At 37.7% G+C, this 72,089-nt stretch overlaps 1 long non-coding RNA gene across 1 annotated transcript; it reads right to left on the reverse strand.

The window, feature by feature from the left end:
* Positions 1 to 4,770: 4,770 nt before the first annotated feature.
* Positions 4,771 to 29,808, reverse strand: LOC311432779. Its single transcript, XR_014690323.1, has 3 exons — positions 29,635 to 29,808; positions 28,931 to 29,084; positions 4,771 to 5,042 (listed from the first exon to the last, which is right to left on the reverse strand). It is a non-coding gene; the product is annotated as an uncharacterized lncRNA (long non-coding RNA).
* Positions 29,809 to 72,089: the final 42,281 nt, after the last annotated feature.

The following is a 72,089-nucleotide window of genomic DNA, read 5'->3' on the forward strand; positions in this document are numbered from 1 at the left end:
AAAAAAACCACCACCTAATAATGGCTTTGCACAAAACACAATTCTTTTCCAACCATGTGGTGATATCAGGGGCAATGCTACAGAAGTGTGCTGCAGTATGCTGACCCTGCATGCAGGAACTGTCACAGGCATGAATCCCAAGTGAGGTGTTGGGAATTGGCACAAAGGGCATGGACATGAGACCGTGGAACAATTGTTCGATCTAAGCTTGCTTTACGCAACCAGGAGTAGGCCTTAGCAAATCCCATGGCCTGCTATAGCTGAGCAAACCAAGCTACCAGAATAACTATGAGAAGCTCCCACAACAATGATTCCCACATCGCCCAATTGAGGAATTCAGAAAAATATTGTTACCAGCAGCTGGCTTCAAGGACAAGATCTACGTGACTGCTAATCACAAGGGGGTTGTTTTCTTGACTGCTAATCACAAGGGGGGTTGTTTTCTTCTAGTTGTTTGTCTGAGTGCTTTTGACCAATAATCTTGTGTGAAACACTGTCCGCCCCTGTTAAGTTCACTATAAAAGTTAGGCTATTCGGGCAATAAAATGGAGCATGATCTGACTCTGCTGGTGTCTGTCGTGTTTTCGGACGTACTTCTTCTAACAGTGAGGATCAACTCAAAACCCAACAGCAGCTTCATCATCACCATGGATTGTCATTAGCAGAATTGAAGAGCTCAGCCACTGTGCTTTGTAGCCATGTGTTTCTCCGTCTCCTGAGGAAGCCTGAGAACACCACCCAAGGGTCCACATCACTTTGGACCATTCAGATTTTTACTTGAATGGCTTGAAAACTGTCATTCTAATTTCAGATATATGATGAAATATTGCTAAATAACCACAGTTGCATATTAACACATGCTTAAAAAAAAAAAAAAAAAAGAAAAAAAAGATTTGTAAAGTGCCACTAAGTATTTTTAATGCTGAAGGAGAAAGCTATATTGAGTAGACTTCCTGCTTTGATATTTTTTGCTATAGTTAACATCAGAAGGATGGCATGTTTTTGATGAATTTTCTCCAAAGGATTACCTCCCAGTAAGAGTCCTTCTGTGAAAGAGCTCAAATTGTGGGTGTGAATGAAAATGAAGGCTATAAGCTACCACTCATAGTCTGTTATACAACATTTTCTTCACTCTAATTTACCCTGTTTGCAAAGTTGCTGTATTTGGTGCTTATACAGCCTACATTCAGTTCCTCAGCTCATTTCAGAACATCCACTACACATAGCAATTAGTGTCATTTTATTATTATTATTATGAATGGCATAAAATCTAGTTTGCAGCAGGAAGCAAAGTAATTTCAGGGAGAAAAAACAGAGATAGGAGACAGGAAGCTCATCTTGGTAGTATTTTTAAAGCCAACCAAAGTTGCTGTTTTCTGCATTACCAGCATACATGAACCCTCTAGCACCTGTTCTTTTTCTTAAAATGTGACTTATGTTAGACTTTTCTTAAAATGTGACTTAATGTTAGAGACAGCATTAATACTAAGCACCAGAATACAACGTTAAAATAGGCTCCAAAGTAAACCCCCTTCACCTTCCTATACAGAAGGCCAAACATCTTCGCGTATTGCAACCCCAAGGGTAGATTTTGGCTGTTAAAAACTCACACAGCTATCACTGAGTCACTAGAACTGCAAGTATCCCTAAGCAAAATCTGGCCTTAAGGTTTCCCCCTGTATTTTCCTTCACAGATGATTCTGAGCAGCAGAATGGGGTGTTAATTACTGCAATCTGTTGATGGTTTATTTTAAGGAACAGTTACATCACATTTGAGATCTTTACTTATGTTACAATTGTGATTACATCAGTTACAATTTGCTACCCTTGTAAAAGCTGCTTCATATCCTTGGTTCATACAGGTTTATATGTGATTTTAAAATAAAACCAAAAACAACAACAACAAAAAAATAGAAATAGCTTTCCCCTCAACTTTCTCTCATGTTGGTATTAAGTGAAGACGACTCATCTCACAGAATCACAGAATGACTTGGGTTATAAGGGACCTTAAAGATCATCTAACTCCAGCCCCCCTGCCATGGGCAGGGATGTCACCCACCAGATCAGGTTGGCCAAGGCCCCATCCAGCCTGGCCTTGAACAGGGATGGAACATCCACAGCTTCTCTGGGCAACCTGTGCTAGTGCTTCAGTACCCTTACAGGGAAGAATTTCCTCCTTACATCTAATCTAAATCTACCAATTACTAAAGTGGTTGACTAAATAAAAGTTTTTAACATTTTTATTCTTGAAATATTTTTGTAGGAAATATTTCTAACCTCCAATATCAGAGATACAAAACTTCTGCACATGGAGACAACAGGCATTCCCACCTCACATCATTGACTAGGTTGCAGACAAATTCAAATCAGTGCAGTACTTATTTTGGAAATGGAAAGAGGTAGTGGATAACTAGAGGAGCTCTTTCTCTCTTTCTCACTGTCTCTCTCTCTCTGGGTGCTCACTAAGTTGCTGAGAAGATCCAGATGTTTGGTACCCAGTTCTCTTAGGTAGTTCGAACTGAGTAGGTTTAAGTACCATCCATCTCTTTAACTCCTGCTGCATGCTTGCATGTATTTTGACATCATCAATGTACTTATGACCAGTTTAATTTTAAGTACATTGCAAATCAATCTCCTAAATGCTGAAAGTAGGGAAGAAGGGGAGCATGATGCCACGGGAGCTGCACAGGCAACGTGGCCATGTAAGTTGAAAGAACTTCAGCTCAACAGAAAAATCTCCAAGCCCAAACAGCTACATCTGGGAAAAAAACACAAAATGTACATCTCTGAATTACAGGGACATGATGCCTGCTTCCTTTCCTTTTCATGGGATTTGCTGTTCTTCCTCATCTCCTCCCCCATTTCTCTCCACTCTCCACTCTTAACTGGTTATGCTTTCTTTACCATGTTCAAGTTCAGTGCCAAATCTTTTCCCCAGCTCAAGGAATACGTCCCTTTCCCTATGTATTTTTCATGTCTTTCTCTGTTTTGCCTTTCCTCCTGCAGCTTTTCACTTCTTTAGTCCCAGCTTTTTTACACAAGAAACAATTTCTTTGAGCCTAGCCACCCTCCAGCAAAATCAGGCCAAGTTGTTCTACACAAATGACCTCCAGCACAGGAATGCTTGTTCTAAAAGCATGTGCAGCCATGACCTGGTGATGAAAAAAAAAAAAAAACTAACCTCAAAAGAAACTGAGATCTTTAGGCAGTCCATGGTACCTAGGACTGTCAGCTTTCTCCTCACATCTGTTCAACGTTGCTTCTGCTTCTGAAACTCTCTTAAACCAACACAGGTGCCTGTCCTTTTCAAAGTCATGTTAAAACAATGCCCAACATCTAAGAAGTTATGTTTTAGAGAGCAGTACATATAATCAACAGTGTTGTCATTATGCCAAAGCTTGATTTATTTTTTTCCCTCTGACTCACAAACTAAAATCATCCTTGTAAACATAAAATGTAATCTTATAAAACAATCCTTTCAGCAGAGCCCTAGATGGAGCAACCTGTTGTAGAGTTAAACATACCCAAGAACAAATGGTTCTCGGTGCCTGTCAGAAGCTAAAAGCTTTATTCTTCTACACAGCATTTCACATTTTTCCTTTTATTAAGCCCAGCTCTGTAATAACATTCTGCCAAGCTAGGAACATCAGATCAGGGTGGGAGTCCCTTGGCTAACATTACCCTGTGGGTAAAAATTCTGGTATGGAAAAAGGTTACACCAAGAAAAGAATACATAATTCAGCCCATGTTATGTTTTTTGTTGAAGTGGTGAAATTATATTGATGGAAAAGTACCCACAGAGACTCTGCCTGCACAAAAGCATTCAGCTGACACAGATCTGATCACATGGGTAAAGCAGAAACAGGTTTCTAGCATAAGCAATGCCTTTATATTGGCAGACTGACGTTCATAAAACCATAATTCAAAATGAGTCATATGTACTGAACGATGCAACACACAGAAAGTACATATCTTTACTGCAAAAGTTTTATTATCTAAGGTCTCAGCCCTATGGTCTAATTTATTTACATACTCTAAAACTTCCCTTTAGTGAAGAGCATGGGACTTCTCTTTGCTAATAGGGTGAACATGTCTCAGATAATACAGCAGAAGTACGCATGATTTTTGTGTTCACAGCTAGGATTTCATTTTTTGAGGATGCTGTCTTGCATGAAAACAGTGTTCAGATGTAGCCACAATTCATTCAGCAGCAGACTGTTTGTGGTACTTGAGAGGAATATGTCATTGCTGTAGAAAACTGTGAGGTGTTCTCTCCAAGGAGCTGACATTGTTTTTGTGAACAAAATGCTGGAGACACCACAGCCCCTCATTCCATCACATCTCCATCCTGGAGATTTAACAATCATAGGAGTAGCAAGATCAAACAGAGCATCTGATTTAATTCTCCCATTCCTTTTCCCTCCATCCTAGCTATATTGCAATTCCTAAGACCTCTGGGAAGTTGTGAATCAACGTAGATAATCTTGTCCTTCACATGTGTAGACACATCCTCTATAACAGAGTGGGGAATTGGTGCAAATGAATCCATTGATCCCTTTCACAATTCAGCCACAAACCAATTTAGTGTAAGATTTATGTGATGTTGGGAGCAGCAGTTGTAGCTTGAGCAGTGATATAATTAGGGATGTTTTAAGTGTTCAGGGGAAAATGAAAGAGTAGTGTTTCTTTTAACAAAGAGTAAAAAGACACCAATGGAGCAATAATGCTTTTATTGTCTGCATAGTACCAGTGGCCTAACTATTTTAGCCATAAATGGTCTTTAAGCTCCAGTAGTTTGCAATAAAAACAATCATTACTGCAATGGGCCATGTCACCATTAAAAACAGAGCTGTTCTTTCTCTCTTTAAAACTGACCACAGAAACTTCTCACACTTTCAGCGCAGCATGGAATCTGTATCATTAAAGAGGCTACAAAGTAAAGCAAACCAAACTAACCATAACATAAGAATACAGAGTGATACATCCAAAAGGAACCCCTGTCCAAGCAGCTCAGCATGTGCTGCCAGCAGCAGGAGGTAACCCTGGAAAAAATAAAAATAAAATAAAATATTAAATTAAAAAAGAAAAAGTTAGCATTCATTTTCCTTTAACATGATAATACGTGTGTTATGATTTATCCATCAAAAAATACAGTTCAGCAGAAGAATGGGCTTCTACTCATGTAGTCATTTCTGTGCAGCCCCTTCAAAGAGGCTTTGTGCAAACTGGAGGGGTGTAGGTGTCCCAGCACCTAGATTAGCAAGCATTTCATTCAGCAGCTCTGGCATTTTCACCCAAATTTTACCATCAGCTTTGTGCTTTTCTCTACTACATTTAGCTATCTTTTAAGTTTACAGATCTATTGGTCACAGCTGGTAAGAAATTGATTTTGTTAGCATTTTAAAGCATCATTTAAGTCAGTTTTTTGATGCAGGAGCTTTTCAGACCTTTTTGATGTCTGCATTTTCATTAGATTTATTTATAGATATATATATTCATTATTTCCACGTATAGATGGAAAAAAAGCTAATTAAATAATTGGCCTAAGTAATCACATAAAAATATCACAGAAAACATTGCTTTTCCTCTCTGCAAGAAGGTTTTATTTGTTTGTTTGTTTTCTTTCAAACTAATAGGTAAAACCTGACCTTGTTATATAGTTCAGCAGCTTAGAGATGGCTGTAGAATTTATTTTGGCTTGCCAGAGACATAATGAAAAGGAATTCAGATCTCTTTGAAAAACAGTCTTACCTCTCTTTGTTCTTACACCCAATCTTTATAGAGAACAAACATTTTTGTAAAGTAAATTATATTCATCAGCAATTTTATATTATACTCAATATACTTTGAGTGGTTAACATCACTGTAAAAACTTAATGCATGTTGTCAGTTATATTAAACATGAACTCTGCAAATATTCTTGACTGACAACATTGTCATGAAAGAAGAGTACCTGATGCAAAGCCAAGCCCACTTCCTAGCTTACAAGCATATGCCAAGCTGAAATAGTAACATGAAGCTAAACATTCTTTAAAATGAATTTTATAATCCTGCTTACAATGAAGTAAACTGTTAAAGCCTCACCAGAAGCATAAGTATTTTGCCTTTACTTTATTTTGCCTTTATTTTTTATTTTTTTATTTTACTTATTTTGCCTTTATTTTGCCCCTCAAAGGGCAGGGAGGGAAAAAAAAAAAAAAAAAAAAAAAACACTTTTAATTAACAAATACTAAATCAATTTACATCATTGAATATTGAGAAATTTGAAAGAATGTCTGTATGTCAGAAAAACATGTAGTTCTTTTTCTTTACTCTTCTGAAGTCCCTAAATTCTCTGATTATACTCAAAAATAATACTTGCAGCAAAAATGTATCACAAGAAATATCTCTATTTCTGAGACACTTTGACCTTGTTTTTGTATATATCTTTTCTCTTTGCTTTTCTGACCGACATTATTGTTTTGTTTCCAAGATACTCTAAAAAAAAAAACAGTCATTTGAAAAATAACATTCACCTATCAACAGACTGAAAGCTCAATTCTTTTGTGGGAAGAACAAAAAAAAAAAAGGAGCGTAGGAGCTAAGTTTGAATAGCTTTTAGCAAGCTGTATGCCAGATTTAGACAGTGAAATTGAGCTGCCTTTATAGATTCATCCTCACTTAAAGTGTACAAAGTCCATAAAAATAGAAATATTACATCATATTCTGCTGCATCATTCCTTCACTGTTATCTGCATTTTCATATTCATATGTCTATGAAAAATGGCATATGGACTATGAAAACATATTCGTCTATTCACCATGAATCTTGTCAGGTTAAATACACACCTCTCTCTGCCAGCATTAGTGAATTAAGTGTTATAGTTAGTAAGAGTGAGTAAGAAAAAAACTGGCAGAACTGATTTTTGTCTTAATAATAACCTCCCAGTATGCATCTATAATACAATAGTCCATACACATATCCCTGGGAGCTTCTTATCATATTGCCCATTTTCCAGTGTCCAGGTTAACATTTCCAGGTTAACATTTGAAGCACTGCAACTTCCTAATCAAGCTCCATACAAGCCAAGGAACTCCTGCAAGAAACCCATGATGTAGGGAGAAGTTTTAAAGCTCCTATCCAAAATAGCAATATCCGTGCTTGTTTGCCAAACAAGCGTGCTGTGCTTGGGTTAGCAAATTTCAGTCTCTGTTGAAAACAAACTAAGATTTAAAGCCTAAAGTGCCTACCAAACTGAATGATTCAGTGTAACAGGAAGGGGATCATTTCCTTACTGCTAATGATCCATTGGTAGTGCTCCATTCCCCAGGACAGCCAAAACACTCCCTTGACCTTGTGCTGGTGCCCCCAGGGTTGCACACTTGCCCACAGTCCATCTGGCCACAATCCAGTCTGGAAACGAGACTGATATGCAAAGGGGAAGGGGCTGCTTGCCATAGTGGTGAAGCAGCCAGGTACTCCCTGAGGAAGCTTTTCCTCCAGGGAGGATGCTAGGTCCCCTTTGGTCTCTGGAGGTGATGAAATTTCTGTCTCACGAGGTGCATAGCATCACTGGTTTAAAGCTGCTAATGGACTTTTCCACACATATTTTTACTTTCCAAAATGCCTTAACAACTGGCAGCAGCACAAAGCTAATATACTGAAAGAGGCAATACATATATTACTTGTGCAGGTGCATAATAACTTTACTATACTGTCAGCCTTCCTTATGACTGCTAGGGTTTTTAATAAAAGAGAGCATAGTGATGTTCGTTCAGTTGATGTGCATTGCATTCGTTTTTTTCAAAGGTAGCATTTAATCTGTATTGTCTCATACAAACCATTCTGCAAAAGCTAAACAAAGGGATTTTAATAACATTTTTCTGCTCACACTTTTATTGTTTTTTCAGAGATGATCACAAATTCATATATTATATTTGACTCTGGTTGAAAGGTGAGAAGAATAGAGCGTCTCAAGCAACAAACCATTGTTTACTAGGCCAATGATTCAAATGGCTAAAACACAGGAATACCCACACAGTTATTCACATTAGCTGAGACTTACTCCTAGAGACTTACATTTTGGGAAGAAGAAGCTAGAACAGTGAACAGAGTTTACCCTCCCACTTAAACCAGCATTAAACATAACATTGTTAACAGTTTTTGAAACCTGAGTAGCGTCTCCAACCTGCTTTTCCCTTCCCTTCCTGAAGCATTACACAGAAGAAAAAGCTCTACCAGAACAGGCAAAATGAAAGATCAGAGGAAAAGTCAAAAGGAAAATACTAGGCTAGGATACCCTCAACTACATCTTGTCAGTGCTTCAGATAAAATACTATTCATGCCTTCATCAGTACATCATGTTTAATCTGACATTCCTCCTGATGCTCTTCATGCCACTTGCTCCCAGGACACTGAATGACTCAGTTAATACTTCAAAAGCACTAGTTTTGCAGATAAAATCTCTGTTTTTCTCTCCTTTCTCTTTGTGTGGTACAAGTTTTCAAAACCCAATGACCAGTGTTATCTGATCTTCTCCGGCTACAACAAACGCATACTATGTTTTTCCCCTCTTTATAGTCAGGGTCCAGGCTCTCAAACACAACTCCCTTTGAAACAGGGACATTGGAACACTGCCTGAGTTCTCGGTGCTCTGACCCAAAGTTTCTGACCTTCTGATCTTCCACATCAAGAGTCTTTGCAGTGATATGTAACTCAGCATAGTCCTTTGTCTACCGAATCAAGAACTGTGACTTTTGATATATGCACCAATGAGTTTGTTAGACTCTAAGGCAGATGCCCCTGGAGGCCATCCTGTTTTGCTTCATGAGTGGATGATGCTTTAGAATACATATTAGCCTCACTTATCTATCTAATCTTGTTGTCTTTCAAATGTGTGTAGCAAGTGTTTCAGCACACGATCAGATTATTTTCTTTTAAATCTACATCAGAGAACTTTGTGAATTATACCTCTTTGACAGAAAGATCTATTGAACCCAAATAATATACATTGTCATTTCATAAAGCATTTGTGCCTTATGTTATTCCAAATTACTAGGCCTGTATTTTTTTTTTTTAGTTTCAAACTTCAGTATCCAGTTATTATTATGCCATCTTTTCTTATCAAAACATACCAGCCTTTTAGTCAAAAATGTGTCGTCCATTAGGTTTAATACAATTTTATGTGTTCCATGGTATGAATGCTCTAATAACACTGGTGTCTCAGAACTGCTCCTTTTTCAGTGTTGCTGGTGGATACCAGACCTCTGGACACATTTCATCATTTTTAAATAGCCCACATCCCAGAAAAGTTTCTTACCATCACATAAAAATAAGATAAGTGTCTAATTTTGTACAATGATTGTAGGAAACAGCCCCAAAAATGGGAAAAAAAAAAAAAAAAAGAAAAAAAAAAAAAAAAAAAAGAGCATATGTTAATTTAGCCATACCTTTGCAGTAACTAGCAAAGCCCTGGAAAATACAGCAAACCAAAGAGTAGGTTTTTGCATCAGAGTTCCACAAAACTGCCAACAAGAAACAAAACAAAGCTATTCCAGTGACTTAAATGCACCCAAAATAGCAGCAAACTCATAGCTTCTATGACAGCCCTCATTCTGCATTTGCTGTCTTGCTTCCCTGAAGAAGTTACATGAACTTATCAGCTGGGTTAGCTGACCCCCATGTTAAGTGTCCACAACACACGCTGTCACTTGAGTCCTACCTGTGTCACATTGCCACGGCAACACAACACTCTGTATGTGATGTTCCCATTTCTGAGGGTATGTAACAGGAACCTAAGTGAACACAGAAATTGTTTTGGTATTGAATCATGAGACTGCTCCTCCGCCTTCTTGTGGCCCTGTGTGGGTGTGTTTTTAGCCTGCCAACACAACAAATTAAAACATTTCTGATTGCACATACTTTTCTTCTCTGTGTTCTGGCCACTGCTATGTATAATCTGCTCACTTTGCCAACTAGTACAAAAGAATTCAGATAGAAATACAAAACAAAACTTGTTGGAGCAGAAGCTCCCAATTCCCATAGCTCTGTTGTAAGCGGGCTGATCAAGAGCACCAGGGAGGACAAAAGAAAAGATGAAGCAGAAAACATAGACTGTGATCGCTTCTGTTTCTCTGAAGTAGTCTGGTAACTCACTGTTGCTTCTTGAACAAAGAAAATTCAAATGAAGCTAGAAGGACCAGAAAAAAATAAATTAAATTAAATTAAAAAAGAGAGATGTGGTTCTTCATAAACAAGGTGAAATCAAGCTGAGGAATTCATTGTCACTGATGGTTGTAGATGTTAAGAATTCCTGTACTTCAAGAGGAGAATCCTGACCAGAAGCATGGAGAAAGAAACTTGCTGAACAGGCTATGTTGAGTTTCTTATCTGCTTGCTACCAGAGACAACATAATTAAGCCAATGGACCTCATTCTGACCCACTACAGCCAGCATTACATGGTTGTACATGATTCATTTTTCAGAGAGGTGCAGCTTTGCAGGTAAATTATTTCTTATTCTACTTATTAAGACCTAGAGAATACATATATGACATTATAATGGCAATCATAACAGGTATTTTCCTCTGCTGAGCTCATGAGTCTTGGCAGTTCCTGGCTAGTGCATAGAGAAGGATACAGTTATTTGGTAGGCAACAAGAATTGCATGCCTAATTTCCACGTACACTGAAATGAAAATGTACTTGCTAGTGTTTGTACATACACACATGCTGCCAAGTACATCAGCAGTTACTTGAGTCACAGCATCTGCTGAGTTTCTGAATCATGCTCCTAACTTTGCATGTAGTAAGGTATTGGAAACATCTTATCTGTGCTTTGACTATTGTATATTTACATACCTCGGGGAGTGTGAGACATGGGACAGTCATAAGTATCTCACTAAGAGAATCATGCTCTTAAAGAGCTCTTCATGACTGAAACATGGCTTTATTTGTGCTGTAGGGTATACTGGCATATTCAGTGGTCCCTCAGTGCAATCCAGTGTTAAAAAGTTGTTCTTACTCTCCCCACACAAAAACACACCAGTATACCTTTTTGCTTTATTCTTTAAAAGATGTCAGATATTTGATCTATTTTCCTTATCTGACCCTTTTTGTACATTGCAGCATTAGCCATGGAGCTCAGGGCTGCTATTCATAGGTACCTTGACAGGCTGAAGAGGCAGGCTGATGGCAAAATTGGGAAGTTCAACATCATGACCTAGAGGAATAATAAGTCCATGCAACACTTCAGACAGGGAATTAACTGGCTAAAAAGAAACCTTACCTAAAAGGAGTTGAAGGCTGCATGGGCAACAAGCTGAACATGGGTCAGCAGTTTTGCTCTTGTGGCACAACTGCAAACCTTTCTATAGAAGGTATGCAGCCAGCAGGTCCGTGGAAGTGATGTTCTTGATCGTTGTACAATGATGTCTGAGCACTGTGCCCACCTTGCAGTATGATTAAAAAGACATGAAATGCAGGAGAAAGTAGAACAGAGAGCCATCTAGGTGGTGCACATCTGGTAGCTGGAGCACAAAACCTGTAACTAGAGGCTGACAGATCTGATTCTGCTCAGCCTTAAGAAATGAAGGGCAAGGGAGACCTTGTTGCTGTCTATAAATGCCTAATGCAACAGTATAGAGAAGACAGAGACAGATTCTTAAAGGCACACAAGGACAGGACAAAAAGCAACAACAATGATTTGTAAAAGGAAAATTCCAGTTACAATATTAAAAAAAGAAAAAAAAAAGTATCATAATGTTGGACAAATGCTGGTACACGTTGCCTAGAAAAGCTGTGGAATCTCTGTCCTTAAAGACATTCAAAGCATAGACCTGAGCAACTTGCTGTAAGTTGCTTTAGGCAGGGCAAGTTGTATGCTTTAGGCAGGACAAGTTGATGTCTGCACAGTTGATACTCAGAGGTACCTTCCAGCCCAAATTAAACTACTATTCTGTTATTACTCCCCAGTGACAATGCATTTTAAAACATTGTGAATAATTACTTTTTTAAGTAATGGATAATGTCTGTATTATCCCCTCCACCCATAAGCCCACTAAATCACTACTAACAGAAAGGAAAAAAAAAAAAATCTTAAAACAGGCAAACCAGATGAGAGTATTCAGACCTCTGTGTTGTTAGTCATGGTCTCGAACAAGGCAGAACAGGTTTACCCCACAGGTCCATATTGCCAACTATCCTACCTCAGGGGAATAGTGAGAAATCTGACTTGCATTTAACATTAGATTGAACGAGTGACTGGAACTTACCCCCAGACATCACTGGACATCTACACAAGAATGGCTCAAAGCTTCAGGTGAAACTTCATTTTTCAGCCAGCACATAAAAGTGATCTGAAATCTTCAGTAGCAGGTAATACAGTAAAATCAATTAAGGTACTGGAGGAAAGGGCTTGTCTTAGAAGGACTGTCTCTGAATTTCATCCTCTAGTATGTATACCTCAGAGGTTTATTTAAAAATTAGGTAAAACAGAGGCATCATTCCACTTAACACCTTCTCTGCATCTAGCAATTGGTTTCAAGAACTTCCCGAACCAAAAGTAGTCACAACTATATCACTATGCAATAAATAAATAAAGATATAACTACTGACAGACGTAATATTTGCTCTTTCTTTTTTAATGTGCTTACACTTTTACCTCCTAAAAATGCTGTAGCAAAGAGTTATACAATCTAATTTTACACCAAGCAAGAACATACATCTTGCTTTGATATAAGAAATTCTAGCTGATGAATTTGTCAGGTGCTTTGTAGGTTTTGTTCTCTAATGGCACTGTGAATACAAAGGGGCTATGTAACATCTCTCAGCTCTGCATGACTCCCCCTCTCTCTCAGTCACTGCAGAATGGTGTGTCTGGCAGTGTCACATGCGCTCACCCATACCCAACATATTTCTAAAGGCAAGACTGGTTTCATGGTTGAATCAGTATTTCACTCTGCATATGACCTGGTCTAAATTAATAGGAAATCTGTGGGGAGAAAGAAAAGTGGAACCATGAATATCACTAACTGGTGTCACTGGGAAAGAGCCTGCCATTAAGGCATGCTGCTATCTGCAACAACAGGTGTTAGGGGAAAGCCACAGGATACTCACTTTACACTCCAGCTGGCTGCCTGAGGCATACCAAAATTGAACATGTGAATTCCCTATGAATAAAATATATTCATAAGTGTTATTTTGTTCTGAGTATTGCCACTTGCTAGTAGATGCAGAGAAAGCAAGCAGTACAGTTGTGGACAACAGAGTAACCTGTGAGCAAGTTGGTAACTGTTTTTACTTGCAATAACATGGGAGGAAAGCACACGGTAATCTTCCTTTTTAAATGTTTGACCTCTGTGCTTGGAGATTTATATTCTTTAGTTCCACATAATCTTTTAAACTATAAGTAGCATTGGGCACATGCAAAAAAAACTGACTACACAAAACCAAAGCAAGAGCATTAGATTCAGATATAGTCTTCTCAGGATTAAAGTACACCCTCTGGCTTAATCCCTATGCCAAAAAGGATGATCTCTGAATTAGTGTGTCATTAAGATATGTAAGCAATTCTGTAGCTCTAAGCAAAATAGACATAGTTGAACCATCCACATGATTTCAGACCTTTCTACATTGAAGACTGTAGGCATACAATGTTATCCTATATAATACTACATGTTTATCTGGCCATGACATAGGATTCCTAATTTTACACCATCAGAAAGAAAGCAAACAGATAAATTTTGCACACAGATCTCAATATTTTTGCTGCATTCTGCTTACTAATTTAAATGCAAAAGGACTTTGAAATAACACCATTATCCCAGTGTTCCCAACTTACATACTCCTTCAGGAGTTGGTTCATTCAAATCAAAAATTAAAGTTTGATCCTCCCATAATTATGCTTGAACCATTTTCAAGAGGTTTTCTTCCTTTATGTGCTATGAATAATTCTGTTGTTCAGAGACTTTGCAGCTGTTCAAGTTGCATCTCATCTTTGAGTATCTTTGCCAAGATATAGACTCGCACTCATGCACATGTGCCTGAATATGGGAACACACACACACAAACTTTCAAGAAATGGAATGGTAAAATATAGACAATCTAATAGGTGCAATAATCTGTTCCAAGGAAAAAATGCTTTGTCATGTGTGGCATACCTAGTTAGCAAACTTATGTTTGCAGTAATGAGTCCAGGAGAAACAAACAAACAAAATTCTGGGTTGATTTCTCCAAGACTTTCTGTCTATCAGCTTCCCATCCTATCTATCTAAATCCAAGCTGAATGGACTCTTCCCCATCCTCTACTGTCAGGGTCTATACAGAAATCCCATTCATAAGGGAAAAGCAGCAGAATGTGAAAGGCAGAAGTAGGGATATTTTCTAGAAGCTGAAGTCTTTCAGCAACTAATGCTGGAAGGCTCAGCTGAAGAACATTTTCTTCTTTGTGAGCTACAAACTGAATCCACAGTCTTGGCTTCTCTGTAATTAAAGAAGGAGCTAATGACTTATAGCTGATTGCTTGCTACCATGGATTCATTTGGACAATTGTTAATACTTGCTATTCAGAAACAGACTCCATTACTTGCATTTTTTACTGAAATTTATGTTGATGGAGTATGTTGACCCTTGTCATATGCAATAATTTTTAAGAAGCATGCTAAAGAATAAATAGAACAAAAATATCACTACCATTCTCTTCCATCATTCATTATATTGAGTGACCTCATTGTCTCGTTCCAGACAAGAAACTTCTTTTAATAACATCTGTATGGTGCCCAGCACAAAGTTGAATCTAGTTGAGGCTTTGGGTGCTCTGACAGTGCCAATAGCAAACTATAATAATAGGCAGTAAACCAAGAAAATTATGTTCTGTGTGATTCACTCTTTGAAATGAAATGCATACTCTGAACTTTCATAAAGGAGAAGTATTCAGTATACTAATCAATCTCTAGCCAGAAGGAAAAGAACAACAGTAACTCATCAAAAAATACTCACACTCAGGGTGAAAACTCAGGAGTTTCAGAAATGGATCTCCTTAAATGCAGGTTACTTCACCTACACAGGCCTTGTAAGACATTCAAAAACCATACTCCCATACTACCATCTGTCACTGGGTCAGTATAGAAGTGTCCAACTAAATTGTGCTAATAATTTCAGAATGATGCAGACATACGTTTGACTTCGGGGAGGGACTAAGGGGATAAATAAAGGGCAAAATTCTGCCTCTCTAACTTTCATAAATAGTTTATTTAGAGGGAATAGAATGATTTAGTCACATAAAGTCAATGGGACAATACTTAACATGGTCTATTGGGCACTGGGACTAATATGAAAAAGGTATCCCAAAAAGATGCTTTGGACAAAGGCAATCTGGTCTGTTTTGTGATTTTCTTTCCACAACTGTTTTATAATAATGTGTTAACATTCCAGGAAATTCAATGAGTAGGAAAAATACATAAGTTTTTACACATAAAGCATGGTTTTCTGTAGATAATATACAAGACACAAGCTTTGCTTTTTTTTTTTTTTTTTTTTTTATCTCTAAGCAAGCTACTGTTAGCTGGTTTTCACAGGTCACTGTCTCTGAATTCTGTAAGTATTCTGCAGTTAGTGCCTTACATTAGCTATTACAATAAAGAAAGTAAAGAAACTAAGATATGAGCTGTTAAAACAAGCTGTAAAATGCAAGGGGCCTCAAAAACTAGGCATATTAAATATTCAGATCATAGAGGCCACTCACCCATCCATTTAAAAAGTGTGACAACAGGGACTCAGATTATTATAGTATCATTCTTGTACTCAGTGTTTTCTTCAGCTGCACTTTTCTGACCCAGATATTTTCAGTGTGGTTCTTAATGGGGAAAGCTCATGGAAACAGCCAGAAGAGGTCCTCATTCATACAGTGATGTCTCGTTAATTTTTGTGTTTTTCCAAATTCAGATGCAGTTGTTCTGACAGACAGCTTCTCAGGAAAGGAAGGTGGAACAAAACAGCATGATAGGATGCTTCCATATCAGGCGATATTTATGAACTTTGAAAACTTTCCTGACAGGTAGCATTTGATAGGAGAAGACTGCAGGAAAAGGTGAGTAAAATTGGCCTGCTACAGTGAACTGCCTTAATTGTTCCTTGTTCTTGAACAATGAAGACTGCACAGTCCTGAAAATCTTTTACCAAGAGAGCTTTCCTCTCATCTCCATGCCACATTCAGATGACAACATTAATGAGAGAGACAGCATACAAAGACAGAAAATCCCAATCGGGAGTAGTAAACACAAAGAACGCACCTTGAGAAAAGCATCCTTAAGTCTTTATGCAGCAATGAGCTCTAAAGTTGTTATTACTGCATGGGAAAGAGCATCAAGTCACTGCAGATTTTTTTTTTTTTTTGGCGGGGGGGAGGGTATGTGTGTTTGTATATATATATACATTTATATATGTAACTACGTCAGTACACAAACTTATATGCCATGCATTTTGCATACTGAGTACATTTCCAGTTATCCCATCTTGAAAAGGGTATACAGTAAGCTTCCACAACATTAAGACAAAGGTAACTAAAATTATCAAAGACATGAAAAAAATAGTTTGTGTTAGCAGAAACTAAAATAGTATTCTCTGATTTAGAAAGCCGTTGAGACAACATCCAAATATGAAGGGTGAGAAATGATTCCTTATTTGTATCTCTTGTATCTAGGGCACTATTTTCAAGCAGAAATTTTAAATCAAAACAAAAACAAACACACACATAGAAAGCATTTATTCTTAATTATTTTTAAACAAAGTGTGTGAATCAGATTTGAAGCATAAAGATGTCATTGAGACCAAACTTAAAAAGGAGTTACAAAAGTCTCATGGAAAATAAATCCATCAAGGCTGCTTGATAATTTGAAAGCAGTTCAAGCAGTCATTGACAGCTGGAACCTGGAAGAACCCACGGTTTCCTTCAACCCCTTCCTTAGAACCTTTCCACCAAAGTATTAGCAGACAGGGCTAAACGTGCCTTTGGCCTGATCCAGTACAAGAGTTTCTACATTCTTGTCTATACAGAGCATCCCCTTCCATATCTATTGACAGAATATTTGAAGTGCTATAAGTTTGGTAGAACCCCTCTAAATGGAGCATCTCTTTCAGGCCACTTTACCTACAGAACTCTAAATAAAATGAAAAGAAAGATAAAAGAAAAAAAAAAAAAAAAAATACCAGGAAAAATAAATAAAAAAGAGTTCAGTACATTTGGAGACTTGTGACCTTTTGCCAAATAAAATCAGGGACATTGAAATGAAAAAAGTGACATTTTTCAGGATTTACTACGGATTTTCAACATCCAAACACAATTTCAGTAATTACTTACTGATTATTCATACTGCTTCACAGTATAGTAAGAGAAAGGGTTCCTTCTATTATTATTTGAAAGGAAAAGTACTTAACCATTCACATTGCATCAGGAGGGGGGAGGTCTGATTTCAAGCTTATTTCACAACATTCCTGGTGTTAATTAATAACATCTGAGCCCCAAAATAATGATCCATCCTGCCAGACACTTGCATCTGTTTATAAGTATAACTGCTAAGATATATTAATGTACTGTGAAAGCATATACTGTCTGAACACATTGTATAGTTCAATAATGGAATAAAATAGTGAAAAAGAGAAAAAAAAAAAAAAAGAGAGAGAGAGAAAAGGAGAGAAAAAAAAAAAAAAAGATAAATGAGCTAAAAACAAAACAAAACAAAAAAACACCACATGCTTTTAGGTGCATGAATCCAACAGACCACCACCTAAAAAAAAAACCACCCCACTAAGGATAACCTAAGATTCTTAACTACCCTGGATTTTGTAAATTTCTTGTATCTAAATATACAAAATAACAATATTTTTTTCTTGTGACTATTTTCTCAGATCCATTTTAAAAATCTACTTTGCTTTCCTGCCTTACTGAAAATAAGATAGTCCAAAATTTACCTATTTCATTTAGCCAGTTACCTACCAACATTTTTTCAATTGCTTATCTTTTTTTTTTTTTTTCAGTATATTTAGATAGCATCATTGATATCAGGACCATTACCTGCTCTTTGGCTCACACTGAGCTCCTTTTAAAAATATTCCAAGGAGTTTTTCTCATCACTGCAATGAAATTCAAGTTTCTCATTTTCCACTTATAATTCACTGCATAATTCTTCACAAGTCTCTACTTAGTTCTTACCCCTGCCATGAAACAAGATAGCAGACTCAGAAAAGAACTTTCTCATGAGTCACCTGCTACTCTTTTTCCTATATGAAAATTGAGGGCAATTTCCTGCAGAGCTCCCCTGATAGGTGGGCTCATTTGCAACATGAACTGTAATGATTTCTTTCTATCAGCCACTCAACAGCTTATTCATTTGTTTAAGTTGCTGCAAATCCTTACAAACATTCAAGCAGGAGCATAAAGGGATTTTGTTCCTTTTAAATACACTAATGAGAACTACAAATATTTCCCCTCACATTGTTAGGAAGACTTGGCTATAACTGAGACCTACCATTACTTTTCTGAAATTCCCTAAAGCCAATTTTGCAGACAAAAGCATAACCAGTCAGTATCAAGGTAATAATAATAATAATAATAATTTCATTTAATAATATTCTACAAAGATGTTAATATCATTTATTAAATAAGTTTGGAGTACAAAAGGTTCAAATAAAAAAAAATTTATAGCTGAAATCATTAACAAAGACTATTAAAAACTAGTTCCTTTAGAATCAAGAGAACTCTAAAGTATAATATCTGAATATTAATAATTAATTGCTAAGTATTTTGAGAAAAGAATGAGATCACAAAGAAGGGAACATGAAACTTATGGAGATTTCATTCAAGTTGGCAAATTCAAGCTGCATGTTAAACTTTACAAACTTTACAGCTCAAATTGTCTATTAGATAAATGAACAAACAAACATGTTCTTCTTTGTTCCCTACTAGCAGCATCTTGCTCTTGTATAGTTCTTGTATAGTTCTTGCTGAACAGCAGATCAGGACTTAGCTGCTGTTCACCCTATAAGATTTCATATAGATATATCCTATAGATACACTAGCTCATATGTTCTGTATTTTAGTGTCAGAGTATCTAAAAACAAGATTTTAGTTTTACAAAATCTGGAGACAAACCTCAGTTTCTAGTCATGCAGACAACTTTCCCTGTGCCTCACAAGTCATATACCAGTGAAGCAAGGAAGATTTGCATTCTGAAAGAAGAAAAATATTTATGTATGAGAGAGTGCTTAAGTTTTTAGATAAATTGTTCTCCCAGCTTTATAGTCCAACTTATGATTAGGAAAATAGGGAAAAATAGGATCTGAACATCACTTTCAGAGTTTGATCCCTTTCAAAAAGCCTCTGGAATTGTATTTTTAAAGGTTTAAAGCATAGGTTTAAATCTTGTCGTGCTGCATATTTTGTTTGTGTATTTGTTCAAGTAAAACAAAGGAAAAAAAAAGATGGAAAATTCAACTAACTGTTGTAGAAGAGGTGTGCACATCATTTGTAAGAGCTTTGAAATTTCATTTTGAACGACTTATTTGGTGCAAACAAACAGCATGTTGTAAAAAGAAGGAAAGCAAGAAAATGCAAAAGCTATGTAATACTATTTCCCTATGGTACTTGATGTTTTTGTTGTCAACTTAGATCTCATCACATTTTTCTAAATCAACTGTTTATAATGCGAAACTGTGCTGGTCATATTAAGGCAGGAGTGCTGTTCACACTGATGTGTGCTCAGTTACTAGAAGGATGTTTCACCCATTGGAACAAATATATCATTTTTCCATTCAGGAAGAGCAGCTGTTTCTCATGCATACTGAGACCTACTTTTAACACCAAAATACAACATTACTACTCTACAAATGTTTGTTTTATTCCTAATGTAAAAATAACCACCAAAATATTTAAGTTATGAGACTACTTAAACTATAGAAAAGATGCTTGAAGAGCCTACATGTGGGTGTGGGTGTTATCTTAGCTAGTATTATGCTTTTAGCTGGTGCCAGTATTAAAGTATTCATTACAATTCATTTAAGCTTTTTTAAGACATTCATTGATATAAAAAACTCTGTCTTACTGACTGGTGTAATAGCTTTGGTAGACCAGGTATGGTATAAAAGAGACAGTAAGTGACCCAAATACTTCTGAAGGCCACATTTATTCTTTCAAAACACATAAACATATCAAAAACATAACACATATCAAAAACAGAACACATATCAGTTTCATGTTCATTTGAGAGATGAAATCTGTCCAGCTCAGGCTACGCTCTGGGACAGAAGTCACACTAGTGCCTAGGATCATGTTGTTTATTTCCCATACTATCAGACAAAAGATACAATACTAATCTGTAGTTTATTTCTTTAAGCCAAGGATAGCATAGATTTAAGTCTTGACTAGATTTGGGTTTCTTTTTTTCCCAAGTGTTACTAAAATTCACTAAATCCATCCCTCTTTCTGAATTAAGACCAAAATCAGGAAGATGTATGGTGGAAAAAAAAATATATCTTAAATTCTTAGCCATTTTGTTAAAAAAAATTTATTTGGAGCTCTAAGGATCACAGATTATACTCCTACACAATAGAAGATCCTTGTTAGACTGTCCTCAGAAGATATTACTCTCACTGTTCTTAATGTCACTGTTAATAGAGATTTCACAGCCTCCCTCAGCACATCTATGCCTGTGCTTGGTTGCACTTTCCAACAAAAAATACTTCCTGATACCTAACCTCAATATTCCTTTTGCAGTTAGAGCTCATTGCTTCTGACCTATTCCCAACAGACTGAGAACACAGCCCATTACCTTGCTGTTGGCACAGACTTCTGCATGCTTGAAGGTGCTCTCCTCTAAGTCTGCTGCTTTCCATATTTAACAGCTTCAGTTCCTCCTGTCATGGCTCTGGCTGGGATAGAGTTAATTTTCTTATACAGGCATGTATGATGCTATTTGGATTTTTGATGAAAGTAGCGGTGATAACACACTAATCTTTTAGTTGTTGCAGAGTGGTGCTCACACAGAGCCAAGAACTTTTCTACTTTTCATGCTGCCCTGCCAGGAGGAGGCTGAGGGTACTGGGAGGAGACACAGCCAGGACAGCTGGCCCAGACTGACCAAAGGGATATCCCATAACATATAACATCATGCTCAGCAATGAAAGCTGAGAGAGCTTTGAAAGAAAGAGGAAGTGGGGAACATTTGGAGTGATGGTGTTTGTCTTCCCAAGAAACATAATGAGTCCTGCTCTCCTGGAAGTGCAGCAAATGAATTCCAGTTTTTGCTTTGCTTGCACACATGACTTTTGATTTATTTTTTTTATTTTTTGCTTTTTAAACTGTCCTTATCTCAACCCATGAGTTCTCACATTTTTACTTTTCCGATTCTCTCCCTCATTCCACTTGGGGAGAGTGAGCAAGTGGCTGTGTGACACTTGGCTGTTTGTAAGGGTTAAACCACAACACCTATAAACATCCAAGATAAGACCTCTGATCTTTCTCATTTATCCTCCCCAGATTCTCTGCTACTAGTCCAGGCCTCACTTGAAGTGCATCACCCCAGCTTAGGTGGTAAGCTGAGTAAAAGTGTTGCTGTGTTTGAGCTACATATGATTTTCATTTTCATATGTGCCAGTATAACATTTATTATATTGTTTTATAAGTTTTTGCAATGATATATGACACTAGGGAAAAGACTGAAATACAATGCCAGAAAACCAAAAACATTAAAACCAGAACTGATCGAAACTGATATTGACAACTTGGAGACATTGGCTGGAAAAAGAAATAGGATGGCATTTGATGGGAAGGAATACAACATTCTGCACTTACGCAGGAGTAATCAACTATATAAAATATAAAAAAACAACCGGCTCAGTTGCAGCTCTGCATCATCCTCTAACATATGAAAAATCGCTGCAAGGACAGAAAATGGCCTACATTTATCTTCTGGATAAATCAAGAAGCAATAAGCTTTAGCTGCAGTAAACTCCTAGGTGAGACATTTGGGAAATTTTTTTAACAGTAAGTATAGTGAAACACTGTACTTAATTGTTTGGAGAGATTATGGAGCCTCCTTCACCAGAGACTTTCAGGAGCAGATTACATTTTTCTGTCAAAAAAGGTAGCAGACACCTCGGTACACTTTACTGAAGGGGCATGGATTAAGTCCAGATCTTTCCAGCCCCATGTCTCCTAACTACGTTCTAGATATTGAAGATCTGCTGTTAATATGAGTATTCTCTGTTTCATTGATCAGACCACAGATGAACACATTGCATATATCCAGATCCAGGACTAATGCCTTGGAAAACCCCATTAAGGTCCATTGTCTCAATTTTGTCATGAGCTGCTGGTAACTACCATGAATGTGTGTTTCCCAACCAGCCACACAGCTGCTTTGCAGTAAATATCTCTAGGCTATGTTTCTTGGCTATTTTGGAAACTGTCATCTAAGGCAATATCAAAAGCTTTATCAAAGACATGCTATTTATAACTGCCTCTCTATTCTCTATTCCATGATGTCTCAAGAGATAATCAGGTTGGGTTGTTATGGTTTATTCTTTTCAAGAGATGCTTTCTGTTCTTGATAAACGGATTGCTAATTTGTATTTCTCTGGGTTCAGAAGTTACATTGATTGCTCAATGATTCTCTTTATCCCCCATCTCCCCTTTTGCTTCTCTGCTTCTTCTTCTATTTTCTCTTTAGAAAACATGATTATTGTTTTCCCTTCCCATCTTCTGGAACCTCATCTTGAAGAAGCAGGGACAGTCTCAGCTATCTCGTTAAGTATTCCAGGGTGAGTTTCATCAGGCCCTGCCAATTCACAAGCATCTCTAACCTGTTTTTTTCTGACGCTAGTTAGAGCACTTACCCATCTGTCACCGATGTTCATTGTGTTAGCCATCTGGCCACATTTATCCTGGTTAGTGAAAATGAAGCAAAAACGGCACTTAAACACTCCAGTTTTCCCAATATCCAATAATAGTTTTGTCTTCTCACTGGGAGTTGCTCAGTACTTCCTTTTCCTAGTAATGCATTTTTAGAATGATTTTTGCTATCTTTCTCTCTCCTGTTTATATTAACTCCAGCAAGCCCTGGCATTTTCTATTTTGATCCTATGTGCCATAATGGTATTCATATTTTCATCTTTTTTATTTTTTTTAATGAACAGAATAACTCAGTCCTTCAGTGTCAAATTAAATGAAGAAAAAAGGAGATTTGGAAAGCTACTTGACTTCAAAATAATATTTTTATTAAAACAGGTTAAAGAAAAGAGTACAGGTTAACATAAAAATATTTTTCAGGTCTATTGTTTGTTTTACCAAAAAAACTAAATAAATAAATAAGTGAATAAACAAGAAACAAATATCAGGCCTGCCCAAAGGAGCTTTTTTCCTAAAAAAGAAAAAAAAAAAAAAAAAATTAACCACTAAATTGAGTCACAAGTTGTTCACATACCTGCAGTACCACTGACTACCCTCAGTCCCAAAGCTCACAGGTTACTAGTCCAGAGATCGGGTTCCTTTTTGCATGCACATTTATTTAGGAAAATACATTTTTTGTGCCAACCCATGAGGAGTTGTCTCATACAGCCATGCCAACTGCTGCTTGCTTACCATCAAAGCAAGGAGGCTTTTCTGAACATTTATATCAGCAGCTAATATTTGGATTTTTCAGACTGCAGGTGCAGAGAGACCTTACTCTGCATTACCACACTGCAAACAGCAAAGCCTGATACTCCACTGGAAGTAAGATTTTGCAACATTGCATCTTTGACTATAGTCAGCTTCTCAGATTCTGACGTGAGGAAGAGTAATACCACAAAAGAAAATGTAAGATATGTTTTACTGATGGGAGTTAAGGATCTGTAATTCCTTGGGATTTGAAAGCAAAATACGTTCATACACAGACAGTAAGCAGACATAAAGAAGACCCCTTGCCCTTACCATGGAAAGCTATGCAAGCCAAAGGAACAATCAGGATTAGGAATGTTCCTAAAGCTTGCTGTGTTCATAAATTTATTTGGTCTTAATTTTATCTTATCTAAGCAGTGTGTGTTCTCTGAAGCTGATTGCCTTTGCATCATAAGACTCCTGCAATCTTTGAATCATGACTGAATGTCTTTAACACATCTGTTCTTGTTTGCCAGCAAGCTACAGTTCTTGATATGGCAGCTAATGTTTGCCTTGGTGAAGTGCTATAGCCATGGTGCCAGTAAGATCAGGTCTCTCTCATCATCCCCCAGACTGAAATCAACCCAGACTGAAGTTCAACAGGTGTATTCCATTTTTTAGAAGTTTATAATTCAGATGTGTTTGGACTTTGATGTGGGAACATACTTGCAGCAATGTGCCCTTGACAATGAAAACATATTCAGCAACACAGAACAGCTTCTTCTCCAGCATTAATACGACTTGAGTCAGAGGAAATAGAGACATATTCACACCCTCTTTCAGCTCCATTCACATTTTTCTTTCCAATGAATAACAATATACTTCCCCCACAGTTTCACAAGAATCCTCCTTGGGGTTCTGCTGCATTTCTATAAGTTTGTTCCACCAAAAGATTAGCAGAGAAAACCCACATTCACTTCTCCAGGGCCTTGACCACAGCCCCATGACCCTCCAAACCCTAAGCATTAGGCTGTCTGTGGCCAAGGCCAGTTCTAACATAGAGCAGCTGTGCAGCCTTGCAGGGGGCTGCTGTGAAAAGAGCCTTGGGAGAGGCTTCTGTGGGAGTGTCCACTACCATCACTCCCAACCTGTGTTTAAGCTCAGGTCCTCACCTGTGGTCCCTGCTTGAATTTAATTGTAGCTGCACCTGTGCCCAGCCAGGTACTGGTCGGTCTGGACCTCTAACTTGCCTCTGGATCTGCTGCATCACTATGGACCCACCTGGTGACTAGTGGGTATCTTGGCTGCCTCTGCATTCAGGCCTGCTCTGTGATTCTAGCTTTGGTTGTAGGAGACGGCACCACTTCTCATGGAGGTCACAGTGATGACTCCTTGCTGTCACCCTCAGCTCCTGGCAAAAATTTGCTGCTTTCCCATAGCTACTCCCAGCTTTTTCAACAAGATAGGTCAGGTGGGGGATGATGGGCAGGCATCAGTGTCCTTCCTTGTGCTGCCTTTTTTTTTTTTTTTTTTTTTTTTTGCCCTGACCCAGCAACCTCTCTGCACACATAGGAGAGGGAGGCAGAACCGGGCCAAACCTCTTGTCACTTTTTCTCAACTTACAAGACTGCAAGAGATTTTCTTCCCTTCTGTAGTCACAGAGAGGTCAGAGAAAAGGGAAAATCTCTGAAAAGGGCTGTGATTTATTTTGCCTCTCACTTGTTCTCTCTAGGCACTGTCTCTCAAAAGAAGGCTAAAGACTTTCCAGGGCTGACTTGTTTTTTCTGAAGTAACCTAAAGTCTGTAAAATAACATCTCAACCCACACTTGTTACTTCACACATAAGCACAGGGGCAGATCATGAGCAAAATTACTTACACAGAGGAAAAAAAAATGGGAAAAGAAATTGCAGAAGGTTTACCCAATAGTAAGACTACGTGTGTGCCAGTACAACAAAAAGGATGTACATTCTCAGGCAAGGCTATTTGTGCCTCCTCCCAGATTTGTGTCTAAAATATGAGAACACAACAGATGTATGTTACATTGGATAAGTAACATACACATCTAAATCATATCTCTTTGTGTGGTGCAGGAGGGAAAAGTGTCCTTTCCTCACTGGTAATTAGAGGGTGCAGCAGATGGTGAGGCTTACTGTACTTCGTAAAGTCCATTAAAGGAACCCAGGCTGCCAAGTGATTCTTCATTACAAAGAGCTTGTTAAGGAGCACCTAGGAGTTTTTCCTAGGGTTTAGGAAACATTCTTTTGTATAGTAATATACTGTTTATATTAGTATTCTTATTCCTACTGAATGGTTTTCCTTCTGGCACCAGGAACAGTATTCTAATTATAACACCCAAAGGCACCAGACTGTATGCATACATGGCCAGATACAAACTCTATCACTACTCCAAAGATCTTGTAAGTCAAGTAGAAGAAAGAAATGTTTTTATCATTCCGCATATTGAACATGAAGGCACACAGAGGTAAGATCTCGTTAGTACAGCAACAGAAAGCCATGGACAAGCTGGGCCATAAACAGACCTCTTAAGCCAATACAAGCAAATTTCACAACCAGCTGTTTAGCCTTTTCAGTTGCAGCTCACTATATTTTAATAAAACATTCATTAAAAAATGCTATACTCTCCTTTGAGAATATTTTCTTTTATTCCACTTTTTTTTTTTTCTTTTAAATGTCATATGTTCTTTCCACTCTGACAGATTACACGGAGGTACATACAGAGATGTGAAATGAATAGTGGTTACTTCCTGCCATGTTCATTGCCTGGAATAAATAAGAATTCATGTCAGGGGGTGAAAAATAATCATGTCCCTCTGTGAGTCACCCCTTCCACTTCACCATGTATACTTGCATCCTAAATTGAAAGGGGTTATAAATGAAGAATTTTCAATATTCCTTATGTGGCTACCATACAAGTTCATAGTGTTTCTCATGGGTGATGGAGAACAGAAATCAACATTAATCTTTCCCCTTTAACGTAGTCATCAGAGTACTCTAATATATTTTCCCCATAATGTAACTAGAAAAACAATTCTACCTTTCCTTAAAAGGTATATGAGATAATAATAAGCATAGCTATCACAAACTGAATTCCTTCAAGTCTGTATTCCACTTTACAAAAAGTGGAGGGAAAAAAAGCATTAGAAAATGGGTTCAAAACACAAGTTCCATGGTTGTCTTTGTTTTAGTTTCCTCCCCAGGTCATACTTGCTCCTACATGTGTATTGCATACTGTTTCACATAGCAAATAGTAGAAAAAATTATGTCATTAACCCAGAACCTGATATGCCAACACTTCACAAACTCCTGGAGCACAAGTGTTGGTGCTTCCTTTTGCCACCTCCTCAGACACAGAGCTAGCACAGATGCGCCTCCCACTAGGCAGAGTCCACTTAAAATACAGATCTGATTTTTGGGATGCACACATTTATTGCAGTGGCCGAATGTGAGCTTTACAGAAAATGTGTTAGATACAAGCAAGAGAATGATTGCAGGGTCCTGTACAAGACAGAGTTATACACAAAAATAATGTTCTGGGTACTGTAACCCCAAATGTGTATCAAAGATTCAAGTGAAAAATAGTGATCAGAATTTCAGCTGTACAAATACATATGCCTATACACATGTTAACTGGTCACAAAGCAAACATTTAATGTAACAGAATATAATGTCTTCTGACAGAGGGGGATTTCAGGGCTAATTAAAGCCAAGTTCTAGCTGCTGGACAAACTGGCTATTGTTTGGTGACCAACATGCCATTGTTGGATGGCTTTGTAGTCCCAAACTACGGACAGAAATTTGTCTGCCCGAATCAGTCATGTAAATGATGGAGAAGCTGGAGGGGCCAAGGATCCTGGCCTAACTGGAAATGCTTAAACAAAAAGGCAAAATCTATTGAAGAAGTTTTCAAACTAAAACAATGGAAAGGTTAGTGATTTTAAAATGAATGAATATGTGAACATTGAACACACTTAAGTATCAGCCATGCAGCAGCTGAAAACAGTATTATGCTGTACAATATCGAATTAATCTACGTGGTTGTTCTGAAAGTATTTCTTTTAAAAACAATTTCCCCACCTAAGTTGCCTATAATTCAGCCTGAGTTCCTGTGTTTTCCACACTTCAGCTGATTTGAAGACTGCAGTCTCTCCAGAAAAACTGCCAAACACAGAGGATATGTAGATCACAACAACCACAGCCAGAACCACTAGGAACCCAAAAAGCTTTTTACACACAAGTTTCTTAAAAACAGACCAATGCGTTAAACCAGTAGATTTTTCCTGGTTCACAAAGAACTTACATCTAAAGATACTATTTGAGGGGGGAAAAAATAAAGGAGAAAAAAACATGCTATTTTTAGTTGCCTCTGTACCAAGAAAGGATCAGTCACCTGTTTTGTGGGGATTTTCCTACACAGCAATATGCTTCCATAAAAAGAAGCCTGGCTGCTACTTACTTTGCCAAACTAAATGTGGACCACAAACAGTCCTGGCATTTAAGATATTGCAGACATTGCCAGTGCCTGATCTGAGCAGGGTACCCAGAGCCAGGAACCTTACACTCTGATGCAGCTCTTCAAGGTGCTTTATGTGACCTCAGGCATATACCAGTCATTTTAGCCACGGAGTGACGTGGATGAGAGACCAGGATATGATTAGGGTATTAAAAACACAGACAGAGACATCATCATACAAAACGTTCCTCTATACTGTCAGACAACAGCTAATGTATGCATTTCCTTTTCTGGGTTTTAGGCTTATTGTGTTGCTTTATTACAGTACATTGGAAAAAGAACTTCAGAATAAAAAGTGAGACCTAAACTAGTACATTTTAATTTTTGATAATCTTGGGTTTGTACACTAAAAAGTAAATTTCTAATATAATGCTGACATAAAATGAATAATCCAGCAGAGAGGGGTCAAACACTACTTGACAGACAGGAACTTTAAAAAAGAATCATTTGAAGTATTTTGATCTTTTATACATTTCTTTCCTTTGAAACTGATCATGCAATGTAACATTCAACAGACTGAGGCTTGGAGGAGAGGGAATATTCCCTGAAAACCTGAGGATTTTGAAAAACAATGTGCCCAACCAAAAACCTAGAATTCAGATGCAAATCACTTTAAGCCAAGATCCTTAGAGGAAAACTCTGGAAGTGGTTGTATTGGGTAAGCCCATAGTTCCATCTAGCCCACTGCGCTTTTTCCCCACAAGTGCCTTAAGAGAGCGTTTGGGTGTAAGAGCAGACTAAGTGTATCCTGAACCCTCTCCCCCCGACCCCAATTGTCTCCCATTCTTACATTCTTTGCTCAGAAGTGTGCTGAGCTAGCTGTGTCTTCTACAATTGCAATACTTCTCCACTGATTTCCCTTTCATGAATTTGTCGAGTCTCCTCAGAGACGCATAGAAACCTCTAGCATCCTCCACGGCAGAATTCCACAGGTCTCTTGCCCTCTGAATGAAGAGCAAACTCATGGTGATAATCTTGATTGTGGCTCCTATGACCAGATCACACTCTTCTGTTTCCACTCAGAAGGAGATAATGAACGACAGATTCCTCTCTGCCCTTTCTATGTTTCTCCACATTTTGTAGACCTTTGTTATAAATTTCTTCCCCACATTCATCTCTCCCACAGATTGAAGAATCCCACTTTATCGAGTCACCCGTGGCTTGGAATTGGCATGGGATAGCATGCCATTCCCACACATCCTGTCACCAGTGACCAGGGAGAAAAGGCTGGCACCTCCCTCTCCACTTCCCCTCCCCAGGAAGTTGCAGAGAGCCATGAGGTCACCTCTTGGCCTTCCTGGCTCCACACTAGACAACCCAAATGTGTTCAGCCTCTCCCCACAGGACATGCCTTCCAGCCCTTTTAGCAACTTTGTTGCCCTCCTCTGGACACTTTCAAGGACTTTAACATCCCTCTTTATATTGCAGAGCCCAGAACTGCACACAATACTCAAGGTGAGGCTGCACCAATAGTAAATATAACAGGAAAATCACCTCTTTTGACTGTCGGGCGACACTGTGTTTAATGCTCTCCAAAATGCATTTTACTCTCTTGGCTGCCAGGGCACGCTGTTGGCTGGTGCTGAGCTGTTGCCACCAGCACCCCCAGGCCTCTTTCTGCAGAGCTGCTCTCCAGCTGCTTGTCTCCTGGTCTGTGCCTGTGTCCAGCATTACTCTGTCCCAGGTGCAGCACCTGGCATTTTCCTTTGCTGAGCTTTATACCATTGCTAATCACCCAGCTGCAACCTATCTAGATTCCGCTACAAGATCTCTCATCCTTTCAGGGAGTTAACAGCACCTTCCAGTTCAGTATCATCAGCAAACGTGCTGAGGGTGCACTCCACATCCAGACCATTGATACAAATGTTGAACAGGACTGGCCCTAGAATTAAGTCCTGGTGTCCATGAACCTCGTTTACTGTAGCCCTATTTACTACATACAACCTTAGAGCTCTGTCACTGAGCCAGTTCATTACCCAGAGTGGCACGAATGTGTTTATCTCACAGCTGGACAATTTGCTCAGGATTCTGAGAGGGAAGGCCTTACTGAAATATAGAAAGATTATGTGCACCACCTTTTCATCTTCGCTGCCCAGCCCTAGACTTTTTCAATTTCTGCTCTATTCTCCTTGGAAAGAGGGACATAACATTTGAGCTACAAGTGGATTTATTCTGAGTCACAATAATGGTGTTCTCAGTCTTAGTCTCAGCTTTTTTCCTCATATTTTCAAAATTTTGAATTGCTTTTTGACTGATACCAAGCACTGAGTTCATGTTTGCACGGAAATATGAGTCATAACCCTAAGATTTCACTCCAGGGTGATGATGGGAGCTCAGAGCCCATCTTTTTATATGCAAAGTTAGGATTGTTTTTCCCATGTGCATCACTTCATATTTGCCAATTCTGAGTTTCAGCTGTCTCTTATTAAATAAGTGTTCTGCTTTTATGAGCTATCCATTATTGTCTTCCAGAATATTCTTGTTACTGTAATTGTTACTTTATATTTAAAAGAAACATCATTTGTTTTTCAATAATAATTGTGCTAGCAGCTTCCACAATACATTATTAACATTGCAATATTAACATTCAATTACAGAATAAGCAACACTTTGTATTTTGAAATAGAAACATCCTTAAAACCAAGTACAGTTATAAAAGTTGTAAAAGTTTTCTTCACAATCATGGATAATATTAAAATGCCAGACATGTGGCATTTGTGTAACTGCATTTCAATTTGGATAATGATATGAATTTTCTGAGATTCTCTTCAGGTATGACTTCAGTCTACAACTTCCTCGTAAGGGGTTGTCAAGAGGCAGGAGACCTTTTCTCCATTAACACCAGTGACAGGACCCGCGGGAACGGGGTTAAGCTGAGGCAGGGGAAATTTAGGCTGGACGTCAGGAAGGGGTTCTTCACAGAGAGGGTGGTTGCACACTGGAACAGGCTCCCCAGGGAAGTGGTCACTGCACCGAGCCTGTCTGAATTTAAGAAGAGATTGGACTGTGAACTTAGGCACATGGTCTGAACTTTTGGGTAGACCTGTGCGGTGTCAAAGAGTTGGACTTGATGATCCTTAAGGGTCCCTTCCAACTCAGGATATTCTATGATTCTATGATTCTACCTGGTATATAAACAATATGAAACGGATCTCGTTATTTGATATGGAATTTACTGACATGGAACAAGCAGTTAATTAGTGATGTGTCCATAGGCATTAAATAATAACATCTAACTTACTGGTTTTTAGACTAAAGTTGAAGTTGGCTTTCTTTTTGATTTGTTCCCCTGAAAACATAAAATTTCATCATAGTTAACATTTATATTTAGAAAAATATATATATATATAATTATCTAAACCCCAATATGTTTGTCATATTCTCTTATTCAGTCATTTTAAAATAAACATTGTTCAGAAGCTAATACATCCCAGAATTTAAGACACTGAAAAAAACGGTTAACAATGACTTAGATAAAAAATAGTTGGCAAAATTCAGTCAACACCAAGAATGTTATTGAGCTGTTGCTTCTTGAAAGCTATATATGTTAGCTGTGACTGAACAATTCTGCTGTTAACACTCACATGCAGCCATTTAAAAACATATATTACATCACATCAGGGAAATGAGACATTACTCCAACCCTGTCTATATGTCATCTTCCTAAAGAACAATATCAAATTAACCAGAAGTTTCTCCATTTACCTGAATGAAGTGCAATTCAGCAACAATTACACTCAAGACTAAAAATCTGGAAATTTTAATCTGCAGAAAAAAATGAAGAAAACAAAATATATATATGTATATATATATATACATATATAAAAGTATATACAAATAACACTGCAATTGCAAGAAACTTTCACTTCCCTGTGCACCATGCTGCAGCATGATGAGAAAACATACTCATGCCCTAGGGGTAGATTCTGCCTGGAGTTCCTAGACAGAGGACTTCTCTTTGAACCTCCCTTTGACCAAGAAACTTCAGAGATACTTCTGCATTTGAAATTGAGTCACAAGAGTCCAATTGCTGTATGATGTGTGATGGTAAACTGTGTAAGTCAGCTTTGCTGTTCACTCCTTGCTTGTAAGTGGACAAATAGAATGATATCACTGTAAAATAATGTCTGGGAAAAGAAAGAAAAAAGAGTAGTTGTCTTCAAGAACCAAAGGAATCCTGCTCAGCTTCACAAAGCTATTTGTGTAAACAGAAGGAGGAAGGGTGATGTAAATAAAGCCTACATTAATATCTTTTTCTAAAGAACTTGATGAAACCACTTTAAATTAGCAGAGCTCCCTCACATAGCTGCATTGCTGCCCAGGTAGTTATGGAGGTAATTGATATCAGGCATTGTAACTCAGAATTTATATTGACATTTCACAATGAAAGTGTTTTTAACAGGAAGAAAAAGCAGTTTATTTTGCTTAATATTAACCTCAGAGAGGAATTCATTACCATCAATCTTCAGAAGAAATACAGATATCAGTCTTGCTGAGGTAGCGCTGTTATGTTTGGAGTGGAAGAGGCTTTGTTTGTTGCTGGAGAAGAACCTGCTATACACTTTCAATAGGAAACTGGCCTTCAGATTTCTTACTGGAGGGATCAAACTTAGTTCTGAATAGCTTATGTGACCAGGAAAACTGAAAACGAGAATATAGGAAAGTTCTTCTTTAGAGGAAAGGCCAGGTATAGCATTGTAATATTTAAATGTCTTTATTCCAGTTCCATAGACCCCTGCTACTGTTAAATTTTTCCTTAATTACCTCAGTTCAAAAAGCAGAAGCAGATAATTAACTCTTTAAAGTATTTGAAGTTTACACAATTCTACAATATCAGAAAAAATGTCCAATCTCCTGGGGGTTAGCTCAGCCTCAGAACTGGACAAACATGGCTGCATGCTTTTTTCTCTTTGAACAATAGTTGAGCATCACTCCTGGTATACAATATAAGCATATACTTTGAAGCAGGACCTCTTATTTCTAGTGAACTTGAGTATGGGATGAGAGGTGGGTTGCTCCCTGATGTTTCAGCATGAAAACATTTGCCAATGATCACCCAGATATGACTGCACCACAGGGGAGAAAATAAAGTGTAGGTGCTACTTGGGACACAGGTGAGAGAAAGAAAACTGGGGGGAGGAAACTCTGGTAAATCCATTTAACCCCTCAAAAGAAAGAGAATTGTGTCCATGAAGTTGTATGTTTGAAAAAAGTCTAATTACAAAAAACAACATGAAAAGTCAAACACCTTCAAAGCTGGAGGAACTCTGGCTTTATACATGGCTTTATACCATTACCCAAAGTCACTAAGCAGATTGTAGCTACATTCAGCTAAGATTTATGGAGATTTGATGATCAAAAGAGAGGGAAAGAAAAAGTGAATTCAGGAGAAGTGCTCTTAAAAAGAGGGAGCTGAGGTGTTGAAGTTACCTAGGGCCCAAAGGGGCTCCCATGGGTCATCAGGGCAGGGCCCAGCAGCCAGTCCCTGTCCCAAGACTCCAGTACCAGGAACATCAGGGTAGCCCCCGCCCAGGCACTGGCAGCTTCCCAGTGGACAGGGACAGGTCAAAGCCAGGCCTGGACATGGGACTGCAAGTAGCCTGGCCTGATGGGGCCCATGGCCAGGCATGGCAGGGCAGGGCCATGGGGAGCTGGAGACCAGACCTGATGTGGCCTAGCTGGGGCAGAGGCTAATGTTCCCTTGGGACCCACACCCCCAAAATCTATCTGACATCTGAAGCAGTAAAGCACTACTAAAGCAAGAACAGGAGTAGTGAAGCTACGTTGTATTTGCTAACTTTGTTTCCAGCTCAGGAAAAAAAGGACATATCAGATTGCCCTTAAACAAAAGCAACAAGCCTGGGTACTTCACCCATTTATCTGGCCTGCTTGCTTACAAGACTTTAGGGTCATTTCATGCAATTCCTCCTTCAGTGCAGTAAATGCTACCCAGAAAGGCAGATGACATTTTATATACTCCAGAACTGTAGCAGGCAAATTTTATGTGCATTATGAAATTTTACTTCCTTTCCTGATGAACGTTTTCCTAATGATGTGTTTGAAATGTAGATATAGCTTTATTTTGCCAGGACAATTGAGCCTGTGTTCTCCAGGCAGTGATAAAGTACAACAAAAAAGCCCCGACAGACCTCTCTTCTCCCTAGGTGCACTTTATAAATGATCCATCATACAGAATGACTTGCAGCCCCTTTTCATATATGCTCATATGCTCCTTTATCTCTTCTCAAGATTTGTTTTAGAGAGCTGAGGAATGCATAAAGATGTTTGAGTCACATTGATATCCTGTGCTTTTTTGTAGTATATTATACAAAGAACTCCACAAGTAGAGTGCAACTGGAAGGCCTGGTTTCTGTACTGGCCTTCCACAATGCTATGGGAAATCAAAAGAAAGCTTAGTAGAGTTTGGAAAAAAAAAAAAGAAAAAAGAAAAAAAAAAAAAAAAGAAAAAAAAATAGTTTTTATTGTTGCCTTTAGAACATCTTTCCAAATTAAGAGCGTTTAAATTCAATTTTAATGCTGAGAGAACAAGATCTGCATTGTTCACATCTGCTCGTTAAAGTAAATAAGGACTCATTCTGGAGGAGTAAGATGCAGAATGACTGTCCTTCCTGTGCCTTCAGCCCTTTTACTCATTCATTACACACCTTTCAAAGCTGAGGCAAATGTGTACCACCAGCGATTTTCTCACTGTGCTGTTGTGACTCATTCACCAAGCCACACCTGCAGAAGTGGCCAGGTAGGAGAATAGCCAGTCCCCACAATGACAACACCTATGTTGTCCCCAGAAGGATATGTCATGCACAGCCACTTAGATATCTCCACCCAAGAGGGTCCAGATACATAACTTAAAAAATTTAATGCTGGGGTTTTGTTGTTGTTGCTTGTTTGTTTTTTGTCTATTTAAGATGCCTCCTTTGCTTCTGTAGTTTTCATTTGCCTGCATAGAGAAAACACCTTTATGATCAAGTAGATAAAGTTGTTTGATGAAATCTACCTTGGGGGGACAGGAAATTCTCTATAAGATAGTAAAATGCTATAGCTCCGTGTTCCTTATGCTGAATATACAGTCCTGGAAAAGACTGCTATAGCCTGCTGCATCTTTTGCATTACAAATTCCTTTTATAGAATCTTTGCAGCTAAAGGTAAAGAGATGTAAGTGAAAAAAAATCTGGAATTTTACCAGGGTTCATGTGCATCCTGGGTAAGACTTCCTATTTATGATGGACAACATGTCCAATTGCAATTATATAGAAATAAATCCCAGGCATAAACACGAAGATATGTCAGCCAAATTCCTTTATCCTTCTGTCATAATGATGGGCAATGTTTTGATCTTACTGACAGAAGGAAAGTAAGATCGTCGTATGACCATAACCACAACAGTCATTTTTTTCTATTCATTGTCCCCAGTTCATTGCCTCTCAAGACATGATTTTAGTCCTTTGGTCACACAGCCTAGTTACTTTCCTGTCCTCAGCTCTTGTGCTGACATATGTATAAGTCAGTCATACATTTCATACAAACCCATTGCTCTATTCAGTCGGGCAAGGAAGAGAAAATGCCAGAACTCTTGGGGGAGATTTTGGGGATGGGTGAAAAAAGGTCACAGGCCCTGCAGAGGATCAGAGAAGAGCAGAGGATCAGCAAGGAGTTTGTGCTGTCAGCCTGCAATCAGATGCATTCATCATGTGCAAAGCCCACTAAACTAACGGCATCACAGGAGACTGGAGAATCTGTGACTCTAAATGCAACATCGCTCTGCCATTTTTTGTTATTAAAATCAGTTCTATTTATTGCCATCTTTATTTTATCTGCTTTCTCCTCCACACTGGTTCCTGTGTAAATCAACACTGAGCAACAAAGAATCTATTTTTTGACCCTACCAAAACCACAAGGCATTATAGCTAGTATAGAGACATTCTGGAAAAATGCTATAGCTACAATAATTTTGAAAAAAAAAAAAAAAAAAAAAAGTTTTTCACAGTTAAAGAGAATGAAAAGGCAATATATATTTGAATTTCACTTTCCTAAGTTACCATTTCCTCTCATATTTAAATTACACCTATTATTGGTGTTATTCAGAATTTCTGGGGAAAAAAATAATTAGCAAACATCAAACTGAGTATCAACCTAATAGCTAATTTTCAATTCAACTAAGATGCATCAAATGCACTAAAAACTGTTAAATAGGTGTGTAATTTTGGCTCAGAACAATTTGCTTTTCTGTTTATCTTGCAGGAAACTCCATTTTACCAAGTCATCAGACTATGTTTTTGTGAATAAGAAAATGTATTAGTATAGAAGTTTCTTTTCTGGGAGGTAAGGAAATGCTACCTTCTACTTATAATCATATTAAGTTCTCTTGTATATCACAGTAACCTTTAAAATCAGGGGTTGTTCTGATGTTAAAAATACTACAGACTTCTACTTATCTACATACCAGATGACAGAATATGAAGGTCTCAATACTCAGAAGATCTGTGCATTCCTGTTCTAATAACTTGAATTGCAGAGAAATTCTAGATACACATTAATGTAGCTATGTTAATTAGTTTGCCAGGCACTAAACAGAGCTGGGTTCACAGCCATGAACTGCAGCAACATAAAGGAAACAAAAAACAATTAACATGTTCTCAGCAAGGACATATAGACTAGGAAAGAGTTAACTGTGCCGTGTTGTTTCTAAGCTCTGCCATTGGAAGAAAAAAAAAAAAAAAAAGGTAAAAGAGGATAATTTGTACACAGGTGGAAGTGATAAACACAGAGCTGTGCATAAAAAAAGAAGCAGGATTCTTGCAATTCTTTGGAAACTGTGAGTTTAGAAAATGAAGGAAACCAAACAGAATTATTTTCACATAATGAGGATATGCTGATTCTACCTTCCCTGAACACTTGGAAGTAAAGCTGCAGCTTCAAAATGTGCATTTGGGATCTTGCTTCATTTAACATCCATTCCACACTGCAATGGCTTTAGAAGCCTGACCCCCCTGAGGAAAAGCTGAAACATTTTTAAAAAGATAATACAATTAAAAATATTAATGTAATAATAACATTAAGAAAAACAAAAAATAACAAAAAAAATCCAAAAGTGTAACCAGCAGCAGACAGAAAGAAGCTAACTGTGCTCCAGGAAGGGGACAGGACAGAGAAAAATACCAGTGACTAAGACTCACTGACACATTTACAGAGGATGTTTCAAAAGGGAACAACCTGGGACCTCTGAGGTGTCCTGCCCAATTTAAAATGTTCTCCCACAGATTTCCTGGCCAATGCAGCCATCTTACACTAGATGAATTTGGGTCCCAGCTCTGCTGGCAGGTCAAAAACATGGTGAGGCTGACTCCCTGACCTTATTCTGTTTCTTCCTCTATTCCTCACTTCTGCAGTGGCTGAAGACTTTTTGAGCATATGTGCAAAAAAGGGGGATACTGAGGTTCTTCCAGCTCTTTTTCTACCAGGTGCTGACCTTTTCCTCTTAAAAGTGCTGGTGGAATTCCCATCTTCCTTCCCTATCTCATGTACTACGTCTCTCTCTGTAATGGTAATTCCTTTAAAAACCAGGTATATAACTTTAACATGTAAGAGAATATCTGGGCATTTGTTGTTTATAAACCCCAAAATAAGTTTACAAAACTAAGCATAAAAATGATTTCCCTGAAGGAGAGTCATTAAAATATATTTTCTCAGTACTAGGATGGAAAAGAAAGGGAGGAGATATGGACAAAATCTAAGCTAAGCATATACTGCTGGATAATAATAGTCATTTAAAATGGAAATTGCACACTGGAAGCAGAACTTTTTAACTTTTAAGAGTACTGACTAACAAGCAGAGATTTTTATATCATTTTTTCTATGAGAGAGATTTCTAGAAAATCAAAGTTTTCCAGCTACCGTGTTTTCAGATCAGCAGGAAGAGTAGAGACATGTAACTGACAGTTCAAATGTTTTTCTTCATTGAAAAGTTTCTCTGTGGACAGAGAGTGATTTGGTGAGAGAAGTCCAAGCTGTAAATAAAAAATTTTCTCCCAATAAATTGTGTTGGAGATCATTTGGAGTGTGTTTGTCTTGGAAACTGCAGCAGCCAATGGATGGTACCTATTCCATGAAGAAATAAAATAAGAGGTATTAAAAGCAATTACAGTAACAAGATGACTTTGATTTGCTCATTCAAAAAGAAATCAAATTACTAAACAAAAATCAAACACACTTCTGATACTGTCTATTAGCCGTTTGCACATCTCCAAGAATACAAGATTTTGCTGGAAGACCAAGCCTGCCCTTTGATAGTGACTCATTACAATATGCTGCAAAGTTCTGCTGCAAGAATCTGCTGCTATAACATGACCTTCTTCCTGTTAAATAATGCCAAGACTGATGTAATGTGCTTGTTTGAACTTCTAAACGAATCAAATACAAGCACACTTTCCTAATTCTGATATTGTCTTACAAGAGAGAGAGCTCACATAACCAAGAACTTTGCCACAATAGTCCTCTGTGGTATACTGTAGTATAGCCTCACTATTAGAGAATCAGGAATATGAACCTGCATAACAGTACAGCAAATTCTGACATTAAAAATAAATTAATTAATTAATTAATTTAAAAGAATAATAAAAGTTACAAACCAAATATCTGAAATTTTCCAGAAAGAACAAAAAAAAAAAAAAAATTCAACTGTTTTCTGCAATATGATAGCTGATCCCCGATAGAACTGCTCCATTTTTATCAGTTCTATCCTTAAATATCAACAAATGGTACCAGCTCACAGCCACAATATGAAAGCTCTAAGCCTTGACTATCTTTCTGTCTGGCACTATTTCTCCAGACTTTGTGCAGGCCTTTTGATTTATGCCATCTGAAATGGAATCTGAATAAGGACTAGCCCAAGCAAAAGCCTCATTCCTGCAAATATGGATTTTGCAATCCCATAACTTAGTGACCCAAATTCTCAGTGAAAACATCTTTCATCTGTTTGTTTACTTGCTTGTTTAAAAATGAAGTCAAAGTGGGGCAAATTCAATCTTTTAAAATTCCTTGTTTTTGTGACAACTTGGCCACTTACTTTTGTGTTTAGAAAAGTTGAAAATTTATTTAAGACTCTTTGTTTTTCAGAAATGCTGAAAGACAAACTCCTAAAGCTAACCTTTCTACTTTGCTTCTTCTGCCCAGATCTTCCTTTCCCTTCAGCACCATGATTTTAAGAACAAGGCTGTGCTCCAAAAAACTACTCCTAAACCATCATCTCAGGTTAACATCAGTTTACCCCACCAGCATATCCATAGATTTAAATACCAATTTGCATGAAGTAGGTCATTATTTCTTTCATATCAAAATACAGCCTGATGAAATTTTCACAAGATTACTTTCAGGTAAGATTTTAAAATGAGCCCGGCTGAACCTTGCCCTGTTGGGACTAAAATCCATTCTAGAATAACACACCTGAAATCAGTTGAACATTGCTGAACACAATGCCTTAACAGAAACTGACAACTTTTTTTTCCTTTTTAAACTATGTACAGTTTTAACTCACACATTCCCCAGCACAGCACTCTTTCATCCTTTTCCAGGTAGCAGAGTATAGGTTTTCACATTTTGCTCCTCTGGCATCTTCTTAAACAAGCCAGCTCCATAAGTGGTACCTATAACCCAAGTGATATGTTGCTGCTCTGAACACTGAAATGAGTGGGTTTGGGTAGGGAGGAGAAGGGTTTCTACAGTCGATCTATTTTGCTTGGGTTTTGCTCCTGCTGAGTGCACTCAGCATTATATTGGTTCTGTGTGCTTAAGAACAGCGTGCTGGAGTGCAAGAAGAATAACAAGCCTTTTGAAATATCGGAGAATATTTCTAGCCTGCAGCAGAGGCCAGTGTCAGACAGAGGATTTCAGGGTAGTTTTTGCACTTTTCAGTCCCTTGCCACACTTTCTCCTTCACATGGAAAATTCACAGCAGATTCAGTATATTCACCTTCACCTAAATTATTACCCAGGAGCAGGACAAGACTTTACTCCATCCTGCTTGTGGCTATCACCACCTCTCTCCTCAGAGTATTTGCTTTAGTCCAGAGGCAAAACAGGATACATCCCAAAATCTAATTACTTTAAAATGCACATTTATCGTTTATTCCATTTGTTTTTCTTTACATTTACATCAACATAAGGAGGGTTCAAGCTGTTACTATGCATGTACTACATCACTGCAACAAGACACTAGGCCTGGGCTGAGTGCTACAAACCATGGCTCTAGCAAATATGTGCATCATCTCCTTCATTTCTGTGCTTAAATTAAAGGGTAGCAGATGTAAGTAAGAGGTGAAAAAGTAGCTCAGTTATCTGACATTTGAAACTGTGCATGCTTTGCATGAAAACCATTCTGCTGCACCTTTAGAGATAAGTTTTTAGAGATAATTATTCCATGCACTCTGTCACATTATTCCTCCCTTAGGACTCTAAGTGTTACTGTTCTTGATGCCAACCCTAGGGCACCAGGAGATGTTGTCTCCGCATAAACGAGCTTGGTCTGTGTGCTGGAGTTTGTGAGTGAAGGGCCCATTAGTTCCTAAGAGAAAATCTCGTGGTGTTACTGGCATCAGCAACTGAAAAAGCAGGATGCATTTTGATTGTCTTTTTTTCAGTCTCTATCAATGATACATGGGAACTAAAACAAAGTGATCAACCCTGAGAGAGCACTGACAAGTTATTGATTTGCTCTCTCTTCTAATCTGCTTGTACTTCTCCTAAAAAAGGAATTCATGAGACGGCAAAGTGAATAAAAATAGCCAGAGGCAGATTCTCCTCAGCAGCAGGAAAAAATAAATAAATAAATAAATAAAAGATGAAAAAGATGAGAGGCTTCAAAGCCCTAGAGGGCAGAGAAGAATGGGGTGTTGGGTGGAGGTACAGGGAGGGAGTGCCAGGACCTAAGCAGAAATTAGGAACAGGGATGAAGGAGGGCAGTCAGCATGGGCAGTCAGCCAGTTTGAACAGGGGAATGAAGCCAAAGGTAAAGAAGCAGCAACAGTGACTGATTACTACTCAAACAAATCAAAACCTTGGGAAGGCAGAGAGCAAGGTGTTCAGTTAAATTTAGCTGGTGAAAGTGATGGAGCAGCATGCTAGCTGGTCAGAGAAGATGTCATAGTTGATATGCCAGACTTATAGCAGGGAGACGAAGAGATGACCAGAGTAAGGCTGTTTTTCTGAGTAGACAGGAGACAGAGATGGAGAAGAGCTGTAGATTTGGATCATAGGAAGGATTCTCAAATAATGTAGTAAAAAGTTAAATCTGTCAGACAGCAAGTGGTCACCAAAGGGCACCTGCACAAGTTTCTTGATTTAGATGTGAATGGTTAGGCTTATTTCACCCCTAGCTGGTAAGACGGATATTTTGGACTTGTAGTCTGAGTAATTGACTAAGCATTTCCAGATTTGGTCCTTAAAGAAGATCAGGCTTCTTAGTTTCTTGAATGCTATCACATTAAGTGGATTACTATGGAAATAAATATGGAAGCATTTCTGCTGGCATAAATGTCTGTTAAATGTGCAGATAGACTTTTGAAAAGTTTGCGGCTTGCCGTTATTCAAACTCGCTGCATGACACGACTGAAATTGCATGTTGTAGGCAGCACAAAAATAATACTAATATGAAGGCAACGTCAATATTAGACTCATCAATGCAAATCCTCAGGAAGTTTCCATGTACGCTAATCCAGATGTTACTCAGTTTTTAGTTAAAGTAGCTATGTTTCATCTTGGTTAGTGATAGCTTGTCTTTATGGTGTCAGAAAAGCTTTTTGTTTACCAACCATATGGTTTGTAAGTGTGTAACACTTATATAAATATAGTTTGTAATGAGTTAGTACACCTGCTGTCAATACACACTATATTTCTGTGTCCTTTTCACAAGATTTTCTTGGTCTGATATGCCTCAGCAACAGAAAAATCCTTGATCATTTTGATCAGCTAGAAGGACAAATGAACAGTTTGTTACAGGAAAAAAATTATTCACGAACCCTATAAACAACTTCAGTAATTGTCAAACTTCTCCAACAAAGTGCTAATAGCCCAAATCCCAGCTGAGCAGAGTCTGTATAAGTGAAGACTGTCACTCCAGTAGTGTGTAACAGTAGTAGGTTTGTAACTGCTAATGCAACACAATTGCTATCTAGATATAATTCCTGAAGCAATAATGAGCACTCCAGCAAAAGAAACAAACAAACAATCAAACAAACAAACAAACAAACTTAAGAATGCTGTTGACAGATAAATTCCTGCAAAATGTTTGTCTCTTTGGAAAATATTATTCTTATTGTTTTCCTGTTATCGTAAATATACCAACATTGTTTTTAGGAGTCATTTCCAGATGAAGAAGTGTAAGTTGTTTCAAACCCTTTTTGTAAGGTAGAAAGACAGTGGGGAAATGAAATTGCAGTGGGTAAGCTGACTCAGAAATTCATAATCAAGGCTTTTCAAAAACATGACTAAAAACAAGTTACAGCACTTCTTCTAACTGGAAACTGATGGAAGCTTATGTAACACATAAGCTAAATCGGGGTAAGTCCATGAGATTTCCTGCTTTGGCTTTGTTTTCCCACTACTGTCACTTGAAGTGATAAAGCTTTCTTCAACACAATGAGTACACAGAAGAATATGAAATTCAGGATTAATAGATAGATTATTTATTGTATTTTTGTGATTCAGGAACACCTGTATGTCTAAAATGGGGTTGTTCCACTGTTTACTGTGGTCTGAAAAAATGGTGGATAAGCTTTTATTGAGTAAATTTCCATATGTTTTTTAGTCTGCCCTTTTAAGAAATTCATTTGCTGCTTATATTCATTTATGTTTCAATCACTCATTCATATACTATAAAGCATTATCATTCTCCTCCCAACCTCAAAGGATTGCTTTGTATAGCTAACACAATCAATACTTCAGTCTGAGGAGATAAACTCTATCCCAGACTTCCTATTGTTTTGTGGTTGATTTGATTTTATCTCAAACTACAGCCATATCAAGCAATATTTTGTCATCTGCTTGACAGGTCTATTGCTAGGGTTTGTTTTGTTTTTTTTTTTCTTCATTGTTTTGGCTTATATTAGGCCATTATTTATTTTCATTTCCTAATTAGCATTCAAGTGACCCAGGGTCATGTTATAGATCTGATGAGAATTATAGCTACTTTTTTCTCATCCGGGCTGTAGCTAATTTAAAGTGATAATACTGGCGTCAATCAAAGGTACAGCTGATAATATTTTTGTAATAAATATTCATAATTAACTTACTGCATAACCTGACTTTAGATGTAATTAAATTGGCTTAACTTCCAACATTTGATTCAACTTGTTTATGCTGACTACTCACAGTCAGTTGAGATATAATAAATAGCAGAAAACCAACAGAAGTGGAGCCCCCACTAAAATTCTCAAATTTTGAATTAAAAAAAGGAAACGCAATGAAAAATAAATTGTATTTAATTCTGAAGCTCATATGTTCTAAGAAAATGAGTCAGTGTGCTAAATTAGTACTGGAGGATGAGGCTGCTCTTTTAGACACAATAAGCTGTAGTTCTTGGTTATAAGTATATATAGTTATTTTCACTCAGTATTGCAGAGTTTTTTCCTAAATCGTGTGAAGAAAGAAAAAATATCTATTTTTTTTAAATCTTATTCAGTTCACCTTTAAATGTTTGTGCCTCTTTGTGTCTCCTGTCTAGTAGGACAACAGTTCGTAACAAAGATTATGAGGCAATTGTATGAATTTACAGAATTTAGGAGACTCTTCAGCCATTTAAGAGAGAGGGATCTCCATATTCTCCTCACTTGCATCAGACCTAGGAATTCCAGATGCTCACAACATGAAAAATGCACAGGAGATGTTTTGATTCAAAATTTTTAGGACAGATTCTAATTGTAAACAAACTGGAAAGAATACAAATACAGTTAAAGGAGTTTGTGTTTATCTGTGTTTGATGGCATTGTGATACAGTGACAAAAACAAGTCTTATTTGTTTGATTTAACAGATTTGTACAGTCCTTGTTCAGATTATGTTATCATCAGGAGCATAGAATTGCATCTTTATGTCATTACTCTCTCCCTAATCTTCCCTGTCTTTCCTTGAAGGCAATGAAATATTTTGATGATTACTATCCATGAGAAATAAAAAAAATGAAATACACTTTATTATGTGTGTATCTATGCAGAAGGAAAAGAGTAATTCTAAATAAGAATCAGTGAGATAATAACACTCTTGATACCTAGCTCTATCATACAAATAGTCTAAGTCTTCTTGATACTTTAATGGTGAAATGATTTTTGTATATATCCAAAGCTGAGACTGAATTTTGCATCTCAATGTATAATTTATAATAAACCTTAAAACAATTATGACACTTTCAGAAGTAAGCCCTGGCAAATAGCACTTTTCAAAGTGAAAATGGCTTAACTTTCTGAAGAGATTTATTTTGTACTTTTTTTCAAATGTGCTTTTAACTAAAGTGACAACAGCAAAAAAATATATATTAATTATATTTGACTTTTCAAAATATAACTACAATAGAATAACAACAACAAAGGATTCTATTTCACATTGTTTCCAATAAATGCAAAGAGTGACATGAAATAAATGTACACACTAACGTTATCGTTTGTTCATTCAAATGCAGTGATTGAGGAAGACCTTAAGTATACAGGCACAGATGTGGATCAATTTTAGCCCCATCCTATGATGTATCCCATTCTAAATAAATAAGTAGGTAAATATTTACCTATGCATTTAAATAAACCAGTTATTTATTTGGAAAAGAATGCAAGGGGGATAACTTCTAAGAAAAGCCACCATATTACCTTCTCATTTCTTGAGTCCACAACCCACAGTTAGGGACATTTTTAATTCCAGCATGTCTCTTCCCAAGGTACAAGGAGTACAGTGATATCGACAATGTCAGTATGAACAGCCCAGTAAGATAAAAGACCAGAGAAGTGTGGTAGGACTCACTCACACAATTTAAGCCAGTGACAGTAAGAATTTAGTGTTAAGCATCTGGATTATTTAGCTTGATGGCCATACATTTAATGCCATGGAATCTGCAGCTCCAAAGCTAGTTCAGTCAAATGAGTATCAGAACAGGAACCATCTGAATTTAGTCATATGGTCTGAGTTTTTGGGTAGACCTGTGTGGTGCCAGAAGTTGGACTCGATGATCTTTATGGATCCCTTCCAACTCGAGATATTTTATGATTCTATGAATACAGACTGCTGTGCATGCAGGGAAGGCTTGGGCTCTGAAAGTTAAACTAAAACACACTATGTAAACTAAAAAATAAAAATAAATAATCCATTATTTGCTGTCAAAATTATCGGACAAGCATACAGTAAGCAACAAAGAATAAAAATGGCTAGTGAGCTAAACTAAGCTATTTTTGTTTACTTTACAGTAATAAAAATGTCACAGGTGAGGGAAATATTATTTTTGCCCATATTCTGGAACACAATCTGTTCAAACAAAACTTAAAACTTCTGTTCTGTTACTGCTATTTCAATCTTTGAACCACATTGCCCCTTTACATATCAGCTAAACAGGGAAAAGGATGCAATAACTTTTTTTTCCCTTCTTTGTCATAATCTGTTAGTTTTATGTCTGTGTTAAATCCTGCCACTTAGGGTCTTTTTGTTTTTTCTTTTTTTTTTTTTTTTTAGTACATGTGTTTGATGCTTTTTTGTGAAACTGTTTTCGTTTTGTGCTGTCTAATGTAATATCTGGTGTCATGCATCAGTTGCTGTTGTGAATAAAGATTTACTGTGGAATGTTCAAACAAGGAAAGGCTGTCATGTCCCAGAGACAAATCTAATGTGTGAAGCAATTATGTTCCTGGAAAACTAAAGATTTATGTAGATATAATATTTTTCTTTACATCAATTATATTGAAAACTAGTTCAGGACAGCTGCTGTGCAAAGATCTTTTTCCTGTTCTCTCTCTCATGGGCATGATTTCACTTTTAAAAGGATCTTTTTTTTTTTTTTTTAATTATCATTTATCTTAATTTTTAATTCAAATACATATGAATACAGACACTGAGCCATATTGAAGTTCTGTCCAATTTTCTTTGCCTTATTAACAGAGAAATCCAGGCATTTCTCATGACAGGCTGGAATGGCCAAAATCTAGTACTAAATAGAAAGCTGCTTGTGTGAAGCCAGTTGGAAACACAAAGGAGTGATAGCTGGCTAGCATCTAGGCTGTCTAAAGAATGCCCAAAGGTCTAGTAAGGAGTTTAGAGAGTTTAGATCAGTGGATATCAGTCTGTTAACTCCCTTGGAGTCTGGATTAGGTTTATGAGGACAATTAATTTCCACCCTAAACAAACCTGATTGTTGCAGAAATTATCATTACTCTTTAGTGATTTTCAAGAAAGCATACTGATGGATAACAGTTTGAATATTCTCCCTGATGCGAAGGTTGCATGAGATTTCCTTTTGGAAATGAACAGTTAATTAAATTTGAATAATTGGACCATATGTACTGAAATATAGGAATATTTGGTTGTAGAACAGATCAGGATCTTCCTTTTCTAAACACAGGCAACTGAAGTGCACTTTTTTACAAGATGTAAATGTAAAGATGTAAAAGATGTAAAGATGTAAACTACACTAAATGTTAACTGATATTTCTAAGAAGCTTTTTTTTTTCTAGAAAATATGAGGGATTTTTGTCTGGGGAATATATGTAGTAAGTGAAAAATGCCAGAACCAAAAAATCCTACCCACTGCAACCTATTCTTTAGCATCCACCAGCCCTTAGCCAATTTATTGACTCTCGTTTACAGAAGAAGACCTCTTTTCAAGCATTTGGTTCATCCTTGTTTCATACCTTTGGCATTTTTATTCTGTTAAACTGTACATGTTAGCCTCTAGGTTGCACATTTTTTTTGTGTTCAATAAACTGAAATGGTCTAAGTTATTACTCTTAGATTACACAGTATTGAGACCACAATGTTGCTATTGTGTCTTACCATGGGAAATAATAGGGGTTTCGTACATTCAGTGCAACTGCAGACAACTGTGTTCACAAGAGAGCTACATTTACAAGGGCCACTTAGGCTTTCAGGCTGATGTTACTGCTCTGCTGGGCCTGAACCTTTGAAATCAAAACATATTTAGCAGTGTCCAGATCCAATTCTGTAAAATACAAAAATGAAAAAACAATCTGTACGCGGCCTTTACTGGCCATTAAACTTGAGGTGAGCTGTTTAGACACATTCTCATGGGTAAGTGATATACAGCTTCTCTACAGCCTCTACAGACTGGAGCTGCTAATAGACACCCATCACACCTCTAAATCTAAAAGGGTTTGCAGTTAATCTGTGAGGATCCCTCGCCTCCCATCTCCATCTCATATTGCATTTTCTTTTGCTGTAATGTCCATTTAAAGATCAAGCAAAAATGCTCATGTTTAAGTGGGTTGATCCCATGGATAGCACATGTGAAATAAATCACTGAACACCTGCAGGATTTTATCAACCTTGTTCAAAATAACTGACCAAAAATATAATCATAACAGATCAATAGATTAAAAGGTATATATTAAATTTATCCTTACAACTTGATAGGGAGAGGGTGATCCTAGAAAAACTAGTTAAGTGGAATGCCATAGGACTCATGCTATATTTTCTTTAAGACTTTAGAGCTGAAGAAAGGAGCTTTAACTAGTACTGCTTGAAAAATGTCAGCTCCTGCTAAGACTCATCCATTTCTGTTTATAACCATTTTGCTGGCACTGTTTTCTTCTCCTGCAATGAAGTCCATAATCTTCATACAGACCAAATGAAGAAGATTTTAAATATTCACAGGATACACAGAAAAAAGGCAACAGCAGGTGGATATACATGATCTGCCTCTGGGCTGAGCATTTAAGACTTCCTTACATAGCTACCTATCTCCTCCATAAGCACCAGGTATGAATGATTAGGCTCACTCTGTGACTTCCTGTCAGTTGTCATTACCATCATTTTACTTTTTGTTCTTCTTCCTACATGTGGCATAACACTTAAAGTACCGACCAAGCAGTAATTCTTTAGGACACTTTCTGACTAGTAACTTCCTTGTCTGACTCATCATTACTGCATCTTTCTACACTGTGATAAACTTCTTCTAAATTCACTAAATTTTGATAGAAAGCAAGAACATTTGGCAGTACATCTTTGTGTTTGGATTTTCTGTTTAATATTCAGGGAAATTTTAAAGACAGGTATGATTACTGGATGATTACAGACTGGACAAGAAGGAGGTATTTTCTGTTATTTGAATGTGAATTTATTCATTTCTCTTTGCCCTTGACTATGCTTGCTGATTTCTCCCATAACATACATAAGGAAGTAAGCAAAAAAATATATGGGATAACTGCTTTTAATGAGTAGCAACTCTATAGATGAGAGCCAAAATAATTTATCCTTGAATCAGTCCTTTTTTTCATTAAGTCGTATGGAAGTTAGTAACACCCCTGTAGTTTCATTTGCATTCTCATATCCATTTCTACATAAAAAGGAAGGAATGAGATTTATTTTCAAGTGTCTCACACTTGGACTGTTATTTGTTCAATATTTATGGCACTTTAAAATGTATTCTAAAAAATCTAGGATATTTACACACACACACACACACACACACACACACACACACAAAAAAAAAAAAAAAAAAAAAAAAAAAGAGAGATGCTTTGTAACACAAAAACAAGAATGGTGATGAAAGGCCTAACTGTTTGGGACAGGTGGTGTAAATCAGCATAGTTTCATTGACTTCTAAGCTGGTTTTAAACTAGGTAGGATTTTTGACTGGCTTGGCTAAAAACTCCAGTACTTTTAAAGCAGCTAACATGAGCAGCAAGGTGAACTATTCCAGGTTTAAATGTGTTTGAGTAGTCCTTCTCCACTTACTACATGTGGCCTGAGGGAAGGGGATGAAAAGCCATAAGATGGAGTACAGCAAATAAAACCAATAAAGGAACCAGTATCTGTAGAATCATATTAAATCCATCTTTGGAGATCTGTAAAGCCCACAGACCAGTGCAGTGGTTGAAAAGGAACATTAAGTATAGGCGGACAAGGATGCCCTCTACAAAGAGAAGCAGAATAAGTTTTGATCGACAAGTTTATATGAAAAACATTTTAGTTTTACTGCCATGGGTGTAGTGAAATTGTCCAGCCATTGTCTTTTTCAGCTTTTATGAGATTGCAGTTCTATAAAATGTGTCATATGAAATCTTCATAAAAAAAAAAAAAAAAAAAAAAAAAAAAATTCTTGACATTTTATTAAAAGTTCCAGATCTGGCTTCTAAAGGGAATGTATCTTTTCCATTCACAAATATTTCTTCCCAATAGCACTTATTTTGGGTACACTCTTTGCCCTTTTACCAGCTCTTGATTTTTATCTCAGTTTAACATACAGTTGGCATTTTATCCACAAGCATCTTGATAAGAAATAAAAATCTCCATCAAGATGCTTTAATAAACATTTAATCACATGCATTTCTGCTCAGTCCCCAGGGGCTGTGTTTGAAAACACCTTGCTTGAAGAACCCATGGCAGTTTCAGCAAAGACTAGGAGGTTACAGACAAAATATTTTTATGTCAAAGGATCTGAATGAAAAGTATATTCAGGTGTTTGAGTGCCCTTCTTTTATTTTCCTATTCTTTCCCCTTTGAGGACAAAAATATTTCTAAACTCACCAACACTTCTTTTTCCACTGCCATAGCATTGTTCCCATGACATTAAGGAAGATTGATGTTAGCCAAAAAAAATCACTCATTAAGAGTTAAAAGGAGATCTGCATGGTGCCAGACCACACTGCATCTGTCTAGCATGAGGTTGCTGTGCCATGCTCCATAGCATCTGGCACTGGCCACTCAGAAAAAGGGTGCTGGATTAGATGGATCATGGGTGTAATCCACTTTGACAAGATCTATGTTCTAGTGACTCAAGAAACATAATCCAATTATTCAAAGGAGCAAGCACATCATATTTAAAAACACAGCCTCTTGTGTTACGATTCCACCTGAAGCAATATGATAAATACCATGTAAGTTGTATTTAAGGAATGTTAATGAAACATGTTTTTTCAGACCTTATTTAAAAGTTTGTTTTAAATATGAATTTGTGTGTGTTTCTGCCTAGATTTTTGCTAAAAGATGTGAATGGCTAAAATGCAGCCCCTGCCCCACAGACATATATTACAATGTTTGATAGACAACAGTTTTAATGAGAAGGCTATATCAGAGAGGAAAACATAGATACAGAAATTTGCCTTCTGCGTGATCCTGGTAGTGTTTTAATACCCTTACCCCTCTCTACAACAAACTCAGATGTGCAGCAGAAAATACTGATTGTTAAGACAAATGTAGAAAAACCTTTTATTTTAACTCCTTGTAGCTTTTTTTTAATGTATTTATTATATATTATATAATATATTATGATAATATATATTATATAATTATATAATTATATTATCTATTATAAGATATATATATTATTATATATTTTTATTATATACATTATAAGGTTGCAGTGTAACCACACCCCTTAATTAACGGAGAAAATAAATCCAAACAGTGAGTGGATCCTGTGGGATCTGAGAAGGTGTTTAGCCCAATTACATTTTTTCATGTGGTTCAGAAACAGAGAGAAGGGTGTGTGAATGCTCAGATATTTGATGGTGCACTGCAAACTGCATGACTAATTGCAACATCAGAGCAGGCACTGAGAATATCTCTTACTATCCACCAGGATAAAATGTCCAGCTACTTTATTAAATACAATTGAGGTTGGAAAGCAAGTTACTGGAAGAAGGGTGGGAGGTCAGGAAAAGGAAGAAGGGAGAATCATCATGTGTGAGTGCATCTCCTTTTTTCCATTATAATGTGAGGCTAAGTAGCAAAGCATCAACCACCATGGGTCATCACATCATCAGCTAGTTTAATCCTTGCTATTACCTTGAATGTTTTAAATCAACTGTGAATTGGGCCCTTGACTTTAACATCACTGAGGTTTGTTTCATCCTAAGTGAATGATTTGTGATTTTAGACAGTTACAGGTACTTATAAGTATCTGCTCAAATTATTCTTTTCTTTATATTCCACAGATTAAAAACCCCATTCAGCTGGTTCTTTTTTCGTATACACTGCCTGATCTATTAGTGCTCTTTTAGGGTTAATTCAAAGAAAAAGGAATACCTCTCCTACATTCAAATATCATTTTAATTCTCACCTTTATCAGAAAGTTGGTAAACTGGTAGTCAGCTAAGAACATCCAGAAGAAAAGATTATTTGAAATTTTCTACCCATTTCAGCAGTAAAAGATGCATGATTAAATACTGTGTTACCAATAAGGATTTGCCAACTTAAAAAGGTAGTTATTCCTCATTTCTGAGGTGTCCGTTTTATGGTTACAAGTAATCGGAATATAACAGTGGCACTGAGAGAGAAAGATTTACTATTATTAAACAGAGTCTGTAGTAAATTCCACTCTGCACAAGGGAAAAATTTAACTTAAACAGCAAATCAAATACTTGTTTCTGGATACCCCATATGAGCCATTTAACTAGCTAGATACACACAGTTTATTATTTGTAATCTGTAGGTCATGACTCATTTGTTTGTAGTCCCAGCAGTAATGTCTTGCAATAAGGTGTTATACAAATTGATCTAATGAGTAACTGAGGAGACATGAACCAACACTGAACCTCAAGAACCTCATTCTCTTTTGAAGAGTCCTTTTGAACCTGTTTTAAGGCACCCTTAAACTACAAAGCATAATGCAAGGTTCCTACCTAAAGGTTAGTAACCTAATGATATGAGAACATAGTGGAGTATTTTCTTCATGTTTTTGATGTACATTTTCACTGCTTCCATCACTGTTGCAAACCACTCAAAAATATCCATACCATTGACTGTTCAGCGCACAAGTCTTTTAGAGTAACTTACAACTGATACTGAGATATGCAGGGAGCAGAAAGATCTGACCTACAACTGAATCCAAGCATCTTTGGAGATATTTCTGAACCATTAAATCACTTAAACAAAACTAATAAGGCTACCTACAGTGGCACCACCTAGCTTTTTCCAATAACAGCATGATTATTATTATAGTTCTTGTTTCTGCATATGTCTGCATTCATTCTTTTTACAAAACAGTAATGTGGGATATAGCCATGACTCTTCAGTGTCAGGAAAAAAAAATAGTCCCCAGTTTGAGGAGGACTTGGAGGTTGTGGTGGACAACAGGTTAATCATGGGCCAGCAGTGTGCCCTTGTGGCCAAAAAAGAAAATGGGATCCTGGCCTGCGTCAAGAGGAGTGTGGACAGCAGGTCAAGAGAAATGAACATCTACTCAGCACTGATGAGTAGAGGCCATACCTGGAGTATTGTGTACTGTTCTGGGCTCTCCAGTACAAGAGGGACACAGAACTTCTAGAGAGGGTCCAGCACAGAGCCACAAAGATAATTAAGAGATTGGAGCATCTGTCTTGTGAGGAAAGACTAAGTGCCTGTTTAGCCTAGAGAAGAGGAGTTTGAGACGGCATTTTATCAACCTCTATAAATACCTGAGGGGACAATGTAAAGTGGATGGGACCAAACTCTTCTCAATGATGGCCAATGACAGGACAAGGAGTCATGGATATAAATTGAATCACGGGAGGTTTCATCACCTTATGAGAAAGATATTCTTTACAATTCATGTGACAGAGCACTGAAACAAGCTGCCGGAGAGGTTGCAGAGTCTCCTTCTTTGGAGACACTCAAAACCCACCTGGATGCCACCCTGTGCAACATGCTCCAGGTGAACCTGCTTGGCAGGGGTGTTGGACTAAATGATCTCTGGAGGTCCCTTCCAACCTCAACCATTCTGTGATTCCATGACGCTTCTATTCACTTCTAAACTATCTTCCTCAAAAGCTTAGTATGGACAATATTAAAAGATACTGTATATTCATTTTTTTCACTGATCTGCATCTCTAATTCATCCTCATTTATAAGATTGTATTGAAACCAGTTGGGCAGAAAAACATTGTTAGCTTTCCACACAGCCAGAAAAACTTAACAGACGACATGGTGACTGGTAAGGGTAATGCAGGCAAAACAAGAGACATGCTAGACAAAAACAGAGTGTCCTACATATCTGGTATGTTCATCTCCCCAGGTTTCCATTAAAAATGTTGCTTGTGGGATCTTTTGTCTATTGGGTTCTTCTAGGGAAGCACAGATAGTAATAAATGCCAACTGGTACTCACGCATAACCACCAAGAACAGCCAGAGGGCATAGTGCCTGTTTAATATACCATAACCTTGTATATAGTACTAAAGGGTACTATAGTCTAAAAAGGTAAATATAAACACAGATTTCCTGTTTTAGCATGCTGGGAAAGTCTCTAAGGGAATCCTGTCAGGAATAATTTTTGTTTTGTTTTAATACCTCGTTCAGTTTGCAAATCTAACTGCTAGAGGTGTTCAAGGAGATCAGTCCATTATAATTCAATAGTCTTTTCTTGTCATTAACCAAGATTTCTGCTTTGTTATTCAGCCAATATATCTTATTCTTATTGCCAAGCACTGAATCTTCAATTCAAATCCAACACTGTATTTATAGTCCAGGTCTAGAAGCTTAAGATGACCACGGGACACAATAAAATGGTTCCTAATGTAGTTTTTCCATTTCTTTAGCCATGATAAATAATTACATCAAGATAAAAAGGCTCTTCATCCAATGGCATTTTAACCCTTTTCTTGCAAATTTGTTTTCAATACCTTTACAAAAACAGAAGAGTTCAAAAGTGGTTCCTCACCAACATTTCTCAAAGCTCTTCAAGCAACTAGTCAGACATATCAACTAGTCAGGCACATCAATGCTGTATCTCAAGTGTGTAAAAAAAGCAGGCTAGTAAACGAATTCATTCAACGGGTAACTCAGCAGCAGCAGGGCAAAATAAATAAATATGCATGCACATGTTGGCCTTCTGAACATGAGCTTTCCCTGTTCTCCTACACCTTGTAGCTTGTAACAAATTCTCCTGTTTGGTCTTCTAATTCAGCCAGTAATAACTATTTCCTAAAGGGCTCTAAGATGTGCAGGGAGGAAGAAAGCAAAATGGACAGGAAGGAGAAGTAAAAACAGTAGTTGCAGATTTGCAGTACCTACCACTGATAACTTTGGGAGTCACTTTGATAAGAAGGCAAATTCAAAGACCTTTACCTGTGTGTGAGTATGACTATAAGAACAAAAATGTAAAACAGTGAGATGGTCCCTGATAACTGGAGGGGACATGGCTATGTCTTATGGGTCATACCTTTGACTGTCTGTGCCTTTTCCCTTCCCTCTTACCTTTCCTCTTTCTAAAGAGCTGAGGTAGCAGGGCTGTAAGAGAAAATGAAAGAAAAAGAATAAGTTAAAGCAGCGTGACTAAATGAACTTGGCAGCCATCCAGTGGAGCTGATATCAGAGCAGGGAGACCAGAGGCTCTGATGGCTGCAGGCTCTGCGGCTGCCGAGGTGGGTCATCTATCAGCTGAACAAGACAGCTTTAATGGATGGCTTATAATGAGTTCCCTGCCAAAATTTTGCGGGTGGGACGAGGAAGTGCTTGCGGCACTAATGCTCTGTTACATCTTTTGTTGGACTCAGCATGAGCAGCAGAGGGCTGGGGGCAGTCGCCAGCCAGGCGTTCCCTTCCCCAAGTCTGAGGTCAGACACGCTCACTTAATTATCAACAGATGAACATGATGAACAGGAGTCCCATAAATTCTCAGCTTTGGCCCAGCTCCACTATTAATGTCGGCAGTAAACATCCATTGAGGAAAAAAATTAGTCCACCATAAAACCCCTCAGAAACCTGTTCCCATGTGCACTGCTATTGTCTGACTGTGGCAAGCAAGTGCTATCTGGCTTTCAATTCTTAATACACCAAAGAAGCATCCAAAACAAACACCACAAAAGCAAGGTGTTTCTGCCACAGAAATTTCTCAGTTCAGACAGACACAGATTTACTTAACACATCTACATTTTAATCTTCCACTGGTATAGTGTTTTTTTTGCATTTAATATAGGTTTATATTAACCTATATTAAATAGGTTATTAAATAGCTTTTTGTGTTTATAAAATACATCAGTGAATACATATTCTAGTGATGACACTTAAACTTCATTAGCTCTTTTTTTCTCTTTGAAACATGTATTGTTGTAGCAGAAGGATTTCAATAGCATTTTTATTGTAAGAGCTACAAACCTGTGTTATGCAACTATTTTCCTATGGTGGCCTAACTTTTGGGTCAGTAAGAATTTTTATTGATATCAAGCACAAAAAGCTACCTAAAATGGAACGCACTTTCTCCTTTCTCCTTATTTACAATATCTGTGAACCCATTGGTTCTTTTTCTGGTTTGTACAGAGAGGTTATTTCATGCCAAATCTCAGCCAGTAATTATTTTAATTATTTTTTATAGCCTAGTTGCAGCCTTGTAAAGATAGGGAGATAGCCAATTTATTGTCTTTTCCTCCTCACGAGGAAAAATAAATAAATAAAAGTCCATTTTAGTCCTTAAACAGTTTTCCAGAAACCTTCTGCAGCAGCAACCAGTTATTCCTATGCTATATAATTTCCATAGCAACAGTGCTTACCCTGAGAAACAGTGCCCTAATCGAGTGAACTATCCACAGTATCTTACAAACGTTTAAAGAAAGAAAGCAACCTGTTGCAAGCAATTTTCTAGAGATATAAATCATCTTCCCAACTCCTCTAAATCTTTTCATGACATATTGAAAGTTTCCTTGTTTTTAGCAGGAAACACAGGCTGCATGTATTTGAACCCACTTTCATTTACAATATTTCATTTCATTTTCAGAATGGCTTGTGCAACATTATATCTAGTTATATAATCACGTCTTTAAAAACAGCTGGTTTGTAAAAACTGAGATTATTTCTTGCTAACTACTAACTTGGAAAGAAAACAGTATTAGTATTAATTCCTTGGAACAAAACTTCAACCAATCTCTGAAGGCATTCATGCATTTCACACTATGTCTAAATCAATTCAAAAAAAAAAAAAAAAAAAAAAAAAAAAAAAAAAGGACTTCTTACAGCCCCAGGCCTTTTTCTAACTCTCCTGGAGGACCCAAACTTTCAGCTCCCTGAGTAAAAAGTTAATATCTGAGCAGGACCATGGCAGTGCATGCTTTGTCCAGCTAGAAAATTAAATAACTGATTACACAGTAATTTTACTCGTTTCTAGGAGTACCAGCAGTAAAGCATTAATTTCCACTATCTTAGTAACTTTCATGGCATTTTTGCCTTGCATGAAGGTTCAGAGACTGCTTTTGCTCTGTAAAGGAGTAGGCTGTGCATTAGGGACTGAGGATTTAGCAGGAAGGATGTTGTTAATGTGCCTAACTCAAAGTACAGTGTAACTGAAAAATTGATGCATTATAACTTGAGTATTCAGCTGTCATTGTTTCACTGCTGAAATCTCCAAACTGATTATCTGTTTTTACAACTGCTATCCAACTTGAATCTTTGTGCCTTGCTTTGATTTTCCAATGCACAACTGCTAATCTGTGATGAGTTTTTTTCATTTCTTGGGATCCCTCTAGTTTTCTTTCTTTGCTTTTCCCCTGTCCTTGATACCACCACTGACTTGCCTCCAGCTGTAATCTCAGAGGGAACAAACCAGCTGCTCCCTTCCCCATTGATCCCTTGAGCTCCTCAATCCAGTGTCACCACATATAGAAAGAGTCATGACGACTTCCTTTGGGTGTTGTAAGTTGCTCAGACTGTTCCTGAGCCATTTACATCATCATGAGTGGTGTGCAGAAGTGTGTGGGGAACTTTGCACTCTTAATACGTACTCACACAGAGAAAGGGACATCTCACCTGAAGCAAATGACTAAGACGGCACAAGGAATAAATAACACTATACTATTTCATAGTACACAAGAGGGACAATATTTATTCACTCTTAAGATTAGACTGATTTTTGGTTTCATGTTGAAAAACAAGAAAAAGGCATTTTCTTCTCTCATTTATCTTCTAGCACAGTCAAGCATCTGAGAAGAACTTATCAGAGAGGAGCCAAAGAGCACCTTTTCCAAGCAGTGCAAAAGAGATATATGTGCAAATCTTCTTAATATAATAGGATTTGTGCATGTACTTACTATACACTGAGGCTGGGATACAGAGATCTGAGGTTTGACACCCAACAACATTTTACATAGCTCTTCATGGCAATCAGTGGAAAGAAAATAAAACTGCTAAAGTGGAAAGCAAACAGGACAAAATTAAAAGAAGTCATTGCCCGTGGTTTTCAATAATGAACACAAGGCTTGGTTGTGGCAGTTCTGATTTTAAAACTACATTTATTGGGTTTTTTTATATTGTACCTCACGGGCTCTCCGCTTTCATTCATGTTGAATGAATTACCTTATCTTGATTTATTTGCTACCTGTTGCTATCCTTACCTCTAGGATATGTTTTGTTCCTTAAACAATCTTTTCTGTAAAGAAAGTTAACCAGATACCCCTGCAAACTATATTTCAAAATACACAGAGACCCTCAGCAGCAGCTGTTCACATCAGGACCATTTTCTTCACCTTTGTCTAAGCTGACTGCGACAATATGTTTATTTTATGAAGGGGGATGTTTGGTTTATGGATGTCCAGTCGATGCCTACGTCAATAGCAAAATGTTTTCTCCAAACTCTGACATTTGGATTTCAAATACCAAGACATTCAAAATTCAGTATTAATGTTCATGCATTTCTGTCAGGTAACCCTTTGTCTGCTGACATAGCTACTGACCCAAAGGTAGGACTACTAGAAATATTCTCTTTTATCATTGTATTTTTTAGAAAGTGCTTTGATATTATGGTGCACCATAAAAATAATAAAATAAAATAAAATAAAATAAAATAAAATAAAATAAAATAAAATAAAATAAAATAAAATAAAATAAAATAAAATAAAATAAAATAATAAAATAAAATAAAATAAAATAAAATAAAATAAATAAAATAATAAAAATAAATAAAATAAAAAATAAGGTAAAATAAGATTAAAAAAAAAATGAAATAATAAATAAAAAGCTGCCAGGCTTTACCAAAGGTGTTTTTTTTCCCTTTTTCTATGTGTTGCATTATGTGCAGCAAGGTTCCAGGTAACTCCTGTTAAGTGGCCATTATGTATAACCTGCCTGTGCTCGAATGGGGGCTCTTGACCACAATGGCGTGATAAAGAGGTTAGACACTGTCATCTTAGAGGGACATTCTTGATGTCTGATAAGTGTGTGGAGGAACAAGGTGTGGTTAGGTTTAGGCACGGAGCACAGCAGCACATATAGGCTGACAAGGAATAGAAGAACAAGGGGAGTTATGTATTAGGGGAGCACAAGTCTCCTCCCTGCCTGGTCCCTATAACTCATTAGAAAAGCAGCAGGAGAGGCATAGGAGGATCACTATGCCAAGACCCTCCTGAGCAGCTCTTCAATGGAGGGCTATGTTGGAGTCAGTTTATGGTTAGACAGAAGTATTCAGCATGATGAAAATCTAGAAATTAGAAAGTTATTAGGCTAGAGGAGAAGCATCAAACAGCATACAGACAAATGAAACTACTTACAGGCAAACAGCCAAAGTAATATTTGCTACATAACATGACAGACCTCCTCAGATTTCTCTCTCTGTGAAGATCAGTAATATATGAAGACAGGAAAGAGGTTTCTTAAATATATATATATATATTATTTTTTTTACCAAAATATTTTATTTATTTTAAATAAAAAACATTAAATGAGTTCCCTAAAGACCTGGGAGAAAAAGGACAAAGAGGTAACTGTGGACAAACAAGTGTGATTAAATATTATTGATATTTTTTAAGAACAAATGTAGACTCATGGGTCTTTGTCATTGGTTTCCAGGGGAAAATAAATAAATAAATAAATAGATAAATTGCAATTAAAAAAAAAAAAAAAAAAAAACAATCTGAGCCAGAACAACTTTTCTACCTTTTTGTTCTACTTTGAGCAATCCAACCTTGCTGGCTCTGTGAAGTTCTTCAGGTTTCATCTCAGGAAAAGGGAAACCAGTATTGTTTCCAATCCATATTGCATACACACACACATCCCACATGTATGCCTAGTGTACCCACATGTGACACCACAATGGCGGTAATTGAACAGTTATAAAATTCAGCCTCAGGGCTTCCAACCTAAATAGACAAGCCAAAGGATGTAGAGGATGGGATTTCCTTTGGGAAATTCCCAGAGCCAAAAGCAGATGAAGGCTAGGAGCCCATTAGGAAAAATCTTATCTCTTTGACCTCTTTTTACTCTTCTATAAACATTCTTTATGCATTAAAGACAAAATAGAGACTAGATGGACGTTTGGTTTGATCTAGCATTCTCTTCCAATGACATGATCACACCTTTCCTCTCTGTTTCTGACTATAACTGGCTCTTTGCTGCTAACCAGTGAAAAACAGAAAATTAGAAAATGCTTAGGCATTCTGTCCTCTCTTAAAGTTTTAGTTTAGGCAATTTTGATATTTTGGCTCCAACAGTTCATTTCAGGAGACTTCTGGTAAGGATTCAGGTTGCCAGTGCAACATAGAAGGCAAAATCTAGCAGTACAGTTTGTTGATCTCCTGAAACATACGGAGAAACACAGTGTATGTACCTTACAAAACACTTCTTTCTAGTTTCCAAAGTTCAGCACACCCTTCAGCTGGATACAGAATGTGAGATGTAAAAAATGGTTGGGGGTCAGTAACGAGTCCTTAGTAGTCACCAGAGAGCTAGGTTCACTAAAGTTAGTGCAGACTTGCTGAAACAAACTACTGCAAGAGTTACTGTGTTGTTTTGTGGTGTTGTGTGTTTTTTTGTTGTGTTTTTTTTTTTTTTGGGGGGGGGTGCTTTTTGTAGTTTTGTCTGTTGTTGTTGCTCCTTGTTTTATTTTTTTCACTTTGTTATTCACTTTTTTCACTTTCTTGAGCAATTTAGTTGTTGGTCTGTTGGTTTCTGCTGGAATTCCTTATCACAAGCTACAGACTGCAAGCAACAACTGAGCTGAGAAGTGATAATGAGATAGTAGCATTCGGCAGCACATGTCCGCGTCCATGTCTGAGCCCTTTGACATCACAGAACGTTTTATTACAACTAATAGTGGAGCAATTTGGTTCACTGCAGACATCCTGAACAGAACTGTGCTTTTCTTTCCTCACACCAGCCTGCAACTCTCCCTGGCTAGACCAACAAAAAATGCTTTGCAAAAATCCAGTTTCCAGCAGTAGCAGCTAGGAAAACCAAGCAACTGGCAGCTCCTGTTTTACAATGCCATTTCTCTCTGCACTCTCAGTACAATGAGAGTCAATTCCTCATGGCAAGGCCTCAGACTCTCCAAGTAGTCAGCTGCTTAGAAGTGTTCCTCTCAAGCATAAGTAACATTTTTAACACATATCAGATTTCCAAAATGAGGTCTGCAATTAGTTCTCTGTAGAGCATCCTTCCATCATGAGCTCAGTTTTCTGTATTTATGGTTCTAACTACACTTTTTAAACTTGATGTCTTACAGTAATAATAATAATAATTAATAGCACCAGGCTACCGCTTCCACCCAAACAGAAACAAATGTGCATATCCAAAGAGAACACAAGTAACTGAGGGGGAAAAAAAAAAAAAAAAAAAAAAAAAAAAAAAAAAAAAGGAGAGAAAGAGAGAGAGAGAGAAAGACATAGAGAAAACGAGAGAAGGAGAGAGACAGACGGAGAGAAGGAGAGAAGGAGAGAGAGAAGGAGAGAAGGAGAGAGAGAAAGACAGAGACAGAAAGAGAAAGAAAGAAAGAAAGAAAGAAAGAAAGAAAGAAAGAAAGAAAGAAAGAAAGAAAGAAAGAAAGAAAGTCTTCAAAATAAAGATCTCTCGTTCATTTTGTTGTTTTTTTTTGTTTTTTTTTGCAAAGGAACTCACTGAGGATAAACTGAGTTGTAAGGCATGGCCTAGGGGATGAAGTATTGGAAGCAAGGCTGTGAAACTATCTACTCAGTGCTGGATAAGGGCAATATTAAATAAGACTAATGAGCTTGAGTGAGTCTAATGACCTTTCTTCATGTGCTACAAACAGCTTTGTTCCTATGATTCAGTTGGTTGCTCAGTAAAGGTTGTGCAGCTCATTTTCTGTATTTTTTAAACCAGATATTAATAAATGAGGCCACAGTCTTCTGCATCTATTTGGTAACCCACTGGTAAGCAATTTCAGCTACCTACATATTATTTGGATGAAGGTTTGCGTTTCTCAAGCTTTTGAGTAACATCATAAGCAGTGATAAATAAAGCCACTCAAAAGTGTCAATCAGCTTCAGCTTGTTCCACAGATAGTTGTGTGTTCCCCAGCATCCCATCTTCTCAATAAGTATATTGTATAGCAACACACTGCTGAAGTATACAGCAACTGGCTTTCAGAGAATTTTTTTATTATTACTTATTCATTTATTTATTTTTGTGAAACAAGCTTTCAGATAGGGAGAAGAGGTATATATTAAACTCTGGATATGTGAATTGAGTGTGATTGATCTAAGCAATCTCCAAAAAATTAGGAGGTGGAAAAGAATTCTGACAAGTTGCTTCCCCTTCTTTGCTGTTCTTCTCAGAGCAGAGAAAATGTCCAAACTGTCATCTAATACTGTCTTTCAAAATCACAGTTCAGCGTTCTTAATCATAAGTAAATGTCATTTTTGTCTGTCTTAAGGCGAAGGAAAGGAATCAGGTAGTATGCTTTTGGAAACATTTCTCTTTTAGCAAGTGTTGCCCAGAGGTCTGACAACCCCCCAGGTACTCTTCTTAAGAACCTGGCATCCTGCTTACTCAAACTATGTTGAATCTGCCATCTGCCCTATACACGCAGGTACAGGGCAGAAAGAAAGAAAGGAGAATGGTATATGTGGAGGATAGGGACAAGTGCCCATGCAAGTCTCAACCTGGCAGAAAACTGGGCTCCAGTGGATCTGAAGCTCTACCCTGTTTAGATGCGGCTATTTTTAGAAGACTGTGATGAAGAGAAGGGATTTGACCATATCTGAGGAGGTTTGACAAGTTGTAATTGCTTTCTAATCCCTTAACAATACATATTTAAAATTATGCATACGTTTAAGTGCTTTGCTAGATTGGGGCTACAGTTGAAAATCAAGCAAAAGGCTTGGAAGGCTATCACCACAGATGAGGATATTAGCCTACATAGGCTAGAATAGGCAGGCATGAATGCCTCAAGTTCTAGCACACATCTGTCTCTTCTGTTTCTTACTGTTTCTTATCTAAATTTTAAAACATGTTTTCAGGGTTTTTTTGTCCTAAATAGTTTCTTCTATAAATGATACCAGAAATCTCTACCATACCAATCTACTACCATATGCTGCAATTATATGTATCTTTTGTTTCCCTTTCACTTAGTTATCAACACGAGCTTTTATTTTCAGTAATGCTGTTCTCTCTCAGATGACAATAATGTAAATGGATACATGCCCTGGAAGAACAAATAACGGCACTGACACATAACATCTGATTGACAGGAACTGTTTAAGTGCTGTCATATGGCTGGCATGTCACTTAGTGATTAAATTCTTCTCCTGCCAGTAAAAATTACATTGATGCCTCATGCAGATTTTAGCCTCTCCATTGGGCCATAGCTCCATTCAAAGTTTTACTATGCATCTCCTATGTTTAAAGAGATTGAATTTGGAAATCTCTTGTGCTTGTTTGACTTGAGTTCCATATTTGTGTCAGTTCTACATGTAGAATAACCCACACCTCTACTGGTCCACAGGCACATTGAGCATTTCATGTGGAAACAGAGAGTGGTGACAGCTAGACATGTCACAGCAATACATGGGCCCTTCAGAATTTTTTATTGATGCAAGATACCCAGCAGCTTTTAGAGACACTTTCTATCATGTCTAAATGCAGAATCCTGACATTAATCTGCTGAAGGTATTTAGGGAAACTTTGTGATACCATCATACCTCAACCAGATCGAGGAGGAAGCAACTGCGTTTTCATCTCTCTGTTAAGACAGCTTTCAAGGGTTCATGTTAATACAAACTACAATAATGATAATTTTGAATTGAAAGCTTCTTTCTCAGATGAAAACGCTGCCTTTCTTTTTCAGAATACTAAGTAGCCTGAGATATTTTGTGTAAACACATACACAATCAGTCCAGATCATCCTGGCTGTCAGTTCCTTCCTTTAATATTGCCATATTCTGCACTACAAGATGCTTTATAAGCTGAGTATGTTTGGGAGACCCATATAAGTCATGCAAAGCTGCAGATCAGTGTGGAAGAAAACACCAAAGAACAGAAAGGAGCATTCCTGCCTTAAGGAGAGCAATGCTCCCCACCACATATTTGGTATGCAGGAACTTGGGAGTTGTACACTCCCTTCCTCTCCATGCTCTCATGATTTGTGAGAGGCACATCATAGTTCAATGGTCACCATGGGAGAGGGAAAAAAAGCAGCTAAACAAGAGGCAGAGGCACTTGCAGATGCTATGAGACAGTGGAGGGTTGGTAGAGTTTGAAGACAGATTGTTTCAGAGGCAGTTCCCATCGACACTGAGTCTGTGAGGGAGGCAGAAGGCTGGTGCTACTCAAGACAAAAAGGCAGTGCTGTGAAAGCCAGAGTCTGAAGACACTGAGGGAATGAGGGGATGGCAGCGATGTGGTGACTCTGCTTTGCATATTACAAAAAGATGACTGCGTTGATCAGCAAGCACAATATTTGTAGAGATGGAATTTGATTATATCAATGGAAAAAAAAACAGGGCAGAGGTGCGAGGAGAGAAAGGGATAATTTTAGCATTGGGCAAAACAAGGCATTGGCAAGTATGCAGCAGAGGTAGACCAACAGATGGGAGACTGCAGAACTGACACGTTATTCCTATCTATTTCTGCTCACTGTGGAAATACAATATACATGTAGTCATCAGCTAATTCTTAATCTTGTCTGCTTATTAACTTTCCATCTAATTACATGATACAAAAATTGGAATTAACAGAACATTTATGCGTTACAGACTTATTTATTTATTCAAGGTTCCCTACAACAAGCTGCAAAGGAATTACTCAAAAAATTTGAAGTGAGACATTGATTAAGAAATCCTTGGGAAATAAAGTCATGACTTAAGGGAACAAAATCCACTTCAAGAGAGCTCTCAAGAGCTGATAGTCATCAGATTTGTTAAAATCTAACTCAAATTCAATAAAGTTTTCATGAAATGAATGCACCTGTCCTGGAGCAGCTGAACACACACAGAAAACTTTGAAAGCCATTCAGTTTAGGAGATGTGCCAAGTGACCTATATTTCATCTTTCTCCCATTTTGGCACATTGATATAAAAAGCAACATCTTTGCTTCTCAGAAGTTCATCTGTCTCTTCTGCTGCTGATTACCTAGATGAAGTCACATTTATCTGTGATGACAATCTTTTTACTAGAACTACATTTGATTCTGTAAACAACAGGGAATTAGACACAGAAGCTGATGAACTCTTAAAAAGCAAAGTGTTTTCATTCAGAGGTTCCTCTGTGATGAAACAATGACAGGAAAAGATCAGAAATGATAGACATACAGAACTGGCCTGGGATTAAGAAAAATATTTTGTGACATTTTCCCAGAGGCACCCATTTTTCATCCAATAGGTCATACAATATTCAAAAATGAACTGGATTTTTTTGAAAGGCATACTTAAGAAAATATGTGGAAACAAAACTCAAACATAAGTAAGAGATGTTCAGGAGGTGGAAGCGGGGACAGGCCACTTGGATTGAATGTAGAGACATTGTCAGAGTATGCATAAATGCAATGAGCATGGCTAAGGCCAATTTGGAATTAAATCTTGCTAATGATGTTGAGAACAACAAGAAGAACTTTTTCAAATACATCAATAATAAAAGAAAGATAAGTAAAATGTGTGTCTGCTACTGAATGGGGCAGGGGCCCTGAAGACAGAGGACACAGAAAAGGCAGAGATACTGAAAGCCTTTTTTGTTTCAGTCTTCACTGCCAAAGCCAGCCTTCTGGAAGACAATAAGATTTTCCCTCGGTTGAGGAGGATGGGTTTAGAGATGATTTAGGAAAATTTGACATCCAAAGATGGGACACATCAGAATGCACACAGGAGTGCTGAAGGAGCTAGTGGACATCACTGTTAGGCCACTTGCAATCATTTTTGAAAGGTCATGGCAATCAGAAGAGGTGCCTGAGGACCAGAAGAAAGTAAATATCATCCCAGCCTTCAAAAATGGCAAAAAGGAGGACCCAAGAAACTACAGGCTAGTCATCCTCACCTCAGTCTCTGGAAAGATGATGGAACAGCTCATCCTGGAGTCCATCTCTAAACATATGGAAAACAAGAAGGTGATCAGGAGTAGTCACCATGGATTCACCAAGGGAAAATGATTAATCATGATTAATCAACCTGATTGCCTTCTGTGATGGGACAACTGGCTGGATAAATGATGGAAGAGCAGTGGATGTCATCTACATGGAATTCAGCAAGACTTTTGTCACTGTCTCCCCTAATACCCTCATATGCAAGTTCAGGATATGTAGGCAGGATAAGTGGACAGTGAGATGGGTTGAGAACTGTCTCAATGTCAGAGCTCAGAGGGTTGTGATCAGTGGCACAGTGTCTAGCTGGAGAACTGCAGCTAGCAGTGTCCTCCAGGGGTCAATACTGGCTACAGTATTATTTATCTTATTCATCAGTGACCTGGATGAAGGAACAGAGTGCCTCCTCAGGAAGTTTGCTCATGAAACAAAACTGGGAGGAATGACTGATACCCCAGAGTGCTGTGCTGCCATTCAGAGGAACTTGGATAAGCTGGAGGGATGGGCAGAGAGGAACCCCTTGAAATTCAACAATGGCAAGTGCAGCGTCCTAAACTTGGGAAGGAATGATCCTGAGCACTAGTACAAACCGAGGGCTGACCTGCTGGAAAGTAGCTCTGCAGAGAAGGACCTGGGGGTCCTGGTGGAGAAGTAGACCATGAGCCAGCAACGTGCTCTTGTGGCCAACAGGGTCAATGGTATCCTGGGCTTCATTATTAAGACATTGCCAGCAGGTTAAGGGAGGTGATCCTCCCCCTCTACTCAGCCCCAGTGAGGCCACACCTGGAGTATTGTGTCCTATTTCTGGGCTCCTCAGTACAAGAGGTACATGGATTTCCTAGAGTGACTCTAGGAGAGGGTAACTAAAATGATGAAGAACCTGGTGCATCTCTCATATGAGGAAAGACTGAGGGAGCTGAGCCTCTTCAGCCTGGTGAGGAAAAGCATGAGGGCCTTCTCTCTTATCTCCTTTTCTCATTTTGGTGAAGAGAAGGATGAAAAGTCAAGAGGATGGGGTCAGACTCTTCTCAGTGCCACCCAGCAATAGGACAAGAGGCAACAGGCACAAACTGAAATGCAGGAACATGAATGTTTATCCTCTGAATGTGAGGATAAACTTCTTTACTGTGGGAGTGACTGAGCACTAGAACAGATTGCCCAGCAAGGTTATGAAGTTTCCATCTCTAAAGATATTAAAAAGCTGTCTGGACACAATGCTGAGTAATGTGCTCTAGAAGACACTGCTTGAGCAGAGAAGTTGGACTAGATATCTCTAGAGGTCCCTTCCAAACTCAACCATTCTGTAATTCTGTGATATGATTCAAAATAAATAAATAAAACCACTTAAATTATAAAAATCTGCTTGTGTCCAGTGGTTCAAGATATGCAATACCTGAGAAATAAATGATAGAGGAAAAGAAATTGTAAAATACTATTTTTTTTCAGATAAAATCATGCTTCATTGGCACAGAGAGAAATCTCAACTCATTCTTGCAAAACATTTATGTTATGAACATTTGCCATTAAAAAGTAGAGGAGGTGATAAAAAACCTGGAGATTTGCCTTTTAGGAAGGCCATCTTTGGTGGCAATGCAGCCTCATCTCGGCTTACCCTCCCTATCCCAGCCATTTGTGGATGTTTTCCCTCCTCGCCATTATAGATCACGCTTGTCCAAGCTATCTGAGTCTTCCCCCACTTCAGAAAGCAATTGAAAAGTAGGTCTAGCAAATACCACACCACATAGCTTGCAAACACAACCAGGTCCTTCCTGAATCATGACCAGATTCACAGCTACTACCTCTCCCCTGACAAAAAAATAAAAATAATTAAAAAAAATAAATAAAATTCTACTTTAACCATTAGTATAAGAATTCCCTTGACTAATCCTTCCCCTCCATAGGCTGACTACTGCAGACTTTCTCAGTACAACCATCCAGTCACTGGGCACCTCTTTCAATACTGGGGAGCTTTCTAACCCTCTCCCAACAGACAGTGTCAGGAAGTCTGTCCCGTCAAAATGTCTCCCCTAATTACCTATCTTCTCATCTAGTCCAACTTAATTAAAGATTATTTTTCTTTTTCTTTTAAAATGCCATGAAAATAAAGGTTGCAGAATCAGGCCAAAGCTTGATACAGGAATATATATGTATATACTTATATATATATGTATATATATTAGCACTGCTATAATAATTCGGTAAAACAATAACCACTCTATAGAGAAACAGGTGCTCTCACTCTCTGGTTGAGGCAGTAAATAAGCTCTACTGAAGTCAAAGCAGTAAATATTTTTTGGAATTCTGATAAGTATTTTCACAGCAAGTTTTACAAATTGATCTCATTTCCTAGAGCACTGTAGACTGTTGAGTTCATTGCCTTTGAGCAAAAAGGGTTAAGTGCAGCAGTACTACAGAGCCCCCATTATGTACTGACAATGATGTTGTAACTTCAGTGCTCTCTTCATACTGTGGATAAATACTGAGTTGTTTGCCTGTCTGTTCTGTGCTGAAAGTGCATCTGAGATTTGCAAATACAAAGGGCCTAAACCCACTCCAAGAGAAATCACCATTGACTTCCACAGCCACAAGAGAAGTCTTTATAAAAAGACCTTATAAGAAGATATTAAAAAAAAAAAAAAAAAAAAAAAAAAAAAACAACTCTTTCTGAAACCTCTTCTGCATTCTTGAAAGCTACTCAGTTATTTCACAGTCCCAAACTGTCTAACACTAAGAGCTGCTATCTCATCTTACAACACAGCTCTTCTCTTCAGTGGAGTGCTAAGTACCAATCAGTATCTCTGATGCTAAATAATGAACTGAATCTGGATTTTGACCATCTCTGTAACCAGTCATCCTGACAACTACAGCTCTCTTATGAAGACATTTGCTCATCCAAACAGTGAAATGCAGACCATTAGAAGCTAAACAGTTCACTGGATTCACGTATGACTTGACATAGAGATAATTAAGGATCATTTCACCGTTGTGTAAGGGTGGGACCATCGACATACCACTGAAGTATGCCATATTTGCATTTTTCATTAAATTGTTTCTTACTCAGTCTGATACAGAAGAGTTATCTTCCCTCAAAGAATATTTTGCAAAGCATTCTCTTTCTCCCAAGTGACCCACATGAATGGAGGGATTACCACACTCCTGATTCAGTGCAGCTACAAATTAATACGCAAGAGCTGTCTTTCTCAGCATGCAATCATGCCCATGATGGAGCGATCCCTGCCCACTCAGAGGAACTGCAATGTCGGATCTCTTCATCCCTTTATGTGGAAAGCGTGAGAGGCCTCCAATTTGCCACCTTATCCAGCCCTGCAATCATAACAAGGCACTGTGTTTGTGACAGTTTTAAAGTGCTATAGAAAAAAAGAACAAAATCTGTTCCTCTTGCAAATGTGGAAATTAGAAGCTTTTGAAAATCCTTTTCAGGATGACTGGTAAAAAGTAGAAATCAGCTTCAATAACCACTTCAGTTATGTTTTAACCAGCTTTACTTTACTACTCTTCCCCTCCTTATAGTAGAAATATCCCTCCCTGACTTTTAGTTATCCCACTATCACCACTAGCAACAAGAGCTTATTTGGTCTGGTTATACATTTCTGAAGAGCTGTTGTGGAGTAGCCATGGGAGGGAATTGTAAGCACACTGCTTTACAGTTTTGCCTGGCCATGTTATAACAGAAATCAATTGTTCCTCCTATAGAAGAGGTCCCAGAGGACAAAATAATGCAAGATCTGAATGGCATCCTAGCTGGTTTATCTGTATCTTTGACAGCTGATAGGGAAAATGAAAATTCCATTTAAAGATAGAAAGGACCCACTCTGTTCATCCACAGACAATTATGTTTTTCTCCTATCTACTGCACATGATGGAGACCACCTTTGCAAGAATCTTTAATCTTTCCAGGCAATATGACATGAAACTCAAAAAACTGAAATTACAGAATCAAGGAGTGGTTAAGTTTGGAAGGGACCTCTGAAGATCATCTGGTCCAACCTTCCTGCTGAAGCAAATTGTAAAATCCAAATAGACTGTGAACACCAGGATATTTACTCATTAATTATTCCATCTTCCATCTCTTTTCATTAATTAAAAAAACACCCCTCCCCTTCTACTCTGCACTGGTGCGGCCTCACCCCTCAAGTTCTGGGCACTACAGTACAAAAAGGATGTAAAACTGTTGAAGAGTGCCCAGGAGGAGTGCTACAAAGATGGTAAAGGGACTAGAGGGAAAGACATATGAGGAGTGGCTGAGGTCACTTGGCCTGTTCAGCCTGGAAAAGAGGAGACTGAGGGGAGACCTCATCGCAGTCTACAGCTCCCTCATGAGAGGGAGTGGAGGAGAAGGTGCTGATCTATTCTCCTTAGTCACCAGTGATAGGACCCATGGGAATGGTGTCAAGCTGAGGCAGGGGAGGTTTAGGCTAGACATCAGGAAGAGGTTCTTCACTGAGAGGGCAGTCTCACACTGGAACAAGCTCCCCAGGGGAGCTTGTCACTGCACCAAGCCCATTGGAGTTTAAGAAGCCTTTGGATTGTGCACTTAGTCACATGGTCTAAAATTTGGGGTAGGCCTTTGTGGTGTTAGGAGTTGGACTCAATGATCTTTATGTGTCCCTTCCAACTCGGGATATTCTATGCTTGTATGATTCTGTTAAGTTACTCTTCTGTTTCTAGACAGAGTTTTCAAGAAGGCAAGGGTGACAAGAACTCATGGACAACTCATGGAATATGCTGGGAAGGGTTAGGGGAAGCAAAGGAATTCCCCTTGGAAGCAATGGAGCTTCCTCAGCAGCTGAGAGAGGGTTAATCCATGTATCTCCTGGGTAGGTACTGCTGAACTAAATCACATCAGCAAGCTGTACTCCTGCTTTTGCTGCCAGCTCCACTGAGAAGTTACAGATGTAAGTGATAAAACCAAATTACATTTTATCTGCTTATGTTGCAAAGTTGAGGGAGGTTATCAGGGTGATTGGAGGCTTCTGAGTGCCATGCAACCCAGTGCTAAAGTAGAACACCGCAAATAGATCAGGCAAAATATTTATCTCATCTGAATCTAATGAATTCACTAATCGCATTGCTGTAATTTTCTTTCAAGCTATTGGTAGAATAAGTGGATACCTTGGGAGCCAGAACTGTCTGTGAAACCTAGAACTTCTGCTGTTTATCGGTATGCGTGGGAAAATGGTTTTCCTGGATGCATTTATTTTCTGGCTTTAAATTCTTATATCTACTTGGGGACTGTAAATACAGTAATAAATGGTAAATTGTCATTAGCGCATCTTCCTGATGCATCCCAGATTAAAACTAATGTCTTTCAGGTGGGTGCTATTAAATTAGCCTACTGCAACCTGACGGGTATCCTCTAATCAAAAATGTATTGTCTTCTCTGCTTAGGGCAACTTTTGCTGCTTCTGGGTAGAAAGATAATCCCAGGAGTAGTCCAATTGTTTTCAGATGCATGGATTTGTGAAGACCAGGAATGAGCAGGAAATGGCTTGTCCCCCTTAATTATTACTACAATTTGTGTTTGAGTAGGGCTTGTATTGTGCTAGGTAGTAAAACACAGAGTGCTTGATTAGAAAGAAGAGTCTGCTGTCTCTACAGGCAAATAGAGAAATATTAACTTTTTACAGATAGGCCCTGCAAAACAAAGAATTAGTCTGCCATTAATACTGTGGGAAAAATGAGTCCAAAGTAGCAATTGTGGCAATGTCAGTATTTATGTTTGTAAAATGGCCAAATTCCCTACAATGCCCAAGTAACTGGTTCCTTGAGAAAACCAGAATGCATCAAAACTGCTTAAGCAGGATCTCAGAACCGCAGATATTGCAGCTACAGTTTACCACTGTGAAAACTTAATTGGTTAGAAAAATAGATGTTGGCCATACCTTAATTTTTATTTTTATTTTTAACAGAGTTGCGATATTTCTCTTCATTAGAAGAGACTGAAATATGCACTTACATTACAACCCATTAGGCATGTGGTGTGGTCCTTAAGTTTTTTCATAATAACAATTAAAAACAAAAACAAAAAACAAAAACAAACAAACAAAAAAAAAAACATAATTCTTAGTTCCATTTCTTTTTTCGGGTAACAATAATTTTGCTGCATACAGATTAGACTGATACTTTGCTTTTGTATTTTAGACTTATTTACTAAGCAATACCAAAGAACAATTAAATATTATACTATGAGGTGTTTCTTTGTCCAAAGTAAACAGAAAAATGTTCATATTTTTAGTAGAATTGACTATCTATGCAAGTCAGATAGAGGTATTTAGTATTGTACACTCTTCAGACAAAGGAAATGAGCATCTGGAGAACTGGTTCATTGCCAAATAGGGATTTGAAATGAGATTATCACACTTTATCTCAAGAGATTGAAATTATTATGGAAATGGCAGTCAGACCCCAGAACATTTCTCTAAAGAAAAAAGAGTTGCAAGTAGCTGAAATTGAAATGGGGAATTCACACAGGCAATGTAACCCATCTTCCATCCTTTGGAACAGACCAT

Source organism: Aythya ferina, assembly GCF_964211825.1.
Source record: "Aythya ferina genome assembly, chromosome: 2".
Lineage (NCBI taxonomy): Eukaryota > Metazoa > Chordata > Aves > Anseriformes > Anatidae > Aythya > Aythya ferina.